The sequence below is a fragment of the Fulmarus glacialis genome, unplaced genomic scaffold (genome assembly GCF_000690835.1).
Source record: "Fulmarus glacialis isolate BGI_N327 unplaced genomic scaffold, ASM69083v1 scaffold17481, whole genome shotgun sequence".
Taxonomy (NCBI): Eukaryota; Metazoa; Chordata; class Aves; order Procellariiformes; family Procellariidae; genus Fulmarus; species Fulmarus glacialis.
The window spans coordinates 13,266-85,354 of record NW_009191104.1 but is presented as its reverse complement, the minus strand read 5'-3'; the positions used below and the strand labels follow the sequence as shown (position 1 = coordinate 85,354).

The window sequence follows — 72,089 nt, the reverse complement described above, 5'->3', positions numbered from 1 at the left end:
GGGAGCTATGAATAGTGGAGGGAAAGTCAAAAGCAGAACCTCTGGGTTAAAGATAGACTAGTTTTACCGGAATCAGCAGGATAGTTCAGTTTTAATCTGCACAAGCATGTTTCTGCACTGTTCTTTATGCATAGCAGACAAGTATATAAATGCATACATAAACATATAAAAATGAATGTATCGTGTCAGAGCATAACTGAGCTTCTGTTCCCCATGTCCACCTCAATCATGATACAAGGATGGAAACAGAAACCTCTGGGCTTGGGGGGAGTTTCTCACTGGTGGTTTGGTAGAAGAAGGAATTGAGAAGCAAGGGAAGCCAAACACTTAGAAAGAAGCAGATAACTGGAGGGGTTTCTCCCAGTTTAACAGACAATAAAAATTTCTGGCAGAGAACAAACAGCAGGAAACACTGCTGAACAAGCTGTTCTAGAAATGACCTGACTTTGCAAGACAGAAGGGTTGTAACTCTCAAGGAACTGTAATGTACTTCTCAGGAAACCTGCAGCTTTCAGAGAATTTCACATTTTGTGAGAGAAGCTTGTTACTGAGCCATTTATGAAAATCTGGCCACTCTGAACTGTCTGCATCTCTTCAGGAGTCTGCATCTCTTCGCCACCACCTTGACTACAGAGCTCCAGAAAAGGGCTCTCCTGCTCCAGAACCTGGGTCACACTGAGAGATCACGCTGTGTTCGTAGTACTACATTTAAAAATAAAGGTGGCAGTGAGCAAAAATGAGGCTGCTCTGGGCTGTGGGAAGGAGCCCCACCTCAGGTGGATTTTTTTTCTCATTTCAGTAAGATCAAAGTAAGCACGTTCTGATTACGGATTCCTAATAATGAACATCTCAACAATGGTTTTGTAAATATTTTACTAAATGCACATTAGCAACTTATTAATTCTGAGTAGTTTTCCTTGCTTCTTTTTTTTCTTTGATATTCAGATCTTCCTCTTTGACTAAACAGTTTTTTACTGTCTTGAATCTATTCTGTTCTTACTAAACTGGTAAATCCTTTCTAGTGCAGCTGCAGTTATACTGGCTTGGGTATTTATAGCTAAGCTATACCTACTTAATTACAATAATAAGACATATTTGCTGGCATAGTGGCTTATAAAACCAACATGGTCGGCAATATTTTCTGAAGTAAACTTGGTGACATAGTTCATATTATCTTGCACATTAAATTGTATAACTTTCCAATTTTATTTATTTATTTATTTATTTATTTGAAGCTTTACCTGTCTTACTTCAAGGCATTTACTGTAGTGTTTTGGCTCCTTTATTTCATTTTCTGTCTGGAACCCAGTTTTTATAAATATTTTTCTCTTCGTCTCTCTGTCGATAATCTGTTCTCTTTCTTTTTGTATATACTTGGACCCATATATATATATATATATGTATATATGCTCTTGTCTGAGCTGATCTGCCTTTGCTATTTAGGTACTCTACACAGATGTTCAACACCTTCCCCTATCTTTGCTTAGACTTTAACTCAGCCCTCTGTAGGAGGCCTGTACACAGATATGAACCCATATCTGGGGTGCGTTCACGGCCCTCATCCACAAATACAAGCCCTCATCAAATTCACACTAATTCTGTTTTCTTATAAACCCATTGCTTTTCCAAGGCACACACACAGATGCAGTGTGTCATGTGCTCAGCATCTTCTCAGGCAGTAATTTCTGTTCATAACCTGAAGTCTGAGGGCAGGTGTATTTTTTTTTTCCCTACCAGCCAGAAGGGGAATACCAAACCAGAGGATAGCTAGGAAGAAAAATCAGGACCAAAATTGCTTGCAATAGCCATGCCCAGCAAGCAACAATTCCATCTTTTTTCAGAGGCACCGTCCTAGGTCCTGTTTAGCTCTGAAAAATGATAGTTCCCAGGCATCTTGTGTCAACTCCCAAGTTGGTATTCATCTTCCCTTTCACTTCAGAGTTCTCCTGTTTACCCCAGACAGAGAACTACTCTCATTTATCAGTTCTGCCACTCCAGTTACACCTGGCTACAGGCACTACAGGCATTGCTTCCACCTTCCCTACCTCCTCTGACACGTCCCAGCCATGCCCAGACACCCTTTTTCCTTTTGGCAGCTCTACCTCTGTGTTCCCGTTACACCGCTCCGTCCTCCCGTGCTCCCAGACAGTCACTGCGGCTGCCAGGCTCTGCAGTTTTGGTCCCCGTCAGCCCGCATCGGGTCAGACGACCCTACGGGACAGCTTACACCGGCCAGTGTCAGGTTGCAAACTGCCAGTTTAATGTCCACTAGCCAGAATGTTTTTTTCTAAATGTGACTCTAAGTTTTATTAGTTAGCTCTTCATAGCTTCAGGCTGGAAACTTCTTTTTCCAAAATGAAAATCTCCCTTATAGCGGTGACACCAAGAGCATTAATACAGCCTTATGCTTCTAAAACTCTGCTAGATAACTGCTGTTCCTGCATGGACGTGAAGTGGAGACAGTAACTACCTATGTGGCTGTTACTGTGCCACATGAGCCACTTCTTGGGGAATCCTCCCCTTTCCACGCTCTCTGTCCTTCCTCTCCCAGTAAATGCTCACTTCACACAAATCCAGAATGGTTTGTAGAATATAGATGCTTTAGTATTGGGTAGCAATTTTACTGTTACTATAAATCTAGCACATCAGACTGGCTGTTGATTGGCAGTAGTATCAAATTCAATAGCAGACAGACATTTATGTAATCCATCCAATGCAACATTAAAGGAAAAAATCAAATACTGCAATACTTGCAATAAACCAAAACCAGGTAATGGGGCCAGAACTGCCTCTGGCCCAACCTAATTAGTTTCTCAAAGCTTGTCTTCACCTTATCCTTTCCCTTTGAGATCCTTGGCACAGCCATACCTGGTATGTCCTTCATCCTTCCGTGTAACACAGTCATTTTTTTGCCATTCTTGTCCTTTTCTCACAAGGGTTCCCCTTCCACACTTTTACCCAATACAGTACTGCATACAAAATATGCCTGCCTTACCTGTATTCTACCCATATTCAAGGCTCCTTACCTATTTTTTCCCATATTCAAGGCTTTTAAGCAAATCCTAACTTTACTGATACATACACACTAATACCATGTGTTTCACATAACTTTAACTACCTGCAGCTAAACCAAAAATACACGTACGCTTATAAATTATACACACTGCAGTTCCAAATGCCTCTCAGCAGTGGGGCCAGAAGGATATGGGTAAAATAGAGGGTGAAAAGAGTTCTTTGCAGCATCCCAAATGTGCTGTCAGCATCTCTGCAGGGAATGCCAAGAAAGCAGGGAAGTGGCTGCGCCTCGCTCTTACCCTTCGGACGTCCTCTCTTGCACTCCTTGAAGGGAGGGATGCCACCATGTTGTGCAGGGAACGGTCTTGGATTTTCCCTCGGTTGCCTTTTACTGAACTTCTGAGAAAAGCCAGTGTTAGGTCAGGACTTTGGATCGGTAGAGCAAAACTAAATCACACTGGCACCGTAGAAAGGGGAATTACATGCAAAGAGCAAATATTCAGAACCCTATTTTTGTCTGCAGTCTTCATGCAGCTTTTAACTACTTCTCCTCCCAGCTGCCCCACGTCTGAATTTGTTGGCCTAGACAGCCTATGCCTGGAGATATTTTGCAGAGTATTCCTGTCCCTGCTAACTAGTGCAGGTTTACGGAGTTCAGAGCCGTAACGTACAGCTGATCCTCTGATTAAAGCATTTCAAGAATTTGACGTGTAACTGACCTCAGTGTTTAACTTAAATCTTCAACTCTGGCAAAGAAGCTAATTTGTTGCTTAAATTTTAAGCATTTATGTGCTTATTAATGATTTCAAGCCTTTGTATGTGCCCACCTGCATCTATAAGGTAACTGAGACACATAAGTACTTTGCTAACCTGGGGTCAGCATGCTTAAAACATACATGGCTGCCATCCAGGGAGCCTTCCATTGTTAGTACTATTATAGTGAAATCAATAGTAGAATAAGACAGACAATTTTTGCAAAGATTTGCTACAAAAGAGTAGTTAGTGTGTTCCCAAGAAAAGGTTTGTAGGCAAAACCATTCCTGATTTCTTTGGCCAGATGTGTCTTCTACCCCGTGCTAACCAATTCCTTAAGCAGAACCCCTCTTCATTTTATCAGAACGAAGCTTCATAAATCAGGGTAATAGGGAATAACCAGGTTCCAGTTAAAAAAAAAAAGGGGAGTGGACATTGATTCTGACAGTGGAGCATCGAGGGCCCTTTTTATCAGCTCCAGGAAAACTGATGCTTTCAAGCCCAAGTCCTTCAGCCAGTGTGTTCCCTCCACGCCTGCACGCCCACTCTGCCCCACCAGCCAGCGCCGGCAGTGTGGCAGCAGAGCTGCAAGGCAGCACAGCAGGAGTCCAAACCTGCAGTTGTTGGTCTCCAGTGGCCACCACCAAAACACCTCGCCAGGTCCCATTGCCTCTCTGTGCATCCTGCCGATTTAATGGTGTCTGAAACAGGAGCGTGTCCGTGACATGGGCTTCGCTTTGGTATAAACTGGAGCGGGCAGAAGTGAGGGTAGGGCACAGCCTTAAGCTTTGTCATTTACAAAGAGACTAAGAACAACAATTTAGGAAGATAGACGACCGCTAACAATGTACCATCAATCTAGTTGGAAAAAAAAATTAACTGGGTGTGGCACTCAGAGCAAGGATATATGCTTGCAGAAATCCTAGGGCATAATGGGTACCTGGTGCTGACATGACTTCACGGGCTGGAAGAGGGTGTGCCTGTGCACCTTGGACACTCCTTCTCTGCAGAGGTGATCTTTTTTTCCAGCCATGCATACACATTTAGACTCAGAAATCCTACAGCTAATGGGAACATTTACTGTGCTCATTAGAGAATATGCACACAGAGAAACCCAAAGCAATTTTACTTTGCCTCTTTCCTTTAACCAATTTCTTGTCAGGTGGAATAATTTTTGCATTAGATATCTTACTTTGTATTCAATAAAAATGCATAGACATTTATGGGTTTTGTGCTCTTCAATATTTTGTTTTGTGGTAAATCTGATATACAGTCGGTCTTATATTTGAGGATTTAAGAACCAGGATTTAAGAAAGTCTGGAAGCCAGAGCTCCCATTGGCTTCACAAAGTGGTAGAATCTGTCTTCATTACTTATATAATTATATTTTATATTATATCCACACATACATAAGGGTAGGCACCAGGGAACCACTTGTTAAAATTTCTGCTCTCTTCTTGGAATTTTATGCTATAAGACAATCAACAAAGAGAAAACATTTTTCCTTTGCATCCTTCCATGCCCAAATTGACAATTTGTTAACAAGCATGAGGAATGAAATTAGATTGATAAACCCCAATGATCTTTAGTCACTACTCATTTCAGGTAGGAGGAGAATAACATTTGCTGGTGGATCGTTTTCTTGTGAAAGAACTGGACAAGTTTGTGAGAATAGTGGCATCTCTCTGCTGGGAAATTCTGTTTGCTCACATGAGGCTGAGTTTATCATCAGATGCAAATGTGCAGTCAAAAAACTTAAATGCTTTAATTGCAGTGGAGTAGATGCTCTGACTATGAGGCTCTAACGACTTTCTAACCAGTGGGAATGACTTGCCACCGGCGCTATTAGACCAGTCAGGCCAGGTATCTTGGCCTTTGATATGGAGAAAGGCAGGAAAGTTCCCAGCTATTCATCTTTCTCCTCCTTTATAGCTTTAGAATCTCAACATGGAAGAACTCAAAATTTAATCTAAATTCATTAAATCAGTGACTGTACAGAAAATCACATAAACTGAATTAAACACATTCAGACACTCTTGTCCTTACTTTGGAATAAAGATTAACTAGATTAAGAGCAGTCCAGTTCAAAGTGAATGTTGTCTACACAGTTTTCATGTGGATTATCCAGCCCACAATAAATTCCTAGATTTATTTTGGAATGAATTTCCTGAGTGCTGCTAGTGGACAAACCCCAAGGGACAGTCTTTCCGCAAGCTCTTTTGGGATGCTGACTAATCATCCACAGTAAATACAACGTTCAGTGACAAGCAGCTCTCTGTGATAAAGCTCTGTATCTGCCAGGTTCAGAGAGCATCAGAAGGGGAATCCAAAACCTGTAGTTTATGAGAGGGAGATGTTGAACTGGTTTCTTGCAGCTTGAAGCAGTAGCTGCAAGTGCTTTAGGATGAATACGAGAGGTACGGACCACTGTATCTGTAAAAATTCAAATTCTCTTGCTTGACTGTGGTTCATTTTATTGTCACCTTGTGTGTTGGCTCATGACACGTTACCACAGAGGACTTTCTCTCCCTGCAGACGCTGGTGTGGGGGAAGTGTCCCAAATGGTTTTGTAAAAATTCATTGATTTTAAGGATTTCTAGGACTCTTAGCCTGAACTGTTCTTTTCCTGGTTTGATATATTTTCAGGCTTAATTTCTCCATCACCTTTGAGATTACTGGGGATTTTTTGTTTGGTTGGTTTTTTCCTGTTTGGATTGGGGTGGGTTTTTTGTTGCTTACTTTTTTTTCCATATCTGCCCTTTTTCAAATCTACCGTAACCTAAAATAGAAGCAACTGAGAGTTTGTTACATGGTAATTATAATATAATTACAGGTCTGATTTTTAAGTCAGTTGAGATTAGAGAAAGCAATTTTTAACCTGTCACCTAAGAAGATCAACAGGAGATACAATTTGCCTTTGAATTAGAGTTACTAACTTTGAAGCCTGAAGTTGGTGGTACACACTTTTCCAAACACAGGTAACATCCAACTGCTGAACACTAAATAGAAATTTCCTGTTTCTTCATACATAAAGACGTTGGTTTTATTTACACTCCTACCTATTCTAAATGTGGAAACAGTAATGAAAAAAACCACTGTTGAGAAAAGTTACCCTGTGGAAAAAGGCATTTGAAAAAATACATCATGCCTTGAGAACTTCATCTATTTGCATACAGAAATGTCTTGAAATGATTTTAAATTATCCCATTTAATTGATTAAAAATAAATCTAAACTGTAGTGTAAATAGCATGAGGAAGGGAGAGGTTGCAATGAAATTCAGTTTTTGGTTCTCTGCTTTTGCATGATGACTGGTAGAAGAGGGAGACTGAGCCAGCTTCAAGAAATAAAGTTCTCATCTACCAAGATCTTTGAAAAGCCAAAGCCTTTGTATTTATCTACACTACCTGTCATGATTGTGCTTTTGTTGCTCTCTGTCAATATTAGCTGATATGTACATTAGTGAAAACGGAAGAAAAGCTTCTAAGCATGAACCATTCCTAAAAACAGACAAACAAAGAAATGTATAGACTTTTGGGGGTAGAATACATTCTAAATTACATGCCAGGAGTATACATTATGCAATTGTATCAGTTTCAGTTTTCACAATCCACTGTAAAATGCAAGAGAACATGATCTCATTGTGTGCCTGGAGAATGCAACAGACTTAAAATACAGTTCTGTCAAGGGTGCAGAGGAATGTTCTCTTCCTCAGAGCGGGAATCTAGCAGACATCAAAATACACGAACTTTTCATTAGAGGAAAAAAGGAGAGGCAACTTGCAGATTAAACAGAAAATAAGCAGTTTGCCATGTAGTTCCAAAAAGATGTTACTGCTGTTACACTTAGAAAATTAATGGATCTTTAGCTTTAAGCAAGTTGCGCAATTTAGGGATCACTGTATAAAAGAATGCCATATGTAATCAATCAGAGTTCCAGAAATGGGTTGCTTACAGCATTCATCCATTAACTCATTTCCTTGAAAAGTAAAAGGATCACAAATAGAAGAAAATCCAGACTTGTTAAATCTCATGTGCTGCCTTAAAAAAGGGGGGTGAGGAGTTATAAAATAAGCTCTAGGTTACGCTAAAGCATGAGAAGTTTGCTAAGATTAATCAAATCTTGTGAAAAAAATTATTAAGACATGCTGAAATAAAAGTATATTAAAAATGCATTCAATTTTATAGTCTTTATTCAAAGTTAAGTAATTCCTTTTCTACAGAAACAAGTTGTGGCAAATAGACTAAGATAAAAATTATCTTTTTTTACTTTCAGATTGTGTGTGTTAAGTTTTGTGGGGCAATAATTCCCTTATGCAAAACAAACTTGGAAATGTGTATAATGGCAGACAACACATGGAGAGTATTGCACTTGACGTCTGAGCCTTGCATCCCAGACTCATTACCCACTAGTTATATTACAAAACAAAGTTGAATGCAGTTCTGAACACATACAATACAGGTTAACATGAAACTTTTATAAATCAAATGAAAAACTATCCATTTAACATACGTTACTGAAATTACCATTCTACAGGGTGTGAAAGATACACAAATACCATAAATTTGCTAATGATTTTTCTTTTATTTAGTTTAACTCTTCAGTGAATAGAAGCAATAGTATTAAAAATGTTTTGGCCACTCTCAAGGTCCAGCCTCAGGTCAAAACAATATTCATGAAAACAACAGAAAGACTTTTTCATCCCACTCACCACACACAAACCCACTCATAATTTGGTGGAGAAAAAAGAAGAAAAAAACGAACTTTTGTACAGTGCTACAAGATAAAAATAACATAGTTAATTAAAAAAGATGAACACCACTCTTGTTTCTAGGGTGAATGCCAAGTAAGATCTTGAAAGTTCTTGAAATCTGGGGGATTAGTCAGAATTTATGATCTAAATTAATGCTGTTAAAGTAATGGCTCATATGAATGAGCCTAGTTCTTGGATATCCCTCAATAATAGAGACCTTCCTCACCAAGCCCTTCTATTTTCTCTCTTCTCATGAATTCCTAGTTATTTGAGTGATTTCCATCCTGATGATTTTGAAGGTGCACAGAACATTTATAGTACAGTCAGTCACAGCAGGGAAATGACAGAAACATACTGCCTGATTTCTGTACATCTTTGATAATTTGGGGAGAGGTGGCTAGGAGGATTGATTGGACTGTAAACATTGTCTACATACCAAATTGGATCTTCGCTGATGATCAGAAGATGCAAGTGATGGGAAGGGAGTGAGTAGCTTTGTGAAATGAAATCTCCTGTAGGAACAGAGAATGTAGACCACCAAGTGTTTGATATGAAATGTGAACACCACTTTGTTAGTAACGTTTGAATACTGAAATGTATTTCAAAATTGAAATGGGTGACCTACAGAAGAAGGGCTTTCAACTCTAATATTGAGTGGCAGAATCAGCCTTCTCAGAAACAGAACTTAAAAGGTATTTAATAAACAGTATAGATTTTTATTACTTTAAAAGTAATAAAAATACTTTCATTTCTTTCAGAGAACATTTGTCATTTGATGACTTCTACATGAAAAACAAAAGAGTAACAGATAATTTACATGGGCTAAATCCAGATTTCCCTAGTCCCTTAGGCAATCGTGACCCAAGTGGAATCTGAGACAGAATCCAGGTGCCAGCTTTGCCTACCGTGAGTTTATCCATGTGCCAGGAAAACAGGATTTGGTCCCACGTGTAACTTGCACTGACGTCTGTGGGAGTCTAGTGGTTGGAAGGGCTGCAGATGCAAGCCTTTGTCTGTGCACAGTTTCCATTATGAGATATGCAGGAATACTGAAGAGTACAGATGTGAACCTGCAATTAGTCTGTTCCAGTTTAACGACAGCCATCATTTCCTTCACACTGCAATCATTTGGTATTTAATACACGATTATAGCATCACCTTCTTTCCAAAGGCATCTGATACTGTTTAATTCGCGTTGCACAGAAATATATACTATAGGTTCTAATCCACTATTAGACAGTATTATCCAGTTTGTTTAAACAAAACAATCTTTGTAAACCAAAACTAATAGTTTCACTGAAACTAGATCCTCATCTGTAGCCATTGACTCCAGTAGGCTTTGATCAGGCCCTAAAACAGGCATGGGTCAGAGCTAGCTAACATATCAGTCTCGCGTCCAGGCACTGTAGAGTATATAGAGACTGAAGTTGCACAGAGTTTGTAAATAGTTATTACAAAATGGACATCGAGTTTTTTAGCTCAAATATATGATTTACCATAGGGAATGTAAACATAACTGTTTGTCTGCGAGTGTGTCGATGTACCTTTGATTTCTAAGTCGTCTTTTGTAAGTACATTCCTATCTACATTTTGACCATCTGTTCCAGAGTACTAAAAAATGCAGAGGAAAAGTGATATTAAAAAGTAAAGTAAATTATTGTTAGCTTAAAATAGCCCAATGTTGTAATTTTTTATGCCAGCATGTTAGCTGATTTTTTGGGGGCTTTTTTTTTCCTAGTGCTGTGCATGATAACAGCATTACAGTTTAAGAATTTATGGCAAGTCATTAGTAACTAGCTAAAACTGAGCTTTAAAAATCCTCATTAACGTCATGGAAATGAATATGAAGTGGAATCCATAGATCTATTTGTTGCTTAGTTTGAAGAAAAAAAAAAAAAGAGGCCCAAAATTGCTGAATACATTATTTCACACATGAATAAATCGTTTGGCTGCCGGCATTGAAAGAACCTCACAATTTTGGATATATCAACAAAAGAATACTGCCTTTGTGTGTGATACTGAGTCTTTGTGTATGAACTTTTTCCGCATGTGAAGGGCTCCTGCAACAGTTCATGTAATGGTCCAGCATGCGAGGTTTACTCTGAGTGCCTAAACGGGATGTAAATGGTGAAATGGAGTTCTGGTAATCCTCTGGTTTAAAGTTTCTCTACTGGAGTCTCTAATTTACAAATATTTCTCTTTTGCTCTCTCTACTAGAATTTAAAGGAAAGAGAAAAAAAAAAAGCATTCTATGCCTGGAACAGAAACAACTCTGCAAGTGAGTAAGGGCTTGAGTTAGCTTTCCCTGAGATAACCCCAGGGACTGGGTTCTTAAAGAACATCAAAAAGCAACAAGGAAAGAGGGGAACAGGACAAGAAAGAAGAATTAGAGAGGAGATGTTTCTGTATACCTTCGATACACAGAAGATAGGCAATAACACTACTTGTTTCTGATGAAAAAGTATTCAGTCACACAGGTGATATGAGGAACCTCCAAGCTCAGTAGTTTAAGCAGCATTCATGAAAAAATTATCTTTTTAAATTTAAACCAGCCCACCAAATAGACTGGTAGAAATACATTCCTAAACACAAATATATGGGATTGTGTGTATGAACAAAGTAGTATACAGCTCATTGTATATACCTAATTTCACAAAAATAGGCTTAAATACGATAATTTTTAATCCTCAGTATTAATGAGAAAATTAAAAATATTTGTGATGCTATTTTTTTAAGATGGGGGGCTTTAATATTACAGGTGGGTTTTTTTTAATATTTCTACTAACCTTTACCACTAATATGTTATCTATAGTTTTCCGAACACAGGATATATTTTCTCTAACAGAATGATTATACACTGCAACGTGCAAACAAATATCACATAATCAGCTGAGAAGAAACAAGTGGTTTTAGATTTCCTGCCGGTAAAACTAAGTTTGTAGTGTCAGAGGTGCTAATAGAAATCTGCAGTCATGGCCCCTTTTTGCTTTTCTTCATTCTTGTAAGTTACATTTTTAAAAGTGGTTGTTGAGCCTCTGTACAGTGGATTTGTTTCCTAAAAAAACAAACAAAAACAGAAGAAATGGAGTCATGCGGTGTTTAACTCATCTTGCCATTGCTTCAGCTGCAAGCAGATGTAGCTGCACGCCACTGCCTTGAGCGTACCTCTTCAGCCAAGGGTCCATGATCCCTGACCCAGTGGTATGATGCAGGTTGTACATGCACCAGCTCGTACCACTCTGCTTCCCAACGTGCAGGAAAAGAGGATTTGTGCTCTACTTTGTGAGAAGCTTGGGCCAGATATCTGCCTGTCTGGCCCAGCAGTTCATTCCCAATGGGCTATGCAGGCTGTCCGTGGAAAAGCTGACACACATTTCACAGACCTCCTGGGTCAAAGAGGATGTCCTCCTCCTATGGATTTGTTTATAGACATTTTTTGAATCCATGCAAATGTTTGTCGTCTAGAATATCTTTGGAAATAAATCCTATGCTTTAACCAAATGCTGTGTAATGATGGTTTTTGGCTTCTTTGGAGCCTGCTATCTCACCGTGCTTGTATAGGAAAAGTCAGTGAACAAATGCCCCATCTTCAATTTCCCCAGTCATAATTTTAAAGTCCAATATCACACTCTCCTCCCGCTATTTCTTTTTCCTAGTGAGGACTTCTGGTCTATTCTTTGTACAGAAGTAATTTCATACCTTTGATTATTTTAGAATAGCCTTCAGCAGCTCACTTATATTCCAAGCCACTGAAATCGAGACTGGCCTATACGAGGCAGCACAAACAATCTAGGGTCAGGAACACGCTTCCCTTCCCATCTGTCTCCCAAAGTAGAGTAATGCACATCATCAAACAATACTTTATCAAATATGTCCGATACAATTTGCGTGGTTGGACCACGCAGATGTTGTAGTTGGACCATTCTAAAAACACAGGTGGTGTCTCAGCGGTGAGGTGTGACTTGTCACGGTCGTCTTGCTTGAGCCCCCCAGACTACCATGCATTGGGAGAAGGGCAAGTCCCACCCGGGCTTTTTATCCTGGCCTCTCATCATTCCCTTCCTATCATTTCCTCTTGCAACAGAGAAGAAAATTAAAATGCTTCTATCAAGTGTATCCTTCCCTCTTACCATACGTAGCTCTCCCAATGGTTTAAGAAAACGTTTTCAAGTAGCCTTGCCTGTAAGTAACTGGTATTTCCCATCTCAAAAGCTGAAAGGCTGGCAGTGTCCATCCGTGCAGAAATGTTGCAATCACAGGGCTTTGTACGAGAATGGAGCCGGGTGAACAGCAGCATATTGCCTGTCCTCCTGACACCCACCAGAAATGCTTACTCAACATGCTTTTTTTCAAAGAGCCTCAGAAGTCTTAAAGCTTTTGCAAAAAAGCAAAAAAGTCAAGGGCAGAAAGGAAAGAAGAAAAGGGAACATGTGGTATAAGCTTGCATTAGACATCTGCAAGCTATAGATAGAAGGTAGGGCCTGAATTTCTCTGTCCTTTCACCTACATTTTGGACAGCTTACATTCATTGCTCCTTTGTGTGAGTGAGCTCTCGTCATGACAGAGGCCGTCAATAATCTCTCTTTCCTAAAATGGGTTCTGTTTCTGGGAAGAGGGGTACACCTCTGATAATTACATAGGCAGCAAACAACTTTGCTAAGATTAATCAAAGGCGAGGTACTAATTAAAAAACAACTAATAAAAAATGTTATCTACACACTTTTACATGTGGAAGAAATTAAAGCAGGAGATCGAACTCTAGCTATTTTTCATCCCTAAAAAAATCGTAACTTTACTTTATAGAATACTAAATGTAGTGAAAAACTACCAGTAAAATCTATCAATTTACAAGAACAAAACCAAAACATAGAATTTTAAAGGCAGTTGTGCATCATGCAACCAAATTAAAGAACCTCGTATAAAATCAATGCATTTGACGTACCATTTGCCATTTAACTTTTGATTTTTCTGCTTCAAACTTGGCCACCTCTTTTCGGTCTTGAACTGACACCAGTAATTTCCATATACAAAGTAAAACAATGCCAATGAGAAGGATAGCAAGGGTGACACCCACCATTATCATTGGGATATTTGGAAGCTGTGGGCAATCTGTGGAAACAAAACCAATTATGACTGTGGATATCCAATCAATAAATTTTAGGCAATTAAAAACAGCCAGGAGGCATGCTGGGCTTCTCATTTGCTGCGAGCTGTGCATGCCTTTTCCTTCAAGTCCATGTTATTTCCCTCCTGCTAGCTTTCTAAAGGGTTTGTGAAACTGGCTGAAAAATATTGCAATAAAATTTTAAAAAAATTAATTGCTAACTTCTTCCCCTGCTCTTTTACTGTGTCAATTAGCAGCTGCTGGATACAGACCCAGATTCTGAAGAGGAAAGTTAAAAAATTATTTTCAGATTTGTGTCAATATAATTCTAAAAAAACAGGGCTGAATTGACAAGATTATGAATTTTACAATGTTACGGCTGAAGCTCTACTTCAATCAACTGATATTCAGTGTGTTGCAGAGGAAACTGCATTTCACTCTTGAAAGCAATGAGGAAAAAAATCCATTAGACTTGCTGAAAACATTGGACTGAACAATTTGAAGGAATTTTGCATTTCAAGTTCTGCAATAAATGTTATCATACAATATTTCAGAGAGTCAAAATTAAAACTGAAGTTTTTGCTTTGCCAAAACACGAAGAAGTTTGATTATTTTAATATTAAAAAGTATTGCTTATGAAAGCCTGTGAATGCTACTATTTTATAATCTGAACCATGGTTTAAGAAAAATGCATGTCAGTCTTATTTGGCTTACATGATTGTATTTGTAGTTCACATATTATTTTTTTGCTTGATGTCATCATTTAACTAATTCTGAGGGGTCTGGTTTGAGCAGTGGGTTAACGCTCGGGCTACTGGTGCCATCTTGATTTCGGTTCCATAAATGAAATCAATATCTAGAGCATTTCTGGAGGTCTCATCTCAGTTCACGCTCGCATGCATCGCCGCTGCCACGGCACAATAGTTTCGAGGCCCAGGAGCAGAACAGCAGCTGACAGCGAAGCTGGTTATTGCAGCGTTGTGGGAGGGCCACTACACAGCGTTTAATGAACTGTGCCTTCCTTAGATATTTCTTTCACTTTTTTTTTTCAGATCTAATTAAAATGCATAGTAAATGTATTTAATAAAGAGAAAATCTTACCCTTAAATTCTTGAGTCTTAGGGGTGTAGTTTACAAAGGGATGTGCTTCTTTAGTACTAGCTTTGTTACAACCATCTTTGCTGTAATAGCAACCTATACAAAACCAGGCTACTCTTCTCATGGTAGAAGCTGCTTTTTTGCGCAGTGAAATCACTTTCATTCTCACAAGTATGCCAGAGAAAGGCTACCCAAAGGGTTAACAAAATAAACACCATTTGTGCCAACAGAACGAGGTTACAAACCTGCATGGCTTTCCCTAAAAGATAACTAACGTTTAGCACTGAGACACTGAGTGTGTCCAAAAAAAAAAGAGCATTTTTATTGCCTGGAAATGAAACTGTTTGGCAGCTGAAAAGTGGTGTCTGTGTTCTCTTCTGTCTTAAATGATTAGGAGCTTTAATGAAAAATCAGTAGTGAAACAACAGCAAATAAAGAAGTAATGTTAAATGAAAGGATATAAAGAGATCTGTTGAATATCTGTTAGTTATGCAAAATATTCAAAACTTAATGATACTGCAACATTAAACGTAATTATAAATATATTTTAGAATTTTATCAGGTATACCGAATCAGATAGTCTTTTGGACATTTGTCCATCTATAAAATATATGTCATTTCAAAGTCAATTAGAGTTTTCTCATATAATGCAAATGACATTTGGTATCATCATCTTAGAATTCCACAGGGCTTTAGAAAACTTACTCTTGCAGCCCAGGGATCATTCTGCCCATCTTTCATGAAGGGCCAAGTATTTGTTTTACTACGGCATTAATTAAGTACTTGAGGAGGTGCTCTTTTGGCTGGGCACAGGAGAGCTACAAACACAAGGAGGTGCAGTGCTGCTTAAAAGAGCTCAGCTTCTAGATAGCTCACCCTGCCTGTGTTTTTAAATCAGATTTCACGTAGAGAAAGCAATATTCACTGTTTACCTTTCTGTTCTATGCTATGAATGACTGTCCTTCGCTGTTCATCCATAGCCAGTAGAAATGTGGTTATACATTCATTTTCCCCCTGCAAAGAGCAGGGAATAGATTTATCCTCCGAATAATCTGCAGAGAGAGGGGAAAACGTCATTCATCAGATCAAATGAAATTTAACATGTAATAACGAGAGACTGCTGGCATCATGTTTGTCACAGCCTTGTCTGTGGATGATAAAGAGTGAAAGACGAAAGTAGAAATACCCTCAGAACTTCTACTAAATTTGATGACTTTTCTTCCAACCCAAATTTTGTTTTGTTTCCGATTTTTCACTTATATTTCCAAAGAACTGATCCAGGTGTTGTCAATCTGCACTGACCATCTAGTGCACCTTATTAATCTAGTGTACTGCGAATTCCAATGAATTGGAAGTGCTTCCAAGATGCTTAACCACCAGCTGTCTGGGAAATGTAACAGTCCCCGATTATAGGACAAAGTCAACAGTATGTTCTCTTTGGTTTACAGCTACTCCTACTGTGTCTAGATTATGTTTCAGAAGTACATCTACATACATCAAACAGCAATGCATACAGTTAAAAGGGCTGCCATTTGTTTCTTCCACAATAGCCCTCTCAAAGGTTAGTGCGTCCAGTACTGCCACAACAGTAATTATAGATTAACAACAGAAAACTGCGATTCTGGGACCTTTGTAATGTGATTCCAGGAGAAGCAGATAAAAAGTGACCTGAGATGACAGTCTGCCCCCCTTTATTTGCCTCTCCATTTAATGTAGATCTGCACAAAATCTTAATCCATTTTTTTCCAGATGATTCCTAACTGGGAAACCTTTTCTGCGGAGAAAAGTTCATTCAAAGGCAACAGGGAGACAGGAGGAAGCTGGCTGTGAGGGATGATATAAAGCAAATAAGACGACTGAAAATTGAGACTACAGGTCCAGAGCCAGAAATGCTGTGATTTGGAAAATAACCGTTATATAATATTTTTACGGAGCAAAAATATCTGACCTTATAACTGTGTGCAATAACAGTTATTGCTGAACACTTATTACGTTTCCATATAACCCGTGATTTGAATAGCATTGGAAATCTAGGTAAGCTTTTCAATAGATTTTTAGAAAAACTTCTTAGGTTTTATTTTTAGAGGTAAGAAAAAACAGTAAGCTTCTCAAACATTTCTTTAAAAATAATTGTCGCTTTCCATTATTTCTTACCCATTCTTACCCATTCAAAACTCTTACTGAAATTTCATAAGCAACTGTGCTAAAAATCTTCAGTCCTCAAACTTCAATATGTAGAGTAATGAAATATAAAGTAGGAATCAGACAGGAATATGGATTTTAAAGAAACCTATGGTACATAAAGAAGTAAGTGCTCACTTTTTTTCTTTTTTTTTTTTTTCATCTTGCTTATTATCATAAGGTTTGGTCTTACAGAAAACACTATTAAACACCATAGAAAATATGAAAGTATAAATAGTTGACTACCCTACAGTCATTTTCTCTGCTTGTTATAAAAAGAGAATCTCATCTGGTTGGATTTTAATGGAAACATGCTCTTGATTTGTGATAATCTTGTATTTAACTGGTTGCCTGTCCTTGGTGGCAGAGCAATGTGTTATCTGTCAAGGTGACAGGCAGACAAGACTTGCTGATTTAACAAGATTTGGTTTTTGTTAGAAGGGCCACAAACTGCAGACGAAGTGTACTGAATTAATGGCACTCATTGCCAGGTCACAATTCCAGTAACACTGTCACAGGTTTTGCAATATTTGTTGTTTCCCAACTCTTTTAAGCAAGCAGATCCAAAGAATATTAGCTTGCTTTTAAAAAAAAAAAAAAAAAAGGAAAAGGGTAGTTGTTAGCTATCCTGAAGGCAGAGAAAAACTTGCAGGCATATTCCAAGTATCATCCAGAAGGCAGTAACTGCAAATATATTAATTATTTTTAAATTGTAATTTTTAATTTAGTGTCATAATTTGAGACCAAGGGGAGCAGAAATCTGATTATGTGCAAGGATGTAGAAATGAAAGCAAAGATGCAAGTTCAAGCTATTCAGAACCCAGCTCACGCTTAGTGTTTTTATTTCTCTGATGTCATTTTTAGGATGAGGGATCACTAAGAGAGACTATTGCATAGATTATTTTCAGTTCATCAGCACAAAAATTTGCCTAGGTAAACTCCTGTAATTTACACCTGTGTAATTTTGTGTTCTGCAGTGAATCATCATACTTTTCCCACTTCTGCCTACAGCCTAATTCCATTCATTTCAATGGTATTTGAAATCACTGGAGTCACACTAGAATAAGAATTGGGTAACAGTGGCAAGCTGGAGCCTCGAAGTGCGAAAGACTTTCCTAGCAGATACTTAGATAAAAGATTCAACCAAAAAAAAAAAAAAAAGACTGTAAATTTAAATGTTGTTATGCCCTTTCTTGTTTGTCTTCTGCTCAACAAAATGCTTTTTTTGAAGTTTCATCTCACATCGAGTCAGAACAACGGAGCAGCGCCGATACAGAGGTTTATTCAGGCTCCAGCATCCACTTCGTTGCTGCACTGAGAATTTGTGTGGTGTCAACACTGTGGGGTAGGAAAAACTCCGTTTCTCCAAGGAAAGTGTAATTGTCCCTGTTGGGATTTTGGCAGGAGCAGCCTGGTGCCTTGTGGCCAGGGTGGTGGCAGGAGCCGCTTTTTAGGAATTGTGGTTCCTCCTGGGTAGCGAGTAGAGCAACAAGGGCTCCTCCTGGCAAAGGGGGGATTAGCCTGATTTAATATTCAAATATTAAAAATGGATGAAAATAAATATTCAAAAGCGATGCCTGCTGTGGAGATAAGCCCAGTAAATGTGAAGTCATCAGCACCTCCAGAGCTGCTGTGCCATCCCGTGCCCTGCTGGATGCCCAGGCAGAGAGGCTGCCCGCACCGCGGCCGCGCCGGTGACCCTGCTGCGGGGGAGCGGGAGGAGAAACCCCCAGCACCCACAGAACCGAAGCAGAGGAGGCGAAAGGCACGGCTCAGAGGCTAAAACAGGCATTCCCAGGAAACAGGAAAATGTAAAGCCTGTGCCTTTTTTATTGCTCCACAGTTCCAGTCATTGTGTTGCAACATATGCATGCAGAAGAGAAAGTAAATCTTTAGGTGCTAATATTTTATTTAACCAAGAGCTATTTCTAGTTTTCAAAAAGCCTTGAAGCATTAAAGAAACTGAAATATAAACCAGAAAGAAGCAGTATGCTACCATATGAAGTTTCTCCATAATCTGTCTTAAATATTATGTGGTGGTCTAGTTATACTACTTTCAAAAATTTTTTTGTTTAGGTAATACAGTTTTGATTCTAGAATTCTTTTTTTTTTATTATTATTTTCAAGATTTTTTCTTCCCCTCAGGACTTCTTAATGAAGCTACCTCCATGCCAAAACCAATCCTTTGAGCTATTACATAAGCATTTAAGATGAAACACAGTCTGCAACATCTTTTTTTTTTTTTTTGAGGGGTTAGGATGGGAACAGTTATCCAGCCTTCACTACAGCAGTAACTACTGTAACTGCTGCAAATAAATTTTAAATCTAAAGAATTAGCTGACAGTCCCAATCAGGGAAGCACAGGCATGAAAAAAGGAAATAAGCAGGAACAGGTGATGATGTTGTCATGCTCATATTCCTGTGACCTCTGTGTGTGGGAACAGAGCCATATAAGTGACTGTTCCTGCTCTTGATTAGTATTCATTATATTTGAAAGTAGAATGTCTTATATATTCCTAGCTACAAATATCTGCCATCTGGCAATAGCAGACTGAAAACTTTACTAACTACACAGATACAATAAAAGTGCTCGTACGTTTTTGAAGCTTGTAAAGATATTTTTATATTTTTTAAAAAATACTAATGTCTAGAAAGGCAAAGCGGAATAATAATATTAACAAAAATACAAAACTAGAATTAGTTTTCCTTACAAGGGCAATATTTGCAACTTTTGAGGTCTATGTTATGGAGTAATGTCATCAAAAACAAAACGTGTAGCTTGCTTTCTGGAAAGATGTGTATCAGTGAAACTTATGCATGCGTGCAGCTCTGGATGGGCTTCCAGCAGTTTGCAGGCACAATCCTTAGATGTGCATACAGCATTCTGCATTGTCATCCTAACTTTTACATTTGTCTGATTTAATGCTTATGTTCACATCTGTGGTGTGGATATAATGCACCTATGTCCTGCCTCACCTAACAATTGCATTTTGCCATAGGATTGGGGTTAGAGTTGCCGTAAGAATAAATACAGACTGCCTACTGTACAGGCAAGCACTTTCCTCTACAGGAAAGAAAAAGACTTTGATGTAGTATTTCATTTAAAGTTATATTTTTTTCTGACAGTACTATTTTATTCAAGGTTAATTCCTATTCCAAAAATACCCATTGATGGAGGGCAGTTTTGAATTACAACAAGGAACTGAAGGATGTGCTTAGCCTTTAGGATACTAGGAATGTCTCAATAAAACCTGACAAGAAGCAGAACGTCTTTGCCACAGGTTAAAGGGCTGTGTCTAGTTGCCAACTGCAATCAAGAGTCTCCATAAGGACTGGAGTCAGGTTTTGCATTTGTATAGTAAAAGAAGCCACACTGGAACTCATGGTGCAGGCGTGACTTAACCTCAGGGGCTTTCATCAGCCACTGATTTGCAGGGACTAGTATTTATTACATTCTGTCCTTTCTTACATAAACTGCTTAGAAAGTAGGCATGATCCAGTGAGATAATTAACCTGGAGGGGCAATACCAGCCCTGATCTGCATTTCCTACTTACCACAGAAGAACTGTAGACAGACAGCAATTGCCTTAGGATCCCTAATATAATTCCACGGCAGAAAAACAAGGCTACTTTCAAATATAAAATTACTGAAAGTAGAAACTATCACTAACCGCACACACACAGAAAAGGAAGATTGAGTGTACAAACCCTCTGCAGTGCTGACAGTTGCATCAACCAATTTGCATTTTTCAGTGCATTCTCCCGGTGACTTGTCGTCAGAAGCCAAGTGACATTCCACACAGCTCCTGTGGAAAATAATTCAGTGGCTCATCAATCTCTGCCTGTCACAAAGGAACTATATAAAAGCCAGTTTGTATGCATCTGCATTTTAAAAAGAAGCTAAACAAAAGATCTTGTGCTATGGATACAGTAGTTCTCAGAAATATGATAGGTATTGCCACCAAAAAAAAACCCCAACCAAAACCAAAAAAAAAACCCCACCTGAGTAAAGGTATTTTGGATAAGCTCTCTCGTGTCCTCTTTTCTCTCCCAGCTTATTAGCTACCAGACAGAACCCCAGGCAACATTATTCATGTAGGTCTATCAAAGACATGGGGTTACTCACACATAACATTCATTTTCAAAAATAAATATCCTGAAATAAGCTCACACTAAATACCAGCCAAAGGAATGCCTATCAGATGAACAATATCTGAAATCGACTTCAGAGAGATCAAGCTGGGGCACCTACTATAAGTCTTCCTTTGTTGAAAGTCTATTGAATAATGTATTAAAACACTATTCAGGTGTCTCTACAGATGTCTCTTGGATGTGATTACTTGACTCAGGAATTACTTACTTAGATGCTAATTATACTAATGCAATTTATGGGAAAGTTACTTACTTTAATGGTGGAATGACAGAAATATTATTTAAAAACACAGAGTCTAAACCAATTCCTTTAGAAGTCTCTGAAAACCTTCCCAGAAATTAAATGAGGATTTTAATAAATCCAGAGTTCATTCATGGAAAAAGGAAACAATGAACAGAATTCATATATGAAAATTTTTGATGCAAAATGTATCTTGCTGATTCTTCACAAATAGCTTCAGCCGGACTGAGGAGCTGAGACTCGGAGAAGCAGCCTGAAGGACTGACTGCTTAAAGAAAAGGAAAGAGAAGAACTGCAACAAAACATCCAAAAAAACCCTGGCCATCTCCTGTTGCATTGAGTTACATATACCCATGGGAATATGCTGAGGCTGCTGAGATTATCTTCAGGGGATGGAGATGACCTTATCACTCTCTCTGGAGGTGGTGAATACTAAAAACGAGCTGGTAATGGGATAGCCTCTATCTCATGGAGACAAATTCAGTGTTGTTGGTGGTTCTGTCATATTTGCCATGCTTCTCAAACTACCACTCTTTTTCTCAGCTGCCTAGCCATTAATCTCAATCCCCTTTGACCTGGTCTTTCAGCTCTCTCGGTTACCCTACCCAGGTATTCCCAATGTTCTCTCTCTTTTGCCTTTCCCTGCCCTGCGTTTCAGCAAGGGAAGTGACTGCAACAGAGAGAAAAGATTTAACACTGCATACAATATACATGTTTAAATAGGCTAATGTAATGTCCAACGTGTAACTTTATATTTCTTATTCTCTGCCAAATTGAGCAGAGCAAAGCAACAGCATTGTCCTTCGTGATTAGAGCAGTTGCATGCAGAAGTTCTCTTTACTTAAAGCTTTGAACAAACTGTTTGGCTTGGTTTTGTAGGTCCCATTTAGCACTAACATAAATGATGATTAAATCACATGCCACAGAATAGCTTCTCATCTCAGATACAGTGTAGACTGCAATGACAGGCATGAAAATACAGTGGTGGAGAGCTGGTATGGAAGAGAATGGGCCTCAACTCTCAATAAGTAGACATGACATCGTCATGAAACATTAATGCAACTTGCACTGACTCAGCGCTCAGCAAGCAAAACCAGGGTCGTTAATAACATGTATTCTGTGAAGCCTAATTCCACTTCTAGCTTAAACTTCTACTGAAGCCTGTTCATTTTGGACTGACTTTAGCCCTGCAAGAGCTCATGCAATACAAGCATAAGCATGGGTGTACTTAGAATGGTCAGCTTTATGTCACACGTATTTTTGGTTCTTTTCCTATCATGCACCATAGCATACACCATGCATCACAGCAGGAAAGCTACATAAATTTTGTATGCTCAGTGAACACAAGACACTTCACCATTTACAATCAATTTATCAACAACTTATACAGGACGTACAGCTACCCACTGATTTCATCCCCAGACTGTGACCTAGTTTATCATAGTTGGGCCTCTTTAATTCAGCCAAGCTTAACTGAATTGGGACTATGAATTTGCACATGTGTAAAGCTTGAGCGGATGGCGTCACCTTATTAATTGATATGCATGAGAACAGTCATACAAATGCCAAATTTTCCTGTGAGTCCTCATTTTTGCTGTAGCAGCTATGCTGGGATGTTTTCATTCTGTACTGAGGACTGGAAGGAGGTTTATCTGTTTCTGTCTGATGTTATCATATAAGGCCACCATTCTGGTTAGTTGTACAGCCAGGGACAGCAGTGGAAGTGTGATGTTTTACTTGTGCTGCTTGAAGGTGATTAAATTGTTTTCCATAAAGTTCTTTTGTACAAAAGCAATGCTGATAAATGGTTGATGTACGAGTTATGACCACCCTTCTCAAAGGGCAAAGAAGCTCTTGGGTTCTGGTCTGTAAATCCAACCTACAGTAGCGGCAGTAAGCACACTGCTGAGGCAGTATAGGAAACAGATACCTGGATGATACAAACATCAGAGACGTAAAACCAGCACATTACCGCCTGAAACTGCAAGGGTCACTGCAGAGAGGGCATTTTTCACATGTTTGGCCTGAAGCCCCCGGGTGGGTGCAAGCACACGACCCACAGACGCATTCGCCTCTCCCGCTGCACAGCGTCCCATCCTCAGCAATGCAGGCGCTGGTGTCAGTTGTGCAATTACAGTATTCACCAGTCCATCCACTGTGGCACATGCATTCCCCACAATCACAGTCACCATTGCCTGGAAAAACATTTATTATACATCAAATCAGTCTCTTAATAAGAATCTGAATGATGGCCTTTAAAATCGTTCCCCTTAATAGCAGATATTTTCCCCTCTCCAAATCATCTCACTCTTAAACATCCTTCTTCCTCCCCCAGCATTTTCAATTTTAAGCCAGAGGATCACATTTTCGCTTAGGCTGGCTGTAAGCCAGGGCAGCTCCATTCTCTTCACTGGATCCTCCACACAGATCTTATCTCCCAACAGCACACAACCTAATGGGTAAATCCTCTTTCATTTACAGCAGCATGATTTCAGTCTTTCTATTCAGCACAATCTCAAACTGGTTCCTGCCAGTTTAATGCTATTCCCATTGTTTCAATAGAATCACTTCTGATTTATGATGGTATAGCCCAGGAGAAAAACTATAAATACAAGTTTCCAAATTCTGATTGTATCTTACTAAGATAAACCAAGAATCATTGAGGTTACTGGGTTAAAATGATAAAAGTACCAGAATTATCCTAGAAGTGATTAAGATTAATTAATTAAGATGGCTATGCTTTGATAATTATGTCAGAGTGAAACTGTACACTGGCTAACACCAATGTATGTCAATATACTTACCTAAACTTCCTTGGAGCTACAATCATCTACAGCCATTAAAAGTCTGACGCAGTGTGATGGTGGCTGATACGCTCCAATAAAGCCGTGCCAACTTACGCTAGCTATGGAGTGGTTAAAGGGGTCTCATTTTTAAATTTGAAAACAGGGTTAAAAATTCTTTCTTGTTCTAAGTCTAAAGATCATTCAGAAATAGTAAATTATACTTTATACAGAATTGATTGCAACTGAATATATGATGAAAATACAGATTCACAAGCTCATAGCTAAGAGTGAGACAGCAAAGCTCTAAAATGCAGACATTAAAAAAAGCGTCAAGGGACCGTACCTCCGCACTGGAGCCCTCTGTGTCTCACACACGAGAAGTCATCGCATTCACAGCGTGGCCCATACACCCTTCCGTACAGGGACGGGTGGCAAACGCACTGCCCGCAGTAGCAGTCGCCTCTCCCGCTGCAGGAGCTCCGCTCTGCCGAACCCTTGCAGGAGCTGGCGCCGAGGGCGCTCTCCTCGCATTCGCAGCGTGGCCCCACGTACCCCGGGCTGCAGACGCACACCCCGCACTCGAACGATCCTTTCCCTTCGCTGCATTTTGGGCTGTTCGTCTCAGCCTTTGCCTGACAGTTACAGCTGCACTGGGGATGAAGTTCGATTTCCAGCGTGTCACTGAGGCCCACTGGCTTTACCACAATATGCCTTCTGGTTTTTTCACAAGAGGAGAGACTTACAGTCACATTGAAAGAGACCTGGAAGAGAAAATGGTGGCTGTTCAGAGCTGCAGCACACGTAGCTCTGCGGGGTACTCTGGAAGCACGCGCAGAGGACAGAGCAAGAGGGTCGTAGATACCGCCTGCTTTTTGGTAACTTGTTTGGAGGAAGATTATTTAGTAAAGAGCAAACTCTCTACCTTGGTGTCCTAAATTCTCTGGACTTCATGTCTTTTGAGAATTTGTTCTTTACTTACTGTGTCTCCCACTTTCACATGCGAGCATTTCCTCTGATGTGGGAAAAAGGTCCCGTTGTTACAGATGGCCGTGAAAGAGAGATTGAGCCCTTCTGTCTCTCCCAAGACCTCCAGCTCCACCTCGGACCTCAGCTCCTTAAAGGAAAAAGGCATGATGAGATGAATGGAGTGATAACGCTGCCAAGCGCTGCTAATGCTCCACGTCTGTGTAACGTGGACTGTAACTTATCCCGACTTACACAGAAGTAAATTCGTGGGTTTGGCACTTTATTTACAGACTTCTCTATTGCAAGAAAAATGGGGAACGAGCAAAACAAAGCAAGTGCTGACAGAACCAGCTTTCAGTGGAAAGCAATGGTGGTATCAGTTTAATATCCGCTATGACGGGGCTTATTTCCTGCCCTTGCAGGAGAATGAATTCAGTCTTTTATTAAATCATCTTTCATCACTAAGTGCTCTGCTGACTGCTACAGGTTTTCCTTTAGCTCTGGTCTCACTAAGGAATGGATTTGTGTCCCTGGTTGCATTGCTAGCACCGGACTTTTCCTGATTAGCCAGCCTATGTCAATATTGCCCCCTCTTTATCTCTCCTGGTAGAATCAATCTCTCTCACGGCAGGGCAGGGTCGGAGCTCAGTTCTGCCTCAGTGCGGGGCCTCCATGAGTTAGCCCGATGTTTCCAGGACCAGAGCCAGAGCCGAGTCCCCCGGTGAGCTCCCGCAGCCAAGGGGCCCGCTCCCTTCCTTACTTCTCCTGATGGAAATTCCTGCTTCATGAGCTGTCAGTGCTATTTCAAGTTGCATTCAACAACGGTCTCATTTCTTAAATCGATTTGTTCAATCAAACTTTCATTTATTAAGTGAAAAACTTACTTCCTGAACTCTCTCATACCAGGTTTTTATATTTAACTCTTTAAAATATTTTATAGCAACTCTGCTTACACAACTTAGTCTTAATCCAAAGCCTATAGCAGACCATGGGGAAATTCCCTATGACTTCATTGGACTGTGGATCCAGTAAATGGAAATTTTTCAAAAGTACCTTAGCAATTGCCGAGCAAAAGTCTCACTGACTTGGCTTTGTGCTCTTGCAAGCTTAATTGCTTTACAGAATACCCCCTGCCCTTCAATCAGAGCACGAGGAGCTTGCTGACTTTATTTCAGTGAGTTATTCTAGTAAAGGCATCAGGATGACTCACTGGAGTAAAGGTCTGGTGGGGTAAAACAAACTAAAAGTAGAATAGGTATAAAGTTGTATAGACAACAGCTCCCTGTCCTTTGTACATGTCCTGGATTCCCTGGAACTATGTCTTAGGGTTGGGTTTGGTGGGGTTTTTTAAATGTCTTTTCATGTGGAAAACCTTGTCAGTAAACCAAAGCACTTTAATAAAAAGGACAGCAACATGTCCTGCAAGATGCATTCACCTAATACCCAGTGCTCTTCCCAGCACACAGCCAGAGCAGTAGATCTGTGCCCTGGGCACCAGGTTGGTAACCTTGGTAGTTCTGGATGTGTCCAATTTTTCCTTCACATTTGTTTTCGATTTAGGTACTTATGTTGCTATTAAAACAATGCAGAGATAATAATTTGTTTGCAACAGCTGGGGTCTCACAAAAGGACCAAATATAGCAAACCTCTAGATAAAACTGTGAATGTTGGTATGTGCTAGTGTTACAGGAAATATCACCAAAAAGTCCCTCTTCCACCAGCTGCAAAACTACAAGGCTCAAATAGAGTGCAACTGTGAGAGAAAATTAAATGCTGCTGAACACCAAGTCGTAATGCTTTGAACCCTGGTGTCTGTACTGGGTCATTATGAACATGCCTTGCCGTTGTGCAAGGTCAACATACGCACCTTACGCCACTGAAAACGAATGCATAAACTGTGACAAACTCCAGTTTCTTAGATCTTAATATCTGTGAGGACTTCTAATGGTGTTTTAAATCTACTAAGCTGCCTGGCCATAGTTTGGGGACAAACAGCGGACAGTTTAGTGAGCTTTAAGCCATTCACAGAGAAACATTTGTGGTTCAAAAAATTTTCTGAATGAAACAGAAATTTGTCTAGTGTTACAAAGCAGTGTCACAAACTTATGCCCTTGTGTTACCTGTCCTTTTTTAACGTATTATTTCTTTGGTCTTATTTTCCTGTAAGTGAAAGGACCAAGCACTGAAAAAAGAACAGTGGAATTTTTTCTGAAATTTTAAAATCCTGGAATGACTTTAATCAAATGGCCTGATATCTGTCACAATGCATTTTAGCCTACAGCTCTGCAATACAAAGTTACGCAGAATTCAATGTTAAACAAAGCAGGCAGAAATATGGTTAGAGAAGAAAATGAATCATACTTGGAAAGAACACGAGAACTCCTTGTAACAAATATTTTGACAGCTCAGACTTTCTTAACTTGCTTACTTCCTCTCTGAAGCTTTTAGATAGCAACACATGGTGAATGGCATTAGCAAACCTTGTGTTTGTACAGCAAGGAAAGACTCGAAAGCACTTTAGAAGTGTTAAAAGATTTAGCCTAACTCTACTCTTGGGGGACAAATAGTTATTTATTCCTTTTTTGTGGGTAAAGGCACAGAGACACCAGGCATTGAATTACACTGCTGAGAGTATCATGAGAGGGCTGTGACAAAAATGGAATTAGATTTTCTGTTTGGCATGTGATTTTTAACCCTCATTTCCCCCTTCCCAGTCCAAAAAAATTCAGATGTCTTATGTCAAATAAGGTGGCTTTCAGTGTTTCCTGCTTGGAAGATTTTCAGTCATGAAGCAGTAAGATTGTTAACCTTTAAGGTTAAGTGTAATAAAATGGGCTCCGGGAAATTTTGAGCGTGACATGTTGCTACTTGTACACTTTGTACATCTTGAAATGTAGGTGGGATTTTAAGAACCTATGAGCAACTCCGGCGCATGGTCCAGACATGCTGTACCTGAATGAGGACACGACGAGTTATGGCCCGAAGCGCTGTTCCTGCAGCCGCCTTCCTGCCGCGACGGGAGGGGAGCAAGCACCGAGCCCAGAGCCCCCTCCAAACCCTGCCCACAGCACAGCTGAGCCCAGGACCTGCCGAAACAACTCAGGAGCTGCAGCGGGGTCACCACTGACAGCTCTGGGAGATGATCTGCTCAAAGCACGCAGCAGCTAAAAAGCCAACAATGTCCTGGGCATCACGAGCAAGGATGCTGAGAACAAGACAGAGGGCATCATTTTGTGCCTGTATAAACCTTAGCGTGCCCTGTCTTGCTTACTGCAAGCTCTTCTGGTCTCCACGTTTCAGGAAGGGCTCATTGGAGTCAGGGAGGGTAAAGAGAAGATCAGCTGAAGTCACCAAGGGGATGGAACAGCTGAGGAGAGACTTAAAAGACTGGGATTGTTCAATTTGGAGAGAAGGTTGCGGGGCTGGAGGGTGTCTCAGTGATAAAATATTATGAAATCATGAAGACATGAAGATAAGGTAAATGCAGAGCTGTTATTCACCAAACCCTGCAAGACCAGAACTAAGGTGCACTCAGTGAAACTTTAAAGCATAGGGAGTAGTTTAAAATGGGAAAAAGAAAAATGTATCACACAGTGCAGCTGAGCTCCTTTTTGCAATGGAGACTGAAAATATCAGCAGGTTCAAAAAGGAGAGTAGAAAAAAAAAAAATCGTAGACAGTAGGTAACACTAAGGGGAAGACGCAAGGATGCACTCTCCGCCTTTCCAGTGTTCCAGCAAGGCAGAAGGTGCCATGACACTGCCATTAGAGGAAGCATGGTTTCTGCACTTTACACAATGTTACAGCAGAGGCACCAGGACACAGCACTGGAACAATTATTTTATGTTTTTCCATTACTCACTGGACAACAAAATGGTATTTCAGCTGTTAAATGTAGGAACCCTTGTCTATACATTAGAGTGCCAGCCTCAAGAAATCCTGATAGGAACCAGATGTGACTAACAACAGGTTGGACTCCAGAAGTGAGATCCTGGTGCCACTGGATGCTTAGCAATAGCTTTGCTCATGTAAAGGTTTCCCCCCCTATTTATTACAATGTGTAGACTCCCAAGATTAACCTTAAAGTACTTTGCTTATTTAATTTTCCATCGTATAGAGAATCTTCTGTTATTTTGTATTTCTTTTTAAAAATCATAACTCACCAATTGTAGTGCTTTTATAAGAGTTAGAAGAATTTGGTTTGCTTTCCTATCATCAAGACCAAAATAATTTTGGGCATAATGATGATTGTCTTATTCAGTTGATAGGAGGAAGAGCAGGAAAAAAATGTAAGGAAAGAAATAGAAGCTCTTTGCAAAGAGTTATTTTGCATTGTAGCCAACTGGTAGAGCAGGTTTTTAATAAAAAGGGGCTGAGAGGGAAGAGAGAAATCTATGGTATATCAGCACATATGTAAATGAATATATCTGTGTAAAGACATGTAAAACTGCCAAAAACATTCCCCTGAAAGAAGAGAGCCAGGCAGCCAGGATGCATTTTACAAACAAAGCTCTGAAGAGCAGCGCTGTGTTTATGTTCCTGTCATCTTTGCAGTATTTCTTGGTATTATCTAAACAAACCCATTTCGGCTCCTGTGTTCTGCTTTTTAAAAACCTCAGAACAGCCTCACAGGGGCAGCATCAAATTGCTAAAGCAGAGAAGAGCACGGAGCACAGGATAGTGCTTTTTTCCCCAGATATTCCTGCTCTGGTGACAGCTACCGATGGGAAGAGAGTTGAGTCCCCGTAGAAGTATTGAACTGGGAGACCTGAATCCCTATATTAAAGAAGGCTTAAGAGTAGGTGTGAAATAGAGGAGTATGAAGAAGGCAAGATAGATGAGACACTGATGTGAATTTAGCATTCCAGCACAAGTAAGGAATGACAGAATGTTATAGGAATTTTGTTCAGAAAACCATGAAAACTGGATATAGTTCTATATAGTTCTATAGTTCATTTCAGTAGAGATTAATAAGCATAAATTACAAATAAAACTACTGTTTCTGTGCTCACTTAATCCTCAGAGTAAACAAAACTTTTCCTCCTAAGGTCAGCACCTAAGCATAAAAAAAAGATGTTCTTGTAATCAGTGCAGAAAAAGAATCAAAGACACTTGTTTTTACCAAATTGCAATCTAATTTTGAAAATATAGACTTGCAGGAAGAAAACATTATAACCACCTTACCTGATATGCAGCAATGATCAACTGGAGAATATTTCCAGAATCCTTCTGTAGTCGTCCAACAGTAGCTCCAGGAATAAGCTTTGCGTAACTCTGAAAATATATTAAGAAACGTTTAAAGCATAAAAAAAAAAGACTAAGTGATAAGGTAGGTGACAAGGAGCTATTGTCTGGAAAAGAATAAAATATGTTGGAGCCAACTAAAACAAATAATAGTGACATTTTCCAGGACCCTTGCAGAAATAGAAGTGACACACGTCCTATTGAAAAAGTCCTATGGAGAAGTGTTTCACTGAAAATTAGTGGGACATATATTGCTAAATCAGCTCTGTGTGCTTGGAAGTTTGATACTATAGTATTTTTCAGCTATAATTTTTTAAATTTAGAAGGAAGATATATTCCATCAACAGTTGTGTTTTTCTTTAATAAAAATAACCAAAACCAGATTCAGCTGCTCTACTGTTGCTGTACTATTTAAGAGTCTTGGACTCTACATTCAATAACAGCAGTCACTTTTTTATCTTTGCAAGCAACTGAGCATCTTGAATCACAGAAGTTAAGAAGTTTAAACTAAGGGCTACAAGAACTTTGAACAAAGGCCCTTAAAGCACTGCTGCTGGTTTATGATCAATGTAACACCCCACATGTATCCCAGTGGTCTGTGGCTATGATTGATTGTATGTTGACTTTATGTTAATAATGTAGTGCCAATTTAACAATTGACTTCAGTGATAAGTTTTCTTTTTGTTTTGCATTAAATTGCATCGTGACACTAACATGACATCTAGCAGCTAGATTTTAAATATGCTTAATTAAAATTTATCTTGCCTGGTTGTTAACTACATGAACTTCTCTTGCTTGTACCCATGCCTTTGGAAAATAGTAAGTGTTCATCACTAAAAACACACATTGTAGCATTCATTTTCCTTTGCAATATATCATATCAATACCGTTATTTTAATTTAAAAGAATTCCAGAGAGCTATTAATAAATATGTATAATTTGATACCCTTATATCCCTCTTATACTTTACATCTCCAAAAGCCCTGTGATTACTCTATGTATTATGTATGGAATACTTATCATTCATTAGATTTCTAAAGTGCTATTGTAAATCAGTGGGATTAACTGCATTTTAGGTTGCAGCTGGTGACTTTGCATTCCTGACTCCTCCTGTGATCAGTGCTCTCTCAAGGATTCTTAGAGTATTGAAACTCTGCATTTTGTACACGTGGACCTTTCGGGAGATAATTATAAGAAAAGACGATAAACCTGGAATTTAAAGTATAGCACCCTTTAATCTGTGGCGTGCAAAACAAACAGCAGGGATATACTGTTCCAAAGACTTCGTTTTATCTTTCCTCTTTGAACAAAAATTTTCTGCATGGTGATACAACGATGACATTGCAAGCCCAGTCTAAGTGTGTATCTCCAGTCCATTGATTAAACCCTACCTTTTAGCAAATACTTCTGTTTAACCATTAACAAGATGAGGTAGACTGATGCTTTTGGAGTGCTACTATCATAAAATATCCAAAGAATGTCATGGAGTTTAGTCTTTTAGCAAATATTCATTAAAAGGTGAACTGCCTTTTTATAGAGATACTCTGATTCATGTTAGTGAAATTTGACAATTATATATTTGAGTTCAGTAGGGTTATGTCTAATTTTTAGCAGTGTAAATTATAGAAGAATTTTCATTATAAATATACTGTCATGCCAAATTTATAAAAATAGTCTGAAATTCTGTACAAGTGTGGAGACTGGAGTATTTTTAGTTCAATTTTCAGCAGTGAAACGCAATCTGAAAACCCTAATTTTCAAGCTGTATTCTCCTGCGATATAAAAAGAAATAATTTGTTCAAAAAAGAGCAGTTTCTGCTTCAACAGCAGTGCTGCTTAGTCAGGATTAAAGAAGGATTCTTTTGCCTCATCCAAATTTGAATACACTTTTAAAGAATTCTGCTTGGAAACAAATAATATAAACAATAATAATAACTACTTTATGAAACCTTAAAGACTGGTGTTTTCTTTTATACCAAGATAGGATTTACACAATTTGTCAAAATATCATCATTATTGCAATATTCACAGATGCTTTTTAAATTGATAGCTTTTATAGAATAAAAACATTATCTGCTGCTTTGGTAAGACTCAGCTGAGACTAATGATGCAAAAAGTTAGACATGTGAATATATTTTAAAAGACCTTTTTTGGAGAAAAAAAATAATCCTTTTTATAAATAATCTCAAATTATCAGGGCTCAGTGTGAGGAACTTCCTTCCCTCTCTTGCATTTAATTTTGAGTGGCGTCGTAAATGTTTCCATGTGACTGTCTTTAAAGTTCTTGTGGTCAGGGAGAGCATCAGATCTAAACCTTCCCCTTCTTTTAGATTGCTGTGCAGTAGCTGTTTGGTTGCATGGAGGGATCAAAACTAACAGCAGCTATGTTACAAGCATACATATTCTGTGCTTGCGCAATCCGTAATATTTGTATGTTAGATAATAATACACGTACATGTAAGTGGATAAACTGAAAATTCAGTTGAAGAGGATCAAGCATATTAAATGACTGAATTATTTTGGGCTAAATTGTTGGGGATTATACAGGGCTAGAAATATAAAATATATATTTGACAGTCTGAACACTGCACTTAATACTAATGGAATTTATCAAGTCTATTTAAAGAGGTGCTTTCTACGTCCTCACAGTCATTTTAATGGACGTTTGTCCCTAAGAACTGGATTATAAATAGCAATGGTCAATTTTGGGGTCTGATATAATTAGATGCTGAGTTCAAGTAGATTTGAGATGAGATATTTGGGGAGTTCTACCTCAAAGGATAATTAAGTTTGGGGGGCGGTTCTGAGGGAGACTGCAGAATCTCCATCACTGAGGCTTTTAAAAAGAAGTAAGTAAAACACCAAGACAAGAGTGGTTTAATGGTGGTGCCCAAGTGCCAGTTTAGGTCCTCTCCCAGCTCTTCCCGGCTACCTGAGCAGTGGCCTTAACACAGGAATAACTCTCATTGTCTTGCTTTGTTCTTTTTACATTCTTAAGCATGGGTACCTGGTTATTTACATTTATATTACAAATTTGAATCACACAGATGAAAACATGACACTATTGTCCTATTTGCAGGTCCTACATATACCCTTGAAAGTATACTGAAGTGTGGAAAAACTGCACTGTGAGACTTACATATGATTTTTGTACTTGCTTTGACTGATTTTCCATATCACCTACATGATAGAAAGCAGGCGATAACAACTATAGCTATCCAAATAAGTGACAGAAAGTAGTACTGAAAAGATGAAAGCAGCAGATAGAATATATTCAATGGGATTACTATATATCCTACAAGATGGAAGATAGTCGCACTTTTTTCCCCTGACAAAGAAAGTAACAAGAACAAACCATTCCCCAGTTGGGTTAACAATGGCTTGCATTTTTTGTTAGCTATAAAACTTCGTTTAGTGTTCCCAGTGAACAATAGGTGCCCACATGATAACTTTGATACTGGTATAACACTGACACAGGGATACTGAAATAGAAAACCCCTGATAAGAACACTGTTGGCCAACTCTGAGGGTGACCGCCAGCAATTTCCAAGGGAAAATATAGTGCCATCAGTAAGAGAAAAGTTTCTTTGGAGAAAATAAGGCTTTGTAAATCAAAGAGATATTTCCAAACTACCTCCTAGAACAGCTCTTATTCATGCAGCTCCTGTTAAAATCAGTGAAAAAAATTCACTTGTCATTAATTGGGCCCCTATTAAGAAATTGTTAAGCAATAATGAGATTTAGTAAACGTTTTTTAATGCACAAATTTTAACTAATCTCTGCTATGACTATAGAATCCCACTGCATTTGTAAGTGATTGACTTCTACTATTGTTGATCTAAATTTTCATGCTTCAGCTCAGTATTCAATACAGTCTTTAAAAAAGCCAGACAGTCAGTGCTCCAAGATGTAGTGTTTCCTTCATTGTCAAGACTGTAATCTGAGAATCAGTTTATGAAAGATGCGACTCTTGTAACTTTTGTCAGACACCTGGAGTATTAGTCTTACTCAAGACAACTCTACAACTGGAACCAGTCAGAGAAGCACTAAGGGGTCTTCCCTGGGTTACACAGAGGACAGAAGTAGAAAACCATCATACTGGTGAGTACCTCAAGGACTCATCTGCCCCCTCTGCTGTAACATAGGACCTTTTCCCCTGCCCTTTCTTTCCTATTTTTCATGTGGTTATCACACCAGGGGAGCACCTTTCGTATAATTCCCTTACTTTGGGCTTTTAGTGAGGAATGTTGTGCAAGGGTTTTTCCTTTAGAAAGCCAAGCTTATTGTATCAGCAGTATCACCCTTCTTGACTCCCTCTCAGACAACCTGAATAAATTTGGAGGCACAATTTCTCTCCCCTTGTCCCCCTTCATGCCAGGCAGCCAAGCATAGGCTGCAAAACCCCTTTATTGTCCTCTCTGAATTCTTATCTAGAATTTCTTTTTGCATGTGAAGATTTCTTCCCAGCAGAAGGACTGGAAAGAAAAGGAAATAAGAATTGCCAATATCCTTCTTATTTTATCTTGAGGGCTTTTGCTCACATTCACTGCAAGAAGCGAGTAAGCAATAAAAGGAAGATGTGTACCCAAGGAGCTCTTCACAAACAAAATGCCCTTTTCCAGCTCTGTCCTTGCAGCCTCAGCTCACAGCTGGAACAGCAATGGGCCAAAAGTAGCACGGAGCTTCAGGAGGGCTTATATCTGTGGAGGCTGACAACAGGTGCCTGCACAGATGACTGATGGAGCTGCAGGTATGAATGATATTCAGTTTATTAAAAAATAGGGATTTTGCATATCCATAACCACTGCTCTTCTGCTCTCCCCTCTCTCCTGGCTCACATTTCCCATGACAGGACTTCATAGAGAGCAGGAAATTACTTCATAGAACAGGATTCTGAGAATCCTAAAGTCAAAAATTCCTGTAATAAAGTGTTTTCCCTCAGTGGACATGAGGAATGATACACGAGGGAAGAGGACTTTGTCCATCATGTTTTGTATTTTTAATCTTGCCACTACTCTCCTATTTGTCTCATTGGAAAGAGACACAGAAACAAAGACAAATTAATAAAACTCTCAGGTCAACTGAAAAAAAACCCCATTATCTCAGAGTTGAGCATGAAGACAAATGTATTTTTCAGAATATATTCTTGTCTTACAAAAGTAAGAACAGGCTCAACTGTCCTTCTCTAGCCTTATAAAATACAAAAGGCTAATCATAATGATTTCACTGAATAATTTAGCAAGGCTTAGTTTGACAATCCTTGACTTAAAAAATTAGTGTGATTCAACTTGAAATCCAATTTAAGAGTTACCTAAGAACATCAAAATCAATACATGAGGAAGCAGTTCCTAAGTAAAAGAGCCTTTCTCTGATACATAATTTCTTAGCTATTTTTATTACATAAATATGTTACAGAATTCAGTCCTTAATACTAGAATTACTGTACCAGCCGTGAAAAAGGGTGAACGTTAAAACAAATACTGGAGAACTGAACATTTTAGTTTGCTCACCTCATATATGTGAACTTGCTCATTCGTTACAGCAAAAATTAATAAAACATTGTTTTGCACAAGTTTGTCAATTAATTGTCCAATTGTGGGATACTCCTGCAAACAAACAGAAGAGAGCCACATCAATCCATTTTTCATGAGTGTCCAGTTGCTAATTACCTCCCATGAAGCACACATTCAAATGATCATAATTAACAATGCATTCTCTGTATAGTATAAACTATAATTAGGCACTATATGTATACAAAATAAAAGATAGTGTATATAATATCCTCGCCTTGTTTTTAAGGAAATCCCTCTGAGAAAAGTACAGTGCCAGCCTCCATACTGGGACACTTGGCTCAGTAACATCTGTGATATACGTAATCCAAAGAATAACACTGCACCAGAGCAACTGGGTGTTTGTCCTACACTGAACACTGTAGTGTGTATAATCAGTATTTTTGAAAGCTGAATCTTAAGCTGGTAAACTTTCCTACATGAACAGTGTCTTACAAATTCCTAAACTCTTCCTGAATTCACATCCTTACAGGGGACACAATTAATGCAAATTTTGCCTTCCCTGCAGAAGGAAATACTAGTCAGTCCCATTCCATTTTTTTTCCGGGTTAGCAGGAATAAGATTTGTACTTTCTTTTTTCCTAGTTATAATCTATCCTAACTCCATACAAACACACTGTTCTCTTTTTACTGAAATGCGCAATTACAAATAAAATAGATTACATGAAATATCTGGATTCCGCAACTTTTATACATTTCAGTGATAAAGACATTTCATTACTTTTCTAAGTTGTTCATGTTAGTCTTTAAATTTCCAGAATGCGAGAGTTGTACAAAATTCATAATAAATTACCAGAACAGTTGACATGGAATATTCATTATTGTGGTCCAAATGACAGTTTCCATCATTAGGAATAACAATCCCTGCCAGTTTACTGTCCATCCCAAAATGGGAATCAGCATCACTCACAAACACCAGCAAATGTAGAGAATCATTCCTCCATCCAATTTTTTCCTGTCATTTAAAATACATTAGTTTAGCAGGCTGTATTGCACTCACAATATAGGAAAGCAGCAAAAGATCTGGAGAACAGCATCTCAAAATAAATGAGGGGAATAATTTTAAAGGGAGTGTCAAAAACATCACAACATCTCTTAAGAGATGATGTTCCTTCCATTGTCGTTGGCTAACATTTTGTCTCCCCATTCCTGTGTTTAATAACATGGGCTGGCCGTGTTCATGTCAGTCCGTTTACTACTCTAAATATAGTTAATCAAGAATATTTAAAGAAAAAACAATCAAGAAAACAGACCCAGTAATTATACTTTTTTTTTATCCTTGGCAATTAAAAAGAAACACTAAAATACTGCAATATGCATGTTTTACTTAATACAGCCAAAAGTATTTTCACACAAATCTAATGAGGCTCTTGGACTGCGTTAAAAAAATCTTGAAAAATAATGATCTGCTGCTTTGAAATACAACCATATAATACTAGAAGTGGTAATATACAGAATAATTAATATTATCATAGAATCATAGAATGGTTTGGGCTGGAAGGGACCTTAAAGATCATCTAGTTCCAACCCCCCTGCCAGGGCAGGGAAAACTTCCACTAGACCAGGTTGCTCAAAGCCCCATCCAACCTGGCCTTGAACACTTCCAGGGATGGGGCATCCACAACTTCTCTGGGCAACCTGTTCCAGTGCCTCACCACCCTCATAGTGCACAATTTCTTCCTTATATCTAATCTAAATCTACCCTCTTTCAGTTTAAAGTCATTACCCCTTGTCCTATCACTACGTGCCCTTGTATACTATACCTTGTATATTATACCTAGAAGTTTCAATTACCTTGCAAACAGCTGCCTGCATAATTGCATCGAATCCTCCCTCTGGAGTGTCTATATTAGCAGAGATTCGCTGTCCTTTCACAATTTCATTGAATTTTTCAGCATCATTTGTTAGTGGCAAAACATGTTTGTATCCAAAGGTGGGTAAGCACTCGTATGGTACACTTCTACAAGAGAAGTGAGACAAGTTATAGATAATACAGAGTGAAAAATCACTACAATGGCTACTTCGCAGGCCTGTCTGGATTAGTTATTGGTCATGTATCTGTGTCTGAGAGAGATCTCATGAAGAACGTAGAAGAATCATAAAGCATCCAGCGAGAAGGGCAATGCAAACAGGTCTACATAGAGCCTGAGATATGCCTTCTAGAGCAGAGTAATCCAGCCAGTTAACAACGTGCAGTCCTTGCCGTGCTCCCGGCCGTGCCTTGTTTTCATACTCAGAAGCGCATTAGGACCTGTAGTCCCTTAATGACATTCAGAGGGCACCACCAAGCTGCTGCGTTCCTGCTTCAGGCTGCAGAGCACAGCTTCTCCCTAGGAAAGGGCTAGGGCAGCCTGGGTTTGGGGGATACTGCTAGACCTTAAGGGAAAAAAAACAGGAAAACAAGACTGATGGGTAAATGAAACTGCTATTCTGTGTTGGGTTTGAGTTTGCACCTGCTTGGTATAGCAAGGTCATAAAATTCTTATATATACGTATATTCTAGCAAATCAAAGAAAAATACATAATTATTCTGCACACCTGTTTGTTAACCTATTAAGCACATTTGTAACTAGCAGCAAAAGCTAAAAAGCAGAATTACTCCCAGATTCCTGTCTCCAAATAACATAAGACTCAACAGCGTAACGATCAGAGTGTGAAACTAAAAGAAACAAATTTTGTTTCCCAAACTGATTCAGTTACAGCTGGAAGAGGGCAGAGGTTCCAGTGAGGCTGCTAACTGAATTTTATCCTAAAGATTAATATTATGACTTAATGTTGGCATGCAAACAGAGGTAGGTATTTTCCCTGCCTACCTGCAAGGGTTGTTTATTTCTTCAGCTGTAGTTTTGATAAATGGTGAAACTGGTTTTTCAACAAAAGATCCAAACCCCAGTCTGAAGTTGCTCGTCAGTTTTGACATTTCTTTGGAAAGAGTTGAACCCAGTTCTTTGATTGTATTCAGATCATCATCCATGGAGGCTGAAAGATCCATGAGGTAATAGAGATCAATTGGATAATCTTCAGTTTGGCGAACCTTGATCTGTATTGTTTCTTCATGCCCTATGAAGGTCATGGGAAAGTGGGATACATATCAGCACTTCTAAATAGAAGTTATGAGCAACACCAAGTGGTTCATAAACTTACATATATGGTGAAAATTATGTAGTATTTCAAATCATCAGTAGAATTAAAAAAAAAAAAAGTAAAAAATTCTCTGTCAACTAAAATCTCAAACAGGAGGTTTGAAAAACTAAAAGCCGTTCTAGTGTTTTTTCTGAACTGTTCTTCAGTAAAGCCGTCACCATAGATTTACAACTGATTGCTGTAATTTAAAAATATGAGAACACCACCTGGGCACTATGCAGCTTTAGAAAATTTAGATATGAAGCTAATTAAAACTAAAGATAGCGCTTACGGGACAAACCACGTACTTTAGAAATTTCAAGAAAACCAGAGTGTACGCACAGGTTTTATTCTCAGTTCCAACACTATGATATGACCTAACTGGGTGTCTCTTACATTTCTTTATTCCAAATTTTCTCCAGGAAAAATTCACATCTCAAGGACCCCAAAGTAGGTCTGGAGTGTTTCCATAAATGTCACTGGTACCTCGTAAATCCTCAAAGCAAGATTTTATGCTGCCTCTGAGATACGCTGTTTGCCAGACCTGCGGGGGAGAGGCACAGGAGCAGGGCTGGAGAGGCTGGGGGGTTCCACTCTCTCACTGCCACCTCAGTGGCAAGAGAAGAGAAGAACTAAAAAAATATATCCTTACTTTTATGATGTACCCAGCACTTCTGAAAGTATTTTGAACTCAGTCAAACCTAGCTTCCATCTAATGAGTCAACAGATAATTTTGGACTCAACACAGTTTTTTTTATCTTTATTCTATCAAGATTTTTTTTTTAGACCATTCAGTCTGAGAAGCTTCAGTATATCATATTGGCTGAAAAAAAATACCCCACATCTATGAACTGAGTGACTTACCTGGTCGCAGCCTGAGAGTTAATTTTTGAGGAGAAATCTGTGTGACATCAGAATTGTTCTGGGTTGCTACAGTTAGGGGCTTGTTTCTGTGAATTTCTACTTCTGAAATGGGAAATTCAATCAAATTCAACTGGCATCCTTTTGACAAAAGGTTTTCTGGGGTATCACACCTCCCATGAATTCCAGCCAAGTCCGTGTAATTCTAAAGCAAACAGGAGAAGGAATGGATGAGTTAAATGTATTTACTGACCAGCTACCAGCACCTGGCTGACGAAAGGTCAATCCAATGCAGGGAACAGAAACAAAGGTGCAAGTTAGTGCAAACTAGTGCAGAAAGAGGTGTAGGTGGCACAGAAATCTAAATTTGCCCTTCATGGATCACGTCACATAGGTGTATAGTTAATGTAACTTACACCGATTTGGTATCCTGGGAGAAACTGCTCTATTGTTGGGGAATGGGAATTGTGCCACTCACTGCATTTGGCTTCTCGCAGTACTGGGAATGATAACACAAAGTCCCTGTGAGCCCCTGGTTTTTCTATTACAGGATTATGCCACAAATTCATCAGTCTTCCCTAAACAGTTTTGAACTGCTGATGGAACAATATCATTTAATAACAGAAGAGGTCTCGCAGACAATCAACTCCGACAAATTCTGTGACAAACTGACGGTGGGGTACCCTGTGTTCATGGTTTATTTCTGACCTACTCTTTCTCCTCAACACTCATTTAACATGTTCACTGAAGCAGGTAGCAAGTCCTTGTTACTCTGCCTGGTGCCCAGCAAGCACCACAGCCTCCCTCCCTGCTCCCCAGCGCCGGCGGGGCTCCCGGCATGCCCACGTCTGCCTGGCTACATTTGGCCTGGCGTCCTACTTGACCTTCTCCCGTCCGGAGGAAATCACAAGCCTATCGATATCAGTTGGGTAGGTTGCAGTTTATTTGTGTTACTCATTTCAAAGCACTTGATATGCATTCCTTTCCACAACACTGCTGCAGGGTAGGTACTATCCCCGCGTAGCGGTGAAGTTAATGGTTAGTTTTACAAAGAGGCTTCTGTGCCTTACTACCATTTCCTAGAGCTATGTCTAGAGTTTAGATCCTCAAAATCAGTCAGCTGCCTCCTGACCTGGAAACTGCTCTGGCCTGCAAGACCTTTTGACTAAAACCTGGGCAATGCCCAGCAGAACTGGCACCGGAACATTCAATTCCTGGCTGGTGGTCATGGGCCCGTGCCATGGGGCCGCTCTTTTCTCCTGGATTTGGGTAAGCGACCTGGGGTTCAGCCATTAAGCCACAAATATTCTCTGAATTCAGTCACTGAAAAACTTTCCATCCAAAGCAAAACAAATTTACTTTAAACCTATTAAAAGCAGAACTGGGACCCTTCTTTCCATGAAAATGTCAGCCTTCATGCCTGAAAATTATCAGGGATCTTATATATTTTGATGGAAGCAATGTTGAGACACCTGATGGGAACAGTGGTTTGTATTCTTCAGACCGAATCTGGTGTCTTTACTCAGGCAAAACTCTCGCCAACTGCTTCTTGAATACAGTGCGCATAAAAATCATGTACCATTATAAAACTTTTACGGGGAGATCCACATCATCTCCCTTAGTTACACACTTTGAGTTGCTGGCTTTTCAAAACATGTGTGAGTAGGCAAACTCGTATTTCAAATACAATTACGAGGTGTGTTTTTATCTACAGAAAACAGTGGTTTCTTTGGAGGCACTTGTGTTTACCCTGACACTAAAGCTCCTACATCTTTTGCACTCTTGATGTGTTATTCTCTAGCAAACAAGTGAATGAGCCTATGAACAAAGAAAAAAATCATGTTTAAAACTCTGAAGTTTTCAATAGTTCCATAGTCGTTTTTTTTTTAAATCAATAAATTGTGTTTCATTTTTGTTTTCTGAAAATACATGGCAGTAGTCAACATTATGTGATCAAATTTCATTTCAAGAAAATCCTGTTTGGTTGTTAAGTACAAACATAAAAACTACTGCAAACACACTAATGTGGGTGGGGTTTTTTCCCATGATAACATTTTCTGCAAACTGCTATATTATTTTTAGTAAACTTATTTTTTAAAAAACTGCTGTTTGGTCTTTGTCAGCTACTTCATAAAGCAGTATGTTAGTCCCATCCCCAAAAAGCAAGAAATACTTTTAACAGCAAAGGTGTAAATCAGAAACTACCATGAAAAAGATTTATTTTATTTCTCTATTATTTCTGGCAAGTTTTTAGTTGTGATAGCTGACTATCTTGCTAACATTAATGAACTAAGACCTAGAATATTTACTGTGAAGTATGGAGATATTATTTAGCATCATTTACAGGTGAAAGTTTTAAAAGCAGAAATGTTAAGTGACTTGCTCGGGGTTACACAGAAGTCTGCAACAGATATATAGGAAACAAATCCAGTTTTTTTTTTAAGCCCGATGTTTTAGCCAAAACACTTACACCTATATCATACTAATTATAAAACTGACACTATCATCGTACTTAAAATCAACCACAGATTAATAATTTGTGTATGCAAGCTGACTGGAGCACCTTCTGTTCTGTTTACACTGTCTGGGTTGGCATGTAATGTGTAAGATGCAGTCTGGTCTCTGACTTGATGTCTGGTGCTTCATCACCAGAACTGTGGGTGAGTCAGCCCTGAGGCTGATGACCTGAGCCCCTCTAATAACACTTTTATTTCTGCCTTAGATGAGGAAGGTTGTTTAAAAAAAAAAACAAAAAACCAACACAACAATGAATAATAGACTATAAAGTCTAGATTGCATTCCCCTTTTATCCCCAGGAAGGCTTCACTAAGCACTGCATGCATTACAAAACCACAGGCTGACCCAATTAAGTCAATACTTCATCACTCAGAGCTACTACAAACACTTCAAGTCTTATTTTGAAATTTTTTTGGTATCATTTACTCTACCTCTTGAAAACACCAAGCGCAGTGTGGTCCGGAAAGCAAACAATCTTCACAAGTCACTGCTCTTGCTTGAGAACAGGTCCCTAAATTTAAATCCAAGAAGATAAAAGACTATTAATAATGTTTAATTATTCAATTTATGAAGAATCTTGTCATTTAGAGAATGCGGGAGGTGAAAAATGCACACATTTAGCCATATTTAGGATTACTGATAAAATTCCTCCATAAAGGTATTTCTATTAAAGAAGACTAACTCTCTAAAAAAAATTAAACCCCACAATTGCTGGCAATTAACATACTTACTTTTGCATGCTTTATGGATGGCATTCACTGAGAACACGTTACTTGTTTTCTCCAGTGCACCTGATCAAGTGTTACATGTTTTTCTGCTATGGTGCAGGTAAGACATTGCCAACATAACCAGGGATATTAAAAGAACAGATTTATGTTCACTCTACACGCTTAAAATTGCTTCACTCGGGTCTGTAGATACTTGATATGATTTTAATTTATTGTGCAAGTACAAGTGAAACACTCAGTCACATGTATACCATTAAGTTTCTCAGTGGATCAAACAGCGATTAGTATAACCAAAATTGCTCAAATGCCCGTCTCTTTCATACGTGTTGTGCTATGTAATGACCATATAAATCTTAGATGAATTTGCAGGGTAGCCCTATAGCAGTCTGTCAAAAAAAAAAGTCATTAAACAGAAAGGAATGATTAAATACAGAAGACAGAAAAGTATTTCATATCGACTTCAAGCATGAAACAATGCAAAAATGGTTTTGAAATGGATCTCCCTACCCCTGAGCCTTACCTTGCACACAGTTATTTCTTTGCAGAAATAGGAAACAGAGGCAAAGCAATTCAATCCCCATTCGTTTTCAGTGCTGGCTGCGTGACAAAAAAATATTAGCGTGTTAATTATCGTCCGTGTAAAGGTAGAATGTCGTAAAAATCATACCTTCCTGGAGGGTATGTTTTCAGATGTCACCTACACCGGTTTGCGAGGAAACTTCAACCCTACCGGGACAGACCATGAATAAAAGTGAAAACAAGGGCTACCTGGGCAGGTAAAGAGGACAAGCTGTGCATAAAGTAACGTGAACGTGGTTATTACTTCCTTGTTTTCCTGGACTCCTTATAAGGTATAAGGGGAAAATTCATTCAGGTGAAGATTTCTGTCAATCCCAGTCGCTCTGGGTCCTAGAGCAACCCAGCCAAGAGAGCGGGTTTTTGTGTGTGCAGCAACTCTTAAAAGGCTCCTCTAAAATAACGCCTTTAATCGTTCCCTGAGGGAGTGCGTTAGGCAGACAGGTCACAGGATTGCCAACTGAGTATACCTGGAGAGATGTAAAAATCCCATTTTTTCAGATTTCCTGATGTGGAGGGAAACTTGTAAAGGCAACTGTGAAAAAAACAAAAAGGAATCACTTATGAGAATTGAGGACCTGGCTTCAGTAATTCAAGATACAGAGTACATTTATTTTATTAATATTGCAAACTGAAAAGGAAATGCTGCAGTTGTGGATTTTTTAATATGTAGAAGGAGGAATAATTGCATTCTCAGTTCTGCAACTGACTTGAAAAAAAAATCATGTCAGCTTTAAGTCTGTGCAATAAGTGGCCAAATACAACAATATAACAAGTTATTGCTATCTCTTTTTTTCCCCCCCACCTGGAATGAAGGCAAAATACACATTTCTTACAATCTTATTAAAGGAAATAAAATTTCCTATTTGTAGATTTCATCTCTTCCCATCTTTTATGCTCTGCTATTGTCTGTTTTGAAAATCATTTGTTGAGGACAAGCCCTCTCTTATCATAAGGGTTTGCAACCAACTCTACACACTGCAGCATAAAATTATGATTTCATTAGTTCTGTTGCTGGCCTGAAAACTTTTTTCCTACAGTCAGAATCCTACCAAAGTTAGCTCATAAGGACTAGGTTGCTCTCACCAAGAGAACTGGCAGGATCAGACCACCCTTTTCAAACTGGTGGTAGCTGCGATCTTGGGGCAGGATATGTCGGTAGGGATGGGTCTATACTAGTTAAACTCAACATGCGTGGAAACATTCCTGGGCATTGAGGCCAACTGGCACAGAAAGACCTCAGTTTAAGCTTGCAAATTGCCTATTGGGACCATTCTAGCAACTAAATTGTGCCCAGAAATTGTTTGCAGAGAGTGTTAATTGGAAGAGGTCAAATTCATGCCAGGGAGCATTTTAACAGTTTAATAGCATAGACAATCTCATTCTAGTGCCTGGAAATATTCCCAGGCACATCCGATTTTACTAGTATTTACACAGTCTATGGGTAGTTTCATAGCAGCTCAAGCTGGATTACGTCAAGCCTACCTTTGCCCTGCCCTTGTGTTCCCACCCCTTCGCTCCTACCAGTACTCATGTCCAAACAAACAGTGAGCTGATTCAAACTGATCCAATTAAAATCCAATCACCTTCCATGGGGAAGGTGGGGGGCTACTTTTCGCCTGGGTGAGTCCCTTGAATCATGTGGCTGCCCAGTCCAGAGCGAGCGCCAGGTCACGGGAGGGAGCAGGAAAGACAGGCAGAGTTGGCAGGAAAGGTGGGAATATGTTAGACTGCTTAGGCTGTTGTGGAACCGTATCTTAACATTTCTGTTTACAACAACATTCCTAAGTCTGCTTCAACTGCTTTCTATACCTTGGAGTGTCCTTTGTAAGGCACTTGTTCAGCTACAGCGTTTTCCTGTGGCATGAAAAAAGCATCGATTATGTTCCTTCAGCTGGTGAAGACGCAATTCTGTGAGGACACTGTCTGTAGCTACCTAAGGTCAAAAAGAAGTGGAGTCAACTGAAAATGTTTGCTCATACTAAGAAAAAAATCCTCCTGTAAGTGCCATCCAACACATCTTATTTCCCTGTTTTTAATTTACATTTGTGTACGTGTCCTTTAATATTGTTGCTATGTCTACAGCTTTGTGGAGCTCCAAAACCCAGTGCTTTCCCTTTCAACGTAGAAGGTCACTTTGTAGCTTTTACTAACTCCTGGTAATATAACAACACTTCAAAACGTGTGCTCAAAGGACTTGGTGGCAGTTCCTCAGCCACCAAAAGGTACCAGACACCAGCAGTGTCCCAGATTAAGGACCAGCCAGCTGAACAGCTGGCACTTAGCAAGTGCTTATTCTTAGATTAAAGGTATCAAACTTTTTAGTGTAGAGAGAATGAATAGTACAGCCTACATAAAACTTACAAATTCTGTTTGATATTACCAGTTCCTCATTTGCGTGTGTGGTAATATTTCATACAGGTCTTGGCAAGAACAGCATGACTGGAGGCTAAGTGCCTGCCTCTGAATGGGATGGCTGCCAAAGACTATCTGAATAACTCTTTCCTGAATAAAATAACTAAATTTCTGCAAATTATTAAGAACAGACCTCCCCAGATTGTCTGGAGAGAGCAGAGAAGGAAAAGAAAGTAGCAGAACAAACAACAACAAAAACACACTGGAAAAAAAGAAAAATCAAGGTCAGTTTTGATTTTTAAAAACTCACACAATGAGAAGCTCACAAGACTGGACAGAGCGGGAATAAAAAACTCACTGATAGGGGCATAGGAGGTTAAGAGAGGTCCAGGAAGGGAGACAGCATATACCAAGAGTAGATCTTGGGCAAGGCAAGAAAACCTAGGCAGGAAGCTGACAGATGATTCTTGTTTTGAAATGTCACCAAATATCTTGTGTAATATCTAAAGGTAAGTTGACCAGGAAATTCCTCTACTAATTTAATGCTTTATTGGCTTTGACTATCACACATGCTGGAAGAGCAGAATCACAATCCGGAGTAGCCAGGCTGATGTGGGGAGGATGTGTAAAAGCCTTTGGGGTCCTGGCATTGCTTGGTTTGACAGCAAGGTTCCCCGTCTTTATAAGGTTTGTAAGACAGAGTCTTGTTTCATTCACCCAAATTAGAGGCATCAATTCAATGAGATATAACAAAAAGGTAGTTTATAGTACAGACAGAAAGCATTATTATTGTTTTCATCAGCCACTACATACTCATTTTGGAGCAAATTCTGGTCTCAATTAAATCAGGGTTACGGTTTTATAATGACACATTGGAACAGAAAACAGCTGTTTATCTTCCAGTATGGGCAATGCTGAGCAATGCAAGTCTGTGGTTCTTTAAAAGATAATAAAATTTGTATAGGATAAAATCTTTAGTGCATTTTCCCCCATACTTGGCACTTACAGTACATGAAGACAGCACAGAAAGATATTCCGCTCATCCAATCAACTTTTAGCAAATTCACTGGCAAGCAACAAACATCGAATATCAAGGTACAGAAAGCAAGCAAGCTAATGTTGGGGACAGGGAATAAGAAATAAACTAAAAAAACATTAGGCTCAAGTTGCATTTCATTAGTAACAGTGGGCCTTTTTTCTCTAGAACAACAGTGTATCTTTTCTAGCACACTGAGCTGAATCCAGAAGACAGCCTGGTGATGGGTCTGTAAAGGGAAGTGTTTGCCTACAGAAGCATGCCTCACCAAGAACTCATTCAAATCTAAAAATTACTTCATTTTAGAAAAAATACCAGCCTCTCCTGCAAATAGGGTATGAACTGATGTAGCATAATTACACACACAGGGAGACCAGCCCAAGAGAAAACAACAATTACTTCCTTTTGTGCTAGACAAAACCCGGAAGAGGAGGCATGTTAGCTCCAGTGAAAGCTTACCAGTCAACATAAGAGATCGGTATGTCCCAAGCTCATCAGAGCAAGGAAAATCTCTTTTAATTAGAAGCTGGAGAGCTATCCATATGGAGGAGAAATTCTTGTAAGTGATACCTCGGCCTCACACACAACCCAGGTCTTAATTCCCAATGCTCTTCTCATGCACACTCTCGCCCTGAAAGCCTGGAAAAATACGGAGCAGTTTATAGTCTGAATGTCCCACAGGCTGAGACAGTTCTCAGAATATTTTCAAAGTGGGGGGAAGTGTCTCCTGCACTGCAGAAAACATTTCTCTCCTCCTGCCCTTCATCAGAGAGTTTTGTGGGACTGGAAGCAGTGAGGTGGGGTCTTCCTTCCCTCCATCATACACAGTGACTTACCTCCTTAATGCATCTGTAGGAGGCAAAGGGCTACACTCCTTAGGTCAGAGGCAGGTTGCTTTGCATTTGAAACATCTGGTGACTTTATTCTCTCCCTGGTTGGCTTCCAAATCAAATCTGTCTAGAAAGCTCCTGACGATCTCTAACAGGGAGTCAAAGTAGTAGACTTCAAAAGTTTCAGACAAACTTTTTAACCTGAAAGATAGCAACTGAAGAATATGCAAAAGTCTACAGAATGAGTGGTTAAAATACTTTTCTCCCAAAGAAGATGTATGTATGTTCTGTAGCTGCACAGTCAAGTGCTTCCAGACTCTTGGGCCGGCAGAAATGGAAGGCATTTTCTTCGGAAAAAGTCTACCCAGAAATATATCCCTCAGCAGCCTGACAGACCCAGTTCCAAAGAACGGCAATGACAGATGTTTCAGAGGACGCCTGTCAATTAGCTAAGCAACAAAGCCTGAAAAAAGTTTTGAAGCTTGAAACTTAGATTCCTCTCTAAGGAACTGGAGGTGATTTGTGTAGCCACATAGCAGTGTGAACGTCCTGCAAACAGGACAATCCAGCACAGAGGGAAACCACACACAAATACTGCAATGATACTGCAAGGACTGTCCTGTCTCTACCTTTGCTGCAGCATAGGTCCTGACAATACTTTAGGGAGAGCTTGCAAAAACATTTAAAGAGGAAGCAACAATCCCTAACAAACAGTTGTATTTAGTGGGGAAATTCACAGTGATGGTGAATGCAACTAATCAGTAATTTTTACTTTTTTTTTTACTTGAATTTTTTTCTAGATATAGAACAATAGTATCACCTGTCAAATCACTGTGTAAAATAAATAAATTCATCTGGATTTATACATTTTAAATGCCAGTTGATACTATTTGCTATCTCTTTGTTTGTTAATCAGCATAGACTGCTGTAAGCATTCGGGTGCTGTATAAATGACACGGAGCCTGCAGTAAGCGAAGATCTGAACGTACAGTGACTGAGCTGCTTCACTCCAGCTCCCATGTTTTGGGGTGTACTAATATCATACCCTGTTAGGGGCCGAGGACCAAATCATGGCTATGTAGGGTAAGCCAGAGAGCCCACCCGAGATGTGGACAGGTGTGTGGAAAGGCAAAGGCCTCTCTTACTCTCCTCTGCAGGTGCTATTTGCAAGCACTGCTATGCATGATGGAGAGAGGCTTTAGAAGAAGATGAGGGGTGTCTGTAGCTCCTTCCAGAAGGTTGCAGGAGCCAAAGAGCCACACAGAGGAAAGGAATTTTTCCCCTCCAGCTCTGAGCAAAGCGGAGTTTTGGGGCTTCATGACTCAGGCCATGATTCATGTTCTGGTCTCCTCTTGTTTCCTGAGCAGCACGCTGCTGATACGAGGGCAGAGAGTGCAGTCAACAACTTACCTCTGAACAAACAGAGAGGAATAGGAGGAGGAAGGAGGAGGAATTGCTCACCAAGTGTGCAATGAATGGCAGGCAGGCAACCCAGGGTGTTTTCAACTCGTATTTACCTTGCCCACAGCTCTGACCCGGCTGGTTCCAGCCAAGGGCGTGAGCAAACCTTTGTCCTCAGTTTCCTTCACATGGGTGAGCACCTTGAAAGATTTGTTTGCTTTTCAGATTTGAATACACTCTCACACTCAAAGTGAAATAATCAAACCTCCAAACTGCGGAAGGCTCAGGTGGAACCGGTGGGAAAATCACGTAGTTTCCGAGGGGGACTGCCAGCCAGCCAGCCCACGGCACTCAAAACACGCCAGGGATTTCCACACAGCCTATCGAATCTGGCCTCAGTTTCTGTTTGCTTTTTGCAATTACATGGTACGCCTTGTTCTCCCTAGGCTATAAAAGTCTGGTGCTGGGGCACCAGAGCAAGCACCTCCGTTCAGTGCTGGTGCAAGGCTGAACGTGCTGGTGGCGGGAACTGTGCTGAGCACTGACTCCACAACACCTCAGACCTCCTGCACTTCAGCTGAAGAGCTTTCTGTAACTTACTTCCTTCAGATTAATACTGTGTGCAAACTGGACCTGCTGTCCCCTTATGGAAGGGCCAAAGCGAGTCCTGAGACAGGCGGGTTGCAGCGGCACCAAGAGGAACGCGAAGCTTTAGCCCAGTCCTGCAGCAGGCTGGGCTCGGCGACAGCGCAGAGGCAGGACTTGCTTTTGAAAAAGCCAGTAGGGTTGTGTAAACACGATGTATTCATGCCTGGTTTACCCAGATGTAAATTCTAAATTACTGAGCTGGGATTAAATGACTTGTAAAAAGTGATTCCACTCTGGTCTTACACACAGAAAATACATTTATCTTATAGTTGACCTTGCTGTACTTAGACCTACAGAAGTCCAGTGCTTTGCTGAAACACAGGGTTTGACGAAGGATAATCTAGAATAACAAAACAGCTAAGCATGTTCAGCTCAGCAGCCAAACAGCTGCTAAAAACTGAGGAAAATGGGCTCAGGCACTGCCTGAAACCAGCTACGTTTCTGAAGCTTTCCAGGAGCTATTCTGAACTCGGCCAGCATGGTTTCTATTTACAGACACGCAGCATTCAGGCCACTCACTCCCGCCAGTGGGTGCAGGCTCTGTCCGGGAAAAGAGCAGGATTTAGGGCGTCAGGAGCCTTTCGTGCAGAGTGCTGCCATCTTATGGCTACTCTGCTACCAGTAGAGAAATGATTACTTTAAAACTTACATGGAAAAAAGGTGTACAGATACTAACAGCTCTATTATCTTTTAGCAATATTTTGCCTTGCTACATATGTAAGAACCTTTGGTGATGTTCGTATCTTTGTTAAACAATTTGGTCATTTATGTTATATTAGAGTTACAATTTTCTGTTAACACGCTTTTTTCAAATTCCTGTCTCATCTGTCACGGTAAACAGAACGTTACTTCTAGTGTCTTTGTTATAAGCTCAGTTACGTGATTCTGAAATGTCAGAAATTGTTTCCAATATCTTTGTCAGTATAAATTATTACCATATGTTGAAAATCTTGCCTTAACTGTTATGCATGTGTTTCTTATGGAAATAGGAAGGAAATTTAAACCAACAGTGTCCGCTCACATGTAAACAGAAACATTGGAAAAACAACCTCATATAGAATGATTAGTGTTTCTACAATTCTTCTTAAAGAACTGGTAAGAACTGTCGATATTATATATCTAACTAAAACCATGCAAGACTAAGAACATGTAAATAGAACTGCCTCTAAATAAAAATAAAATCAACTAAATCAATTCCAAGTATTTTGGCTGAGTAATACCAAAAGGATAAGGCAGGGCAGATTTTCCCTAACACTGTTTTCCAGGAGTTCAAAATGATTGATCATGCAAATACTGTCAATAATATTTGATCTACTGATACCTTATGCCTCTTATCTCATACATTTCCAACTGCATTGCTGTGCTTTGGTTGGACACTTAGCAGACAGAATTACCATGATTTAAAACCAATTTTTAAAAAAATTTAATTCTTAACATTTTGTAGCACGTCAATATGTCAAAGGAGGCCATAGAGTCGTGCTTTCTATCTGAACCAATAAATTAACAGAAATTTCAAAAACTATTATTGCCACAATAGTACAAAGCAGAGGGCACAACGCTGCAAAGGATCTAATAGATACTGAAGATGTGATCTTTCACCTTACACAACTGTGTTAATAAACTTATGAAAAATCCATCATAAGACTACTCAGACTACTTAACTCTCTGGTAGAGAGGCAAATAGAAAGTGGCTCTACTCACCTTTATGGTATATGCAACAACTAGGTGAATTCTGTATTATCCAATTTGCAAGCAAATAAGTTCCATTTTACTGTGATACCCTCACCTACAGTGGTTTGTTCCTGTCACTCTTACTAGAAGACTGTTTCAGAGACTTCACTCTTCTCATGGCTGGAAACCTCCTCAGCTCCAGCCTGGATGGACTAACTTTCAATTTATATCCCTTTGTTTTAATGACAACATTGTCTGGTAACTTAAATAACTTCTTTCCTTTCCTAGTATTTGCCCTGCCCTTCTTTCCCCTCCCCTTGATGTATTTATAGACAGCAATTGTATATCCCTCATTCTTTGTTTTGTCCAGTACTACTACTCTGCATTTCGTTCAATGCTCTTTCCCAATTATGGGTGACAGACTGTTCCCAGTACTCCAGAAGCGCTTTGACCAGTGCCTCCTGCAACAGTGTCTGTACTTACATATCCCTCCTTAAAAAAAAAAAGTCTCCTGCATCGAGGACCATTTTTGCCTTTCCCATGGCTCCATCCCAGCTCTCTCAGCATCCTTCTACAACTGACCAAGATATTATGGTCTTTCTTTTGCCCAACTGATAAGCCACAATTTATAACAGAAATCATTTTCACCTCAGTTTGTGTGTGATCTGGCACTTGTGCTATCAAATTCTACCCCACACCTCCAGCTCTCAAGTTCCCCCACAATGTGTACATAATGGTATGGATATTTTTCTCATCTGACCACGCCACTTTTAGCAGCAATGAAAGTATTAATACTTTCAGACACTAACTGAAACTGTGATGCTTGAAAATCTCTACCCAACCTTTAGGTAGCCCAATAATTCCCTTTCCAGAACAGATGCTATCATACATACATTTCCTCAGCCCTTATGCATTGTATTAAACATTTGTTGCTTTCATCCTAATTTCTCCATTTTATCTCCACACCTTATTTATACTTTATTGCAAAAATGTGTACAAAAATTCCCTATTACTAAGGCCAGATTAATGAAGCTGTAGATGTGAGGTCACTTTTTCCTCTGCTCTTCTCTTTCCTTTGTTTTGGCAGATCTTTTCAGAAAAACTTGTTCCTGTACTTGAAATTTAATTTAGGAGGGATAACAGACTTCATTTCACTATGGGCCTACTATACTCTGGATTTACTTTTCAAGTTTGTAAATACTAGCTTTTATTTCTACAGATTCTTCCCATCCTGATTCTATTTTTCTCCATGATCTATACCATCCTCTTCACAGAAAAGAAGAAAAATAATTTATTTGGTTTGGGCAGTATCTACACAATCTTTCATCTCTACCCCATCCTTGCCACATACCAGACCCCCTTTTATTTGTGTGGTAGAAGAAACTTTCTTCAAAGTCTTTCAAATTTTGTTTGCAGATGGTAAAGCTGTAAACTGCATCAGATAAATCTGACTGCATCCTATGCTTCTTGGTTCCCAAAGTACCATTTTCGTTGATGATCTGGTATGGTGCGGTTTTCTTCCCCTATGACTTTCACTCTCTTTGCTCACTCCTAATATCTTTTTTTGAAGGATTTATTCATCCAATAAGGTGCTAACACCCTTCACTCTCTACTTACAGTGCAAAGTGCAGATTTTTAAAGTATTTAAATGACAAAAATTATAATACTCAGGTTTGGAACCTTCATCCACTTGACATCACTAACTAGTTTCTTTAGGTACAACACTTCAGAAGGACAAATTTTGAGAAACTAACAGGCCTGTTCTTGTTTATTTTTTCACTTATTTTCAATTTAATCAAGTTGGGATAACTTTAGCTAGGTTATTTTCTACAACCAGCTGCTCTATGTCATCACTACCTAACAAAGACCACCTAGAATAGCATCATGGTAGTCCAGTGACTGCTTAGTGATGAAATCTGCCAGCTATTACACCCTGGAATAACTGGCTCTACCGTTATCAGTAACATTTGCTTTATACTCTATTTCTGAGCAGTTAAAATCTCCTGCAATGAGACAATGCTTGGAAGTTCTCTTTCATGCTTGTAGTCATCTGTGTTAGATATACATGTAACATTTCCTTAGTGGTCCTTCAGAAGACCTTTAGTCTGACAAATTCCATTCTGCCCATGCCACCTCTCTCTGTCTCTGTAGGCGACTTCATTGTTACAAAGTGATGCCTCTGTACCTCTGGTTTTATTTCTAGTTTTCTTAACAGTTTACACATTGGTTTAAGTGCATTTCAGTCATAGATTGCCCATCCACCATACTTCACTATTCTTGGGAGATTCGGGATGATTCTGGGTGCTGCAGTTCTAGTCTGCATCTGTTTTGCACACGATTTTTGTACGCAAACATCTCGGCTTATCTTCTATGATAATGTGCAAATTTTTTTCATTATGTTGCTCACATCCCTTTTGTTCCTGCCATCCAGGGCATTCACATCATATCCCCACCCGTGTCAGTACTGATTTTTCCTGTCCATTTTGCTCCCATATTTCTTTCTCCCCCACACATTCGCTGCTCTCTGCTTTTCAGAACCAGGTGTGGAAGTTACTCACAAGTGTCCCCCAACCTTCTCTCCTACTTTCTAGCTCACAATCCTTTTACTGATTATACTGATATATAAATATATATTGTTATCATGTATTATTTTGTAGTATGCTACATGATGTAATCATGTTATACTATGTTGATATCAATTGTAGCAATCTTGGTACCAGAAAATACCATGTTTGCTCCGATGGAGTTCATCTAGTTTGTGTGAAAAGTCCTCTTTCTGCTCAAAAGTTAAATGCCTTACAACACTCCTCATAACATCAATTCTTAAGACATCTGCTGCTCTTTATTATCTTGCGTGCTTTAACACACCCTCTTCAGGAATGAAACGCTGCAGTGGGAGCTTTGCTTTCAGGACAAACCTACTCACACAGATTTCCCCTGTTTTGTGTTCTTCTCAGTGCTCCTTCCTTCAGTCTTTTATCCTACAATGTGAGCTGGTACAAAGTTATATTTCATCCCTGAGATGATTGCATTGCCACAGATGCTGAAATGGCTTCTGTTTTATAAATGGAATAAATAATAAAACTGCATGCACATACTTTGTGTGCATCTGCCTGGAATACAATCATTTTAGCTTGAAATTATAGTAATAGTACTGCTGACTTTATATTTATGGGGCTAGTTTTAAAATAGCTTCAGTTAAAATAAATGTATTTTTGAATGAAAGAGATAAAGTGAAAGCTTGAATATGCTTTTGAACTTGAGTAACTGTGTGAGATGTCTCATCAGTTCTCCTGGAGATATTTTAGTCATTGGGAGTTAATCATTACCTGAAATTATGTGAAACACCTATTCAAAGCTAGTCTACAATACAGTGTTGTGTAAGGGAAGAAATGCAGACATTGAGTCATAGCTGTCAGTTATTTATTATACTTCAGTCAGTTATGATGTGATTCTTTCCAACATTATTCTTGCTTTTGATTTACAGTAAGATACTGGATCTGGTGGATGAGACTCTTTCTATTAGAGCAAGACCCTGCCCACCCTAATCTGGAGAGACGTTCGAGTGTCTAACTATCAAAAGGTCACTACAAGATTTTAAAATAAAAATTAAAAAACCCAAAGTTAATGTTAATTTGGAAGAGGTGTCTGAATGCCCTTTTACATCCTAGAACAATAGCTGTGCTCAGTAATGTCTGAGAGCAACAGGAGAGACCAAGGAGGAATTCAAACAGGTCAAACGCTGGTGCCATGGTTGCACACGGGGACTGTGCCAAGCCATGAATGTGGTTATAAGCAAACCTCCGGGGAACAGCAAACACGGGTCTTGGGCTAACGCACAGGAGGTGCCTCGCTCTGCACTTCCTATAGGCACAGTCAAGAGCAAACTGGTTCCTAACTTGGGCACATCAGGTGCTTACTGCTACGCAGAAGAAATCTGGGCCAGAAAAAAGTCAATCCAACATATCGTTTGTTCATTTTATTTTTCAGCTGTCTTTCTGGACTTCAAAGCTAGGGGAGTTCCTCTCTTGCTCTGCAGTGTGTAAACTTTCTTGCATGTATGAAAAACAAAAATGCTCTCTTCTGCCTGTGTCATGTTAACCTGAAGATAAAAGGGGATGGGTACATGACCTACAGGTCAAAATCATGGTAACAATTTCAAGCAAGATTATCTAATAAATAGAGCCAGCAGTGGACTGAATATGCTGATAATGTATTATGGAAAGTCCATATTTATCATGTTCTCATGATGTCATCATTTTCCATCTCATTTTGTGAAAGTTGATCAATATTTATGGTTTTAGGCATATACAAAAGCAAACAAAACCATTGCAGTTATTTATTCAGACTGTGCTGACACACAACTACTCACAATGCCTGCACAGTCACATTACTGATAAAAACATTCATTTTTACTAGGTCTGCTTCCATCATCAGTTTGCTCACGTGGAGTAATAAAGCCTATTTTTCCTTCATCCTGAACTGATATTTATGTTCTCGTGTGTTACGATCTGATTCATCCTTACCACTTTTATAGGAGTATTTTTCTTTTCTTCCTCTGCTGCTTCAAAAAACCCCTCTTAGGTTTATTTGCTATGCTTGTGTGTTGAGCAATGATAGTTTGGTTTAGCTTGTGCTTCTGAACTTACATATTAATGAATCTTTCAAGACTTGGCCTCTTGCTTACATTCTTCTAAGTTCACAGTCTTCATAGTATATGGTTTTCTTCATGATCCTGGTACTGTGCTGCTTCTGTTGTTATAGTGATGCTTGAGCAATACTCTTCCTTGGAAGAAATCGCTCCTCTCTTGCAAACAGAACCGGTCCAGGCTCAGGGTCAGACAGAGCATCACAAACTCCAACCTGGGCAGCCTTCCTGGCTGAAAAAATTCCTTAGTGCAGCTCATGTGGGAGAAATCAACCTCTTTCTGTTTATAATGTCTATTAATAGTGTGAATAACGGCACAGACATCACGGTGGCCTTGATTCGATTCTACAAGGACAGCAGGTAAACATTGCTAGAAAAATAACAGTCTCGTATCGGGAACAGGGGATTTCCAAATCTGAGCCTGAAAGCCTGGGTGGAGGACAGCCAAGCACAGGAGGTGTGGAAGCCAGGAAGAGGTCAGAGGGGGAGCAAAGATTGCTGGAGCTGATTTTAAACAACCATTTGAGGTATTGGCTGTGGTTTTAATACCCATTGCTACCAGATGAGAGGAATTGCTGCTAGCATGGCACTGTGAGACCGAAGAGGGCAAGAAGCATCTTCTGGTGATGATAAGGATCATCATTATGAGTAGGTGTTCTGCCCTGGGGAGGGACAGCAGCATTTGCAGTCCTACCCTCTAGACGGTTCTGCTAAGGGAGGAAAAAAAAACAGTCTCTGTATGTCCTTAATAAGACGCCTCTGCAGACACAGCCAGGAGGCTTTATCATACGAGTGCTGTTCCTAGGTAGTCTGGCAGGGTCTCATTTCAGGAGCAGCTAGCGCTAAATGAAACCTCATTTTGATCAGGCTCTACCTCCCAGCTGACAAGCCTGCAGATGGCCGAGTATTGCCTTGTCACAGCCTTCAGGCTGTCTGGGTGCCAGCAATGGGAAACAAACCCTAAAGGAGAAACCTGGCCTCAGGTTTGCGCCTCTGTACCCCCGAGAAAAGGATGAGAACCGCTGCAAGAGCAGTGCTGCTCCGGCTCTGCCCGTCTGCTGAACTCACCCCGGCTGCTTCGGTTGTTACTGGAAGAAAGTGCTGAGCAAGTGTACGGGAAAAATCTGATGCATTAAGTTGTGTTTTCTTATATATAGGATACCAGAGAGCAAGTCGGATGAGAGTTTTGGATACCACTGAGATGCTGACCAGGTGACAGAAGTTTGATTTAAGAGGCATATTCCTATCTTCCTAAACTTTCAAAATGAAATGTTGTTAATGACAGGACAGGCATCTTATGAATTTCTCCAAGCCCCTTCACTCTTAACAGATAGTGTGAATGTTTTAATTAAAGCTTTGACAGAGAAGTAGATCAGGACTACTGTATCATATTCCTTTCATAGCATGCTTCAGCAAGCTGATGCAGATTGCTAGGTCGATGAGATATATCAATATTATAAGACACACCATGTGTCAGGCTGAACACATTAAAGGCTGATGTTAAATTTTAACATAGGTCATGAATCACTCAAACTTATTCAGCCATCCAGAATTAATACGAAAAGTATGACTAACAAGGGGGTTTTTTGTTTTGCTTTTATATAAGCAGGAGGATGAGGCACCTGAACAAAGGTTCACATGAGACAACAACTTTAACTCTACTCATGTAGAAATGGTTCAGACATTTAGATCACGACACAGAAAAATCTACATTTGCATTTTGCTGAAGACCTCACCATAGCTTTCAGAGAACTAAAATTTTGATAACTTGATTTGGAGGGAGCCTGTTAAGACCATCAAGTCTGGTAAAAACTCTGTGTATATATATATATAAAAAAAAAAAAAACTTTTTAAAAAAGTTGTCCCCCACATCTCCCAAAGAGAGAACAGGTAACATTCAAATTGAGTGCTACTTTACTCAGTTCTTCTCTTTTAGACCATTTATTGGTATTGTTAGCTAAAGTTTCTTACAAACGTGTTCAACTGTAAAATTATTTTGGGTTGGATCTCAACCACACAACTCAGTCACTGAAGTGACTTACTGCATTGAGTAGTCCCTGACTTTACTGGCACTAACGAGGACTGTATGCCCTACAAATTGTAAAAAGTATTTACATGATCTTACATACTTTGGACAACATGTTATCATGATTCATCATTCTTCATCTGTCTTTATTTTTGCTGATTTTGTTTCTTTTATAGCTCACCTCTGTCTAGACCAACACACAACTCCTCATAAACACAAGCTTAATCATACTTAGACACGCAAGCTCAGCTGGGCAAATAGGCGATGTTCTCTAATACTTCTTGCCAGATTAACAGTTTCCCTTTCTATTTCAGTAGCACGGATATATTTTGTTCTCAGAAAAAAAGCTTTATTTTTTCCTCCTTACTGTAGGATGTGCGTTGATGAAGTATCTGATGATGACGTTCACTGCGGATTATTATTAAAAGTACTTGCTGCAGTAAGATTACTCATTCACTTTCTGCACATTTTTGGTAAGCCTGTGGTACCTCAGAACCCACGTCTGTCACTGGGGACAGCACAGAAGCACTCGCAGAGCTCTACAGCTCTGCCAGAAGGAACGGGACCTTTTTTGGGCATCCTGAAGAGCAGTAGCTCTACAGTGAAACACCATTGTTCAAAACCGGCACAATCATCAGAGATGGTGGCACAGCAAAAGAAGCGTCGAGAGCATTGCAACCAGAGACGCAAGTAACAGGTCTATTCATAGCAGTGCTTTTCCCCAAGGGATGGCGTCTTGCGAGTGACTTCATTAACTGCTGACAGCAGACAGACTGCGCTGCGCTGGGAGTGAAAGGGAAACACTCATCAGATGGCCCCAGCCACAACTGAGGAAACGCACAGAAGAGATAACTGGCAAGTGCGGTGCTTTCCTCACTGTTCAGAAGAAGTTAGTCACATCCCTAAATTTAATGCTCTATTCCTTTCTTTCGGCACAGCACTCTTCTTGTGTGCAGACCCGCTGTTTGCACAAAGGGCGCTGCTGTCCATTCAACGCGCTCTTGGAAACTTCCCAGGCTGTGGAAGGTGGGGTCTGAATTCCAAATCGCTTGCTAATTGTAAGGAAAAGCCCCAAATATCTTGGCATTTGTTACTTTTAATAGTCAGGAGAAGACACCTACCAAACCTCGTTACCTGTCATTCAATGCCATGCTGCGTTTGACCTCTCGCACTGCGTGCAATAAAATTTCCCTCGCTGCGTGGCCTGCAGGACGTGTGCTCCCTTTGGTTTCTCCAGCACATTTACTCACAGAAACGGGGTCACACAGCTCGAACAACCTATATCTTTAGAACCAGGGATCCCCACTCCCTCCACGAGCTTAAAAACATCCATCCCTACCAAGCCAACCTCGAGGTTCCTGCAGGTGCTCTCCACGCTTAAAAGATCATACTAACAGCTAAATACCTGATAGCTGAAACACAAGATTTTCTATACACAATTACTTCCTACTTTGCTCCAAAAATGTACAGAAAAACATGTCGCCTTACCTCCCATTCCCCTGTATCCTTAAGCATTTTTCAGGTGCAGAGCAGACTCTCCGACATTGCAGCCGTCCTTGTGCCGCAGCTCAGCTTTCCGCTGGATCACAGGGAGCTCCTCTTTCTCCGCATGGCAGCTGCCTTGCTCCTTGCCAGCCCTGCAGCCAAGCCTCCTTTTTTAAAAGCACACCACCGTCCTGCTCCTTCTAACTTCAGTTTTCTCTGCAAATTCTCCAGGCTCACCAGGTGTCTGTGTTTCAAACATTAATACCTTGATTATTGGCTTTCTTTAGCAGGTTTTCTCCTCTCCAAACCCTATCTCCTCTAGAAAGTTTAAAGAAAACTGGCCTAAAATGCCATTAGTCAAAAGTCCTATTCTTCCCAGAGGAAACACTAATAGTCCTTCATAACCAAGCAAGCTATTTATAGGAATGGTGACAGTGTGTCTAACCCCACAGTGCAATGAGCATGAGGCAGTCCACACGAGACATGATGATAGAGGCTCTTCATAAAATCAAAACTGGAATTCACATGCTGTACGTCAATAGTGATTTAAGCAACCACTTTCTTTCCTCACTCCAGAGGGAAGAAATAAAAGCACTCTTAGCACAGGGACACGTAACACAATGTCACTGGAATAAGGCACTGAGTGGGAAGCTGAGCATAAAGAGCAGAAGCATCCTAGTGTATACATCATTTCCCTGGGCAGGAGATGAAGAGCTGGGGGAGCACTGTAAGGAAAGGGAAAGCACACAGAAAGCAGGCAGGGATGAGATGAGGATCTAATGTAGGGTTAAGGAAGCACTCAGTGGAGGATTGGAAAAACCTAAGAAGAGGCAGGGAAAGGGCATTACTTGGAGCAGGGCTGGGAGCTGCGGTGCCCGGGGCACCCTGTGGTGGCACAGCGGGGTCGGCAGCCCACTGGCCCCTTCCCCACGGCCAGGCTGCCCTGCTACCGGGGCAAAGGAGCCCAATGCAGACCCCATGGGCCTTAGTCCCAGCTGGGGACCCCTCACCACCAGTACGACCACTTTCCCTCTACCTACAGTAATAAATAAAGCAACTACCCCGTCCCTGCAAGACCCAAGCGGGAAGATAGCAACCAGCTCGTGCTCGACCCTCCCTCATCACGCCCACCCCACCCCACCCCACCTGGGGCATACCCTGTGGGCTGATGCTCGCAGGTGGGGAGGCAACAGGGCCCCCATGCTGATTCTCCCGGTGCTGCAAGCGTGTGGGCTGTGCTGCTGCAGAATAAACACCCTGTATTGTCCTCTCCCCCTCTGCCTTCAAAGAAATGAAATCCCTCAGCAAACTTCACTCACCTTGTGCCTGCGGGCAACTCCCACCAGGGAGCTGGTGGCACAGCTCCTGCGGCAGCTGCGGCATCCCTGAGGGTGGGTGAGGTGGGGTGCTGCAGGGCACCCGTGCACTCCTGCTCTGCTTAGCGTGTCCCTGCCCTCAGATGGGACCAGCTGTGCTGCAATGCCATGCTCAGGCAGGACCATGCCTGGAGAGCTGCCCCCAGGGAGGTACATTGTGGTGACTGCTGGAGGTTACTTCTTTAATGTCAGCATCACCCACGCCTGCCTGCTTTTTGACAGAAAGTTGCCTTGGGCCAGAGATGGCTCTGTGTTCAGTCCAGCCTGTGCTGGGGTGTGAAAGGACAGCGGTGGAAGGCAATTTCCTCTGAGAGCATCCAAGCTGCGGAGGTGTTCCAGAGGGGAGGGAGAAAGGGAACAAACAACAAGCAGAAGAGCTTCAGGGAGGTGGGCATGGACCCAAAGTGGAATTGATAGGAGAGGCAGTAAGGTCAGAGTAGGAGTAGTAGGTTATACTGTAAGAGAAGAGTCCCTTAGAATTGGATGGAAAAAATAGCAGAGGACAAATTTTGCTCTGAAGGAGCAGTAATACTTGTTGCCCCCTATAAACCCACATCATGGCTTTTCATTGATATGTCCCTGGAAGCTAATTAGGGCCCAAAGTTGTAAATTGGCAGTTGATTAGGAGGCTAGAAGCATCCGGAGAACATGGATGTGGAAGGACGCAGCAAGAAAGCCCGTGACGCTCCTCCAGCCAGGAGCCGCGGGGGTGGGCGGCACTCCCCCGCTCTCCCCTGTTTCTGGCTGTTAGCTGCAGTTAGTCGGATACAGTGAGTCATAAATCGCCTTGGCAAGCTGTGCCGGCGCAGGAGGTCACCAAGCAGCGTGCCTGTGATGTGCCGAAAGTGCGAGCTGCTGGCGGCAGCCAGGGAGCGCGAGGCGAGGGGGGGCTGAGCCGTCCCAGGGGCCACAGGTGAGACCCAGCGTGTCGGCAGCACCGGAGATCTCCCTTCCCCTCACCTCACACAAACCCAGCACCCTGATATGCATTTATATGTATTTACATAATACAAATCATAAAGACCATTTTCCTGGGCTTTCACCATCAGTGTGGTGCTAGGACTGTGACACATTGGGGAATTCTATTAGGTGCCCTGGAAAATGGAATTTAAACGTCTACAGAATGACTTTCTAATAATAATCAGCAATAAAACTTCTCTGCTGAACTTCTGGGCCATGGTCAGTACAGTGGAAAAGTACAATATACCAATATGACAGTTTTAGCATAAAAGTACTGTTAATTTGTCAAAAGGTATTGGACCAAAACCTGTAGATACCAGGTAATTTATTAGATCTGAGAGGGTTTTTTGCTTGGTTTTAGTATTTTTATTTACTTAAACAACTGTAGCCTCTTCCTAAGTGCAGCTCACCAAATCCTCCTTTCAGTAGAGTGTTTCTAGCTACATTTTTAGCACATTATTCTTTCACTTTGTTTTTTAATCTGATGATTCAAGGAGGACAGGTATGCAAACTCTGACCAGCCAGGATGCCAGACACATGCTGGGGAGGACAGGGTAGCCTCATTTCTCATTAGCTCTCAAATGGGGCCCGCACATGTGTCAACTCAGGTTGACAGTACATTGTTGTCGCGCTTACCTTTTGTGCATCAATTTACTAACGAGGTTGCTGCAAATGACAACCGTGAGCTGTACTTGTCCCTCGGGTGGCATCCGCCTTCCCTTTTTGGAGGAAACATTCCAAAGCACTGAGGTGAGCTGAATTTAGACTTTGACATCTAGGCTTGCCACCTTATAGGTGGGACTGAGTCAAGATTAAGAAAGCAATGGACATTAACAGAATTAGTATGAGTAACGGCTCTGGGGGAAATTATTTTTAAAGCTGTCTCACTAGCAGTACCTGAAAACGCATTTAAGGGTTTTTTGAATTATATAAAAAATTCACATGAAAAGAGAGAGACAGAGCCCTTCCAATAGACATGGTTGGATTTTGCCTTTATTTCCTGAGGAATGTATTGCTAATAACTAGAACTGAGTTTGTCCTTAGATATGTATCCCAAGAAAAAAGATTACCCAAGTTGTCTGCAGTGGTAGCAACATGTTACCATAATTTTTCTTTTTTCTTCATACAGGCATAGAATTAAAAGCTTGATTTCCTTCTTAAATAAAGATCTGATGCTAGATTAATCCCATATATAATTCTGTAACTTCTGATTCTGTTGATAGATTATGTTTTTTCAGTAATCCATAAGGACCAAGGGTTGAAAGAGGATGTTTGTTAAACACTACATGTGTGCCCTAATGCACAAACAATAAGTAAGAGCAGAAAATATTTTTCCTGTAATAAAATGCAACGTCCCCTCATCCCCAGAAATTCGCTGCTTTTCTTCAGAGCAAACATTTATTGGCAGTATACACTTCCCTGAACTAGGTAAAGCTCGCAGCTGCAAGAACAGTGGTGGTAAACCAGAGGATCTAATATGCAATGAACAAATTACATGTAAAATTATTTTTGACAAGCTCAGTGAAATCAAACGCTGTCACCGCTTATGACAGTCCACCTCACTGACCATATTGAATTTGCCTAGATACATCCCTGAGAGCAGAAACTGCAGGTGCCTGGCATAAAAAGTCTAGATAGAGAAGCCCAACAAACTCCCATGTATAACTTTGCTATACAAAATTAAGTAATAGAAGTACCTGAATATTTTATGGGACAAATTCCTCTGATGTATATTTATTCAGGATAAAACTTACAGCAAGGAATCTCAGGTCTGTGTTCTTGAAGATATTTACTTAGTATGTAGCTAAGACTTTGGGTCAAACTAGTGCTAAATTCCTGTATCACTTTAGATCATGATGGTCAAACATTGCCTGTACTTCATCGGTAGATATAAAAGATACTGGAGGTGGTGGTGGAAGCAGTTTGTATGTTATTACTTCTATTACAGTACTACCTCAATCAGAAACAAAACTTTGTGGTAGAAATTGCACAAACATCATTAGATGCAACTCATACCCCAGAAACTCAACACAGGTGAATTAATTCCACTGCAACAGAGATAGATTTTGGGGTGCATAGCATGCACAAAAGTTGCTAGAAAGGGGGCATGGCGATGGGGAGGGACTCAAAGCACGCTAGAGTCTGTAAGCAAAGAGCAGCACGAGAGAGTATGGGCTGAGGAGGGGCTTCATGATGCTACAGGAGTGAATGAGCTTCATTTCTGCTCTTTGGTAAAAGGACTGCTAAGCACTGTGCTGGGGAGAAATGCAGGCACCGCTCCGGGTCTGCCCCAGACCAAGTACAGTGTCATAAATTACTGTTCAGAACAGAATCTAGTATTAAATATATGTAGCTTTATTTTATCCGTCATAAGCCTGAGTGGAGTGAAATGTAATGCAGTGTTACTAGTCTCAAAGTATTAATAAGGAAAATTTAGATCAGTCAAACTATAATTTCATAATTATTAAACCAGTTAACTATTGTACCATGCAGTGAACGATTACAGGTGTTGTGTGGGACTGAGTTCTTAGCAGACACCACAGATCATTTCAGTATGACTTTACAATTGCTTTTTTTAAACATTTTTAATGCAGTAAAATATCTGAAAAAGCCAGAATGGGTTTTAGGCTGCATAAATGGGCTATGACCTTCATTCATGTTTAAAAAATAGAAGATATAAAAGTGATGCATAGTTACAGCAACCCTGACAAAACAGCTAAACTGTAACTTCAAGCATACTATTTTCATAGCCAAATCAATTTCTGAAAAACCTTACAAAGGACATGCCAGTAAACCTTTCATGTTATTTATGCAAACGATCAAAAGAAATGAGCGTTCACAAACTTATCTATATTTCAGAATGAATTATGTTCTCTTGCAGTCAGCATCAGTATTTTATCAAGAAACTTGTTGGAACCACAGAGTAATTATTTATAAACACGTTTTTAATTCATCAGTTGCATGTATTTTTTGTATTCTTAGCTGCAAATTACAGCGATCATAGGAACAGACCTAGAATACGTGCTATGAAGCCTTTAACCACGCGTTGCCCTACTTACCATGCAGGACAGACCTTTCAATTCAGAAAGTGCTGAATGCATTACCAGGCCCATTGTCCAAAACCTCTGCTAGACATATCATTTGTCTCTATTGTGGTAATAAAGAGATTCCTGGCATTCTGGTATTAAGAAACCAGAAGTAATATATTAGTTTTACTTTTCCTCTGCTACTTAAAAATGAACACATATGATAGAGTGCATAGTTTAGAAGACTATGAAGATAGTGTCCTATTGAATGACAGACTGTCTGGTTGATTTACATGACATACCAAGTGCTTGTATGAGAAAAGGTTAAAATTAGATTGACGAGCAAATGTGCTACCAGACTGCTGGCTGACAAATGGCAAAGTTATGCCAACGTATTACTTATTCTGGAGGCGCCCAAGAAGCAAGCAGGAGGATAGTACTTCATGTGCTAGAATACATTCACGTTTAGCATAAACAAAGAGTCCTCAGGGTCTGCAACAGGAACATATTAGCTATATGTAATTTATGTCAACAAACAAGTCAGTGGAACAATTTCATTGTTAGATATGGAATTTGAATGACTCGTGTTTTCTTAAGTCAAGAGTGGGCTGCTCTACTGTCATTTAAATTAGTTCAGAATAATGCCCTGTTGAATGACTACATTGTTCTTCCAATAAATTGACTATTGTGCTACGTCCTCCTTCCTCCTACCAGTTAGACAATGAAAATACAGATTAGTCATGTAGCTTTTCACAGTGGCTTTTAGATTAAATTCTGGTTGCTTCTTGGTCACTGTAAAGAGTAGTCTAGTTCAGTGGTGGCACTCCTTTGTCTTTCTCCTTTCTTTTCAGCAAGTTCTGCTGACATCCAGGCAGTCAACTGTATTAAAACTAGCTGATTAAGAAATGTTAACTAAGGAAAAATTTTGACTTGCCCAACTGAAGGCACTTTGGTTCTTAAAATTCAGCAGTGAACGTGCATCACAAACTGACCATCGTGCTCTGGGCACTCAGCAGATCTGAAAACAAAGTTCTATGAGAGATGGGTGCGAAAATCAATACATCAGAGATGCAGGACAGCTCTGTAAGCATTAGCTTTAATGATTAGCAGCTGGATAATGATGATAATGAATAATAACCAGTCAGATGTGTCTCAATTTTGTCTATAAACTGAAAATACCATTGTGAAAAAGATTCAAACAAAAATTATTGATGGCTGCTGCTTTTTAACTCATCCTATACAGCTTAACTAGTTACTACCTAAAATTAAAAAAGCTGTTACTTTATGAAGTGGACAACACAAAACTGTATCTTTATCCCTTTGGAGTTAATGGAAATTCTGCAGCTTACTCCTGTGGAATTACAGGTTGGCTATAGGGTGAATTTTTCAATATGTGAACATGAATTAAATAGGAGTTTACAGAGCAGACAATATGGGCTTGAACCTGCTCTTCATTGGAACAACTTCTTAACATTTTGTTAAGACGAAACTATGCTAAAGCTTTAACAGACCCGAACCCATTTGCCAACCTGTTTCCTTAGGGAAAAGTGTTCTTATTCCCTTTCAAATCGCCATGACAGACAGCATGTTAGGGGAGGGAGCTAACTGTCCCCATCAGTCATCACCTTGTCAGGATGACTGGCAGCCAGTAGCCTTCAGGCTTGCTTGAAAAGCTGAAGCTAGTTGAGATCTTCTTAAGTCTGGACTGGAAAGACACCTCTAGACCTGCTGCCCCTCAGTAACACCTGAAAAGCTGGTCCAATATTTTATGCCAGGTCTTTAATAAGTCTGATAGTTTCTTCTTCTTCCAAAACTACTGTCAAGTAACAGGGGAGGGGAAAAAAAAGGAATTCAAAGTTTCAACTGCAGCAGGGTCTCCTTCTAGCCTCCTCCCCCTGCAATATTATTCTTGCAGGTGATTGATGACCAGGGATATGCAGGAACAATTAGTTACTATCTAAAATAATCTACTAAGGTGCAAAATAGCCTCTATAAAAAGAGTAGCCATTTCTGGAAAAATCTCTGCTTTTTAAAGCTCTGATATATTGAATGGAATTTACCATCGCAGCCTTCACGAGTAGCTGTTGGAAGCAATTATTAAAGTAGGTATTAGGCTGGATTCAGATCTTGTGCAAACAGTTGTAGCTCCCATGAATACAATCACACTGACAGGCTGGTTTCAGTCCTTTAGGCAAGAGAGAGGCAAAAAAGTGAGAGACGCTAGCAGAGCATCTGCTAGTTAGATCAAAAAAAGTCTGTCTTGTTGGCAGAGCTATTGTCCTTCGGTCACACCAATCCTAATTTGAGTCCTGATTGCAGCAGCATATAAAACCTGTGACAAACATAGCCATGCTGACATTGAGGTGGATGCCAAAAGGAGATAATCACAAGTACTCGAGACTCCAAAGAAAAAAAAAACACAGAGAAGGAAAGCTTTCAGGTCTGAAATTTGGAAGGAAAAAAAAAAAAAAATTGGATTTGTGTCTTTTTCTCCCCAATCCTCCTTCAATATAAAAAGCAATTCTCAAAAATTGCAAACACACGCCTGGATGAGATCCTTTCCCAGAAATTCAGGTCTGTGTCTGTGCACTGTTTAGCCTAAGGCTAGGGCGTATGCAAAACAGAGAAATACTTTATCTTTCCAGACTTACAGTATTTTTATTCATGACTGTCTATGAACTGTCCTATTTGTTCTGGTTGCTCTTTGGGTCTTTCATTGTGCCTGATACAGCAATTTGGCCTGGTCCAGAAGTGATTCATCTAATTACTTTGAAGAGTGACAAAATCCCTGGCAGAGACTAACAAATGCTTCTTGTAGTCCACATCTAAGAGCGAGGTTGTGCAGGTCAGGGGCGCTGGCCTTGCCTGGGGCACTGAGGATGCAGCACCAGGCTGAGCGTCCGGCAGAACCAGAGGTGAACACAGCTGTCTGAAATGCTTAGGCGAGCCGATTCCCCTTGACCAAAAGGGATGCTACGAAAAGCTTGAGACTTGAAGCACTAACATCCTCTGTGGGTTATGGTTAGTTTATTCATTAGATTCAAGCTGTACTGCAGATAGAGACAAGGAAGCAACAATAACTATTTCTGTTGTCCCGCCTCCCATCTTCCCCATCTGTGTTAGTAATCTGGATAGCTACATCAGAAGTCATCTTTATCGACCACTGAAAGGTCTTCTTGAGTGAACTTTGCAAAAATGAGCAGCTTTTTCTGTATCACCCCAAAAACTTTGCAGTTTTGTTTTGTAGTATAGATTTTTCCTTTAGCCCCCATAATACCAATTTATTTTCAGAGCTTTATCTCCTTCCTAGAAAGGTATTTGCTTCTTTTACACTGTGTTTTGAATGAATATATTTTTAATTATCTTGGCTCTTATGAAGATACAATAGTAATAAAAAAAAGGAGGCTCCCAAGAGTACATGCAAATAGACTGGCTTTGAGTTAATGGGAAAAAGGTTTCTAGGTCTGGTCTGGGTTGAATCTTTGCAGTCTGCTTGACTTCTCCAGAATTCCCTTGCTGTTTGGCTCCTCTTGTGTTCGTCTGTCACATACAAGCTACTTGTCGATTCTCCGTGACCCTGCCTGGAGCACTTGTGGTTTTGGTGATGTTGTGGTTTTGATTAGATTCTTTTTTTTCCTTTTTTTTTTTCCTTGCCTGCTGTGCAGTGACAGGCACCCTTACGCATTTCATTAACCGAAAGAAAATTACGGCTTTTTTTTTCCTCTGATAAAGACAATCCTATTGCTGTCTTAATGATGAGTAAAACCACATTATTAGAAATGTGAGCACTTGCATTGCATTGTGCAAAGGCAGGATGAGGTTTTGCTTTCAATAGTAGGTAACTATAAATGCACCATAATTACATCCTCGGAATGGGAGTTCACTTTTTTGATTATTTCAGTTTATAACGAAGATGCCCTCTGGTGGCTGCAAGATTAAGAAGTTATTTAAGCTCTTCGCTAAGAACAGCAGCACTGGGAGAGCTGGGGTGCGGGGGTCTCCCCAGCCTGTCCCCCCCGACTGCACTAGCAGCCAAAGGCAGCTGCAGCGGGGAGAGCCGGAGCGCAGGCCAGCCCCGCGCGCCCCGCGGAGCCCGGGGCTCTGCACCGCTCACTCACCTCTGCCAGCCCGGCTAAAAGAGGACGGCTCCCAAGGGCTGGGTTTGCTGATGAGCACCACGTTGCTTAGGAAATTAATTGCAGCCTTGAAACAGGGCACGATTGCGCATCGCGGGGCTGATCAGATGGTCACCATCTGGAACAGATGAGCTGTGCATACACTTACTGTAATACACGCACTGGTATGGTTTGTCCTGAATTGTTTTCCCAGAGATGACTGGCTAGTTTCATCTGCAAAATATTTTCAGGAGAGGAATTCCTGGAACTGCTTAGTTCTTTTTTTTTTTTTTTTCCTTTTAGTAACTGAAATCTGGATTTTCAACACTCCAATACCAAAAATTTGCCCTAGAATGAAGGGTAAAGCTTTGCTGTTTTTAGAGACACCACAGTGAAGATGGAGCTAGACCATTCTCTTAAATACAAATATAATTTGCTAAGAAACAACTTAACAACCAAGGGTGAAACTTGGGCTTGGTTTTTAAGGTTTACCTTCCCGCTCTCGTACACCAGCTCACTTCCCTGCCGCTGTCTTTGTTCAGTTCGAGCTGTGGCTCAAGAGCTCACGGCAGTGACTGCACGAGTGGCCACGGGCTTCTCACCATGTGAAGCCTGTGACTTGCTGCTGAGCTGCCTCCTTCCCACGCAGGTAGGAACCCTCTGCCCACCGACAGCTGGAACTTGTTGAACTGTGGCAAGCGAGCAGAGCGAGCAGAAAGAGGTCATGAACTTACGATACTCACAGCTGGTAGCTTCTGGAGCACTTTATTCTACCAAGCTACACCGGCCCCTCTTAAAGCTGTTTGAAACCTAGTTTTCATTCTGGTCTGGCAAAGATGGCAACACTTGGAGCTCTTCGAATACCCGCTCCTCCAGCTGCACTTGAATGATGTTTTCTCGGCAGGAGGAAGACCTGGAGTACGTCACCCCCGCGCTGCAGCCCCGCCGTGTGCCTCCCCCCCCTCCCGGGGCTGCAGCAGCCTCTGCACCACGGCCCAGCTCTGATCCAAGGCGTAACCTTGCCTCAGACTGCTCAAAAAAAGCTGTGAGAAAGTCTGTGGAGAGATAAGGAAGGTAGAATTATAAACAGAGGTAGGTAGAGCTGTTGAGACAGGATTGCCGGTAGCTCAAGGGTTCAGGTGGGAAAGCAGCAACGTGGAAAGGTGTAAAACCTATAGGAAGAAAAGATTCCTGCTAGTCAGGAAGCATCAGGTCAGTTTGTTGGGGCAAGTCATCAGTGCCAGGGGCACCGACGGAGCTTGGCAGAAGACAGAAACGCAGCAACGCTCTGGGGAGCTGCAGGGACTGATCCTTCCCCTCCTGCCCGACGCCTGCCGGGCCAGCAAGGCCACCGCGGGGACCTCGCCGGGTGAGCACAGTCGCGCTTAGCCTAGCAGCTCGTGAAATCCGACCTTTCTGTTCTGTGGGCTAGTCAATAAATAACTGCTTTATGCGCCTGGTTAGGTGTATTCTGCTTACAGATTATCTTGGAGACTGGCTAAAGATACCTGAACGAACTGATACAAAAGTGAGGCTGTAACAAATACCTGTAAGTACATTTTCATATTTTTTACAGTCACTGGAAGGCAAAAATGTCAGCAGAGTATTTTCTCATTGGTGGAAAAGTATTTCCCATTGGGGAACGGAAAAGTAATTTTCTATTTGTGCTTTCAAAAAGCTAAAACTATTTACCATAATATCCCATTTACTAGTAAATTTTCTCTTGGCCTTCTTTTAAACTGTTGTTTTATTCCATTACCCTTAAGTGCTTTACACATATTGCTTACAAACATCAGCCCAAATTCAGTGTGTGGATTTCAGGTGGTGAAAATACTGGGGAAAATTCCTACTGCAGATGACTTCTTTAGGATCAGCAGAGTGTATGCACAGAAATAATTTTCCAAATGTTTTCTCCCTCAGTAACGCTAGCATGCTAGGCTCTAAAACAATAAAGCTGCCTGAGCAAGCTGATCTGAACACCTGTAGTGTGCATGTGGGAAGTCTTTAGGGTGCCACATACCTTCATTCTTCAAGTTCTCCAAAAATCTTTCTAGCTCAGTGAAGCTGTCGAAAGAGATCACGTTATCCAGCTGAAGGGAGACTGACAAAATAACAGCAGAATTCAGAACACCACTGATGTAAGTACTGAGTGAGGGGATACTGTTGAAAAAGGCAAGACAGATAACTTAAGCAGTTAAAGCTTGCCTCTTGAAAAGCTGTCCTTTCTCTAGGACATGGAAAAAAAATCCAGCAGTATTTTCCTGCGATATGATTTCTTCTTTACTACAGAAATGGGCTGCACAGGTTTCTCAGATGATAGATGCAGTTAGAGCCATCCTGAAAAGGAAAGACTGACTCATTCCACGTGCAGGCGTTTCCACACCCTCTTTGGTCACTGCACTGTAAATCTTTGCTGTTCTGACATCAGCTTGGCTTTTCTTAGCAGCTGGAGGAGAAGTTGCCAAACAGAATAGGTTTTGTATATCCTAACCCCTATTCTGGATAGAATTAATGGACCAAGTGCGAAAGCCAAAAGCCTCAGATTTGTTTGGGTTAATCAATGCCAGAATTTGTTGGCTAGGGAATGATACAGATGATCTTTCACAGTTGAAAGAGTACATCAGTGTTGCAAGTGTTTGGAAGGTAACAGCATACATGTATTAAATGCCATCAAATAACACATTGGCTTTCACAATAAGACACTGCTGGACAGGATAGGATTGGGTATCTTATTCCGATGCATGTGAAAGTTTGCAAATAATTTTGGAGTGGTTGATCAAAGCAAAAGGAACAAGTGCCGTGAAGTGTGCACGGGAAGAGTAGGAGTACAAACTCATATAAATATTCT

The 72,089-nt window shown here is 40.3% G+C and overlaps 1 protein-coding gene across 2 annotated transcripts; it reads right to left on the bottom strand.

The window, feature by feature from the left end:
• Positions 1-11,471: 11,471 nt before the first annotated feature.
• On the bottom strand, positions 11,472-44,201 carry ITGB6 (integrin, beta 6). Of its 2 annotated transcripts, XM_009586574.1 has the most exons (16): positions 44,135-44,201; positions 43,609-43,685; positions 42,792-42,871; positions 39,847-40,048; positions 38,673-38,919; positions 37,654-37,819; positions 36,653-36,814; positions 35,800-35,895; positions 30,230-30,319; positions 25,060-25,194; positions 24,424-24,841; positions 23,267-23,489; positions 20,610-20,707; positions 15,653-15,772; positions 13,461-13,627; positions 11,472-11,573 (listed from the first exon to the last, which is right to left on the bottom strand). In XM_009586574.1, exons 2-16 carry the CDS (start codon positions 43,667-43,669, stop codon positions 11,472-11,474), a joined length of 2,367 nt encoding a protein of 788 aa, XP_009584869.1. In that variant the 5' UTR covers positions 43,670-43,685; positions 44,135-44,201. The 2 variants fall into 2 exon arrangements, with proteins under 2 accessions (XP_009584869.1, XP_009584868.1); XM_009586573.1 differs by lacking the exon at positions 44,135-44,201 and having other exon boundaries at positions 43,609-43,790.
• Positions 44,202-72,089: the final 27,888 nt, after the last annotated feature.

Coding starts and splice junctions, on each gene's coding strand:
- ITGB6 (XM_009586574.1), bottom strand. CDS start 43,669: ATGGGGATTGAATTGCTTTGCCTCTGTTTCCTATTTCTGCAAAGAAAT. Junction 15,773..20,609: donor AACTGTCAGCACTGCAGAGG/GTTTGTACACTC, acceptor CTCTCTCTGCAG/ATTATTCGGAGGATAAATCT. Junction 13,628..15,652: donor TCATAGCATAGAACAGAAAG/GTAAACAGTGAA, acceptor TTGTTTCCACAG/ATTGCCCACAGCTTCCAAAT.